Source organism: Camellia sinensis, chromosome 4 (assembly GCF_055761805.1).
Source record: "Camellia sinensis isolate YWXY chromosome 4, ASM5576180v1, whole genome shotgun sequence".
NCBI classification, from domain to species: domain Eukaryota; kingdom Viridiplantae; phylum Streptophyta; class Magnoliopsida; order Ericales; family Theaceae; genus Camellia; species Camellia sinensis.
Window position 1 is genome coordinate 140,754,070 of NC_138964.1, and position 72,089 is coordinate 140,826,158.

General features: G+C 36.9%; 3 protein-coding genes and 1 pseudogene across 3 annotated transcripts; 3 read left to right on the forward strand and 1 right to left on the reverse strand.

The window, feature by feature from the left end:
- Window positions 1–6,147: 6,147 nt before the first annotated feature.
- Window positions 6,148–8,533, forward strand: LOC145823443 (uncharacterized). The gene is made up of 3 exons (XM_082922974.1): window positions 6,148–6,701; window positions 6,827–7,857; window positions 7,958–8,533. Exons 1-3 carry the CDS (start codon window positions 6,156–6,158, stop codon window positions 8,397–8,399), a joined length of 2,019 nt encoding a protein of 672 aa, XP_082779100.1. The 5' UTR covers window positions 6,148–6,155; the 3' UTR covers window positions 8,400–8,533.
- Window positions 8,534–18,479: 9,946 nt separating this feature from the next.
- Window positions 18,480–54,168, forward strand: LOC114312181 (DEAD-box ATP-dependent RNA helicase 10). Its single transcript, XM_028258386.2, has 14 exons — window positions 18,480–18,695; window positions 32,965–33,114; window positions 33,307–33,430; window positions 33,529–33,598; window positions 33,800–33,862; window positions 40,294–40,368; window positions 40,927–41,046; window positions 44,485–44,526; window positions 44,617–44,691; window positions 45,351–45,497; window positions 45,627–45,764; window positions 52,077–52,188; window positions 52,266–52,354; window positions 53,120–54,168. Exons 2-14 carry the CDS (start codon window positions 32,979–32,981, stop codon window positions 53,228–53,230), a joined length of 1,302 nt encoding a protein of 433 aa, XP_028114187.2. The 5' UTR covers window positions 18,480–18,695; window positions 32,965–32,978; the 3' UTR covers window positions 53,231–54,168.
- Window positions 23,744–26,695, forward strand: LOC114312182 (putative pentatricopeptide repeat-containing protein At3g15130; annotated as a pseudogene).
- On the reverse strand, window positions 30,682–31,167 carry LOC145824086 (uncharacterized). Its single transcript, XM_082923677.1, has 2 exons — window positions 30,932–31,167; window positions 30,682–30,883 (listed from the first exon to the last, which is right to left on the reverse strand). Exons 1-2 carry the CDS (start codon window positions 31,165–31,167, stop codon window positions 30,682–30,684), a joined length of 438 nt encoding a protein of 145 aa, XP_082779803.1.
- Window positions 54,169–72,089: the final 17,921 nt, after the last annotated feature.

Sequence of the window (72,089 nt, forward strand, 5' to 3'; positions counted from 1 at the left end):
TATTAAGCCTTTTTTACATCTTATTTCCCAAATTAGGCCTAGTTTGGATGGATTTCCCAAACTAGGCTAAAGCGCTATTACAAATCGCGCTTTCACTGTTTGGAGCCCAAAATTTGATGAATAGTGAAAGCGCTATTGCGAAACGCACTTTTAATTAAGAAATCGCTATATCGAATCGCGCTTTTAGCATAAAAAAATTTTCCTGAAGAAAACGTTATTTGAAATCGCGCTTTCACTGTGCGTATAAATTTTTTTTTTTTTTTAGAAAACGTTATTTCAAATAACGTTTGTACTGTTGCAACACAAACCAAAACCAAAACCAACCCACACTCTGACATACGCACACACCCACAACACTGAAGCATTGAAATAATATAATTTTTATATATAATAATAATTTATAATAATCAATTATATAATTTTTATAATTTTCGTAAATATAAATCATTTCTAGGTTATAGATGGTTTGATTTATAATACGTATGTAAGGGTAAAAATTTTTATAATCAAAAATAATTTATAAATTATCAAAAATAATTTATAATACGTATGTATTATAAATTTTTTTATAATAATTTATAATACGTATGTATTTACTTTAAATAAATTATATATAATACGTATGTATTATATATATAATTTTTATATATTTACTTTAAATAAATTATTTTTGATACGTATGTATTATATATATAATACATATGTATTATATATATAATTTTTATATATTTATACATTTACTTTAAATAAATTATTAATAAATGCATAATAATTATTTTATAAAATAAATTATTAATAAAAATTATTGATTGTAAAATAAATTGATTACTTTATAAAATAAATTGATTATAATTTTTACCCTTAAACCATACGTATATAAATGTGAAGATGGGTTTACTGTAAATGTAAATGTGAAGATACGTATTAAATTATTTATATACATATTAATTATAAATTTTTATAAATTATTTTTGAATAATACATACGTATTATAAAATATGAAGATGGGTTTACTGTAACAAAATTTTAAATCAAAAATGTAAAGATTTAAATAATACATACGTATTATAAATTATTATAAAAAAGTTTATAATACATACGTATTATAAAATTTTATTAATAATTTATTTTATAAAATAATTATTATATATTTATTAATAATTTATTTGAAGTAAATATATAATACATACGTATTATAAATTATTATAAAAAATTTTATAATACATACGTATTATAAATTATTTTTGATAATTTATAAATTATTTTTGATTATAAAAATTGCAAAAATTATTTTTGATTATAAAAATTTTTACCCTTACATACGTATTATAAATCAAACCATCTATAACCTAAAAATGATTTATATTTACGAAAATTATAAAAATTATATAATTAATTATTATAAATTATTATTATATATAAAAATTATATTATTTCAATGCTTCAGTGTTGTGGGCGTGTGTGGGTGTGTGCGTATGTCAGAGTGTGGGTTGGTTTTGGTTTTGGTTTGTGTTGTAACAGTAAAAACGTTATTTGAAATAACATTTTCTAAAAAAAATAAAAATTTATATGCACAGTGAAAACGCGATTTGAAATAACATTTTCTTCAGAAAAAATTTTTATGCTAAAAGCACGATTTGAAATAGCGATTTCTTAATTAAAAACGCGTTTCACAATAGCGGTTTCACTATTCATCAAATTTTGAATTTCAAACAGTAAAAATGTAATTTGTAATAACGCTTTAGTCTAGTTTGAAAAATTCGTCCAAACTAAATCTAATTTGAGAAATAAAATGTAAAAGAGGCATAATATGGAAAAGCACCGCTTTTTTGAGAGGCTTTTCCCAATATAAGCCTTTTTTACATTGTATTTCCAAAACTAGGCCAACTTCTGACGGAATTCCAAAACTAAGCTAAAGCGCCATTACTATTCGCGCTTTTACTGTTAGGAGCGCAAAAGTAGATGAACAGGAAAATCGCTATTACAAATAGCGACTTTGATTAAGAAGTCGCTGTTACGAATAGCGCTTATAGCGTTAGTTTTTTTCCCAATAAAAACGCTGTTCTTAATAGCCCCTTTTACACAAAATTTTGTTGCCAAAAAAACGCTATTGCTAATAGCGATTTTAACAAAAAAAAATTTCCAGAAAAAACGCTATTTCTAATAGCGATTTCAGTTAAATGAAAACGCTATTTCTAATAGCGATTTCAGTCCTCATATATACGAAGCCCCCCCCCATTTGCATACGTTTTTCAGAATACGTTTTTCAGACTTAGGTTTTTCGGCATCTCGCTCTCAGCTCACTCTCCATCTCTCAGCCTCTCCATCTATCAGCCTCTCCATCTCTCACCCTCCTCCATCTCAGCTCGCTCTCGCTCTCTGCTCTCACTCTCTGCTCTCACTCTCTGTCTCTGCTCTCTCTCTCTCTCCGTGGTATGACATTAACCCTAATTTTATGTATTTAGTTTTTATGTTTGTAAATGTGTTGTATTTTTCTGTCAATGTTAGGGTTTTACATGTGAATTATTAAATGTGTTAGGGTTTTTATCATTGTGGTTATGAAATTAGGGTTTGGAATTTTTTGAAATCAGGGTTAGGGTTTTGCTGTCAATGTTAGGGTTTTTAAATGTATTTGAATTTTTTGGAATCAGGGTTAGTTTTTGAATTTTTTGAAATTATTAAATGTATTTTTCTGTCAATGTTAGGGTTTTTATCATTGTGGTTATGAAATTGAATATGGTTATGAATGTTTATGCTTTGTCAGTGTGGTTGTGGTGATGAAATTAGGGTTTGATATCAGATTGTTCACATTATTAGGATTGTTCAAATTAGGATGTCATTTTAGGGTTCACATTATTAAGGGTTGTAATGCTTTTGAATTTTTATGCTTTTGAATCATAAATCGGGTTTGGAATTTTTTTAATTTTTTGAATTTTTTAAATAAATCATAAATATGAGAATTGAGAATTGAGAATTGAGAATTGAAATTTGGAATGATGAAATTCGTAAATCATCAATTCATATAATTGATAATTGTTAATGTCATATTATGAAATTCATATAATTGAGAATTGAGAATTGAGAATTGAAATTTGGAATGATGAAATTCGTAAATCATCAATTCATATAATTGATAATTGTTAATGTCATATTATGAAATTCATATAATTGAGAATTGAGAATTGAAATGACGAAATGTTTATATTTTTAAATTTGAAATCAGGAATTAGAATTTTGAAATTATGCTTGTGAATCAAAATGTCTATATTTTGAATATTGAATAAACCAACGTACATTTGTTGAATTGGAAATTTTTTTTTTTTTGCTTGTGAAGAGGAATTAAAAGGAAATTAGGGTTTTAAAAGTAATTTTTTTTAATTAAGAATTGCGATTAAAAAATCCGAAATTCATATAATTGATAATTGTTAATGTCATATTATGAAATTCATGTATTTGAGAATTGTTGATTTGAAATTATGAAATGTGTATATTTTGAAATTTGAAATCAGAAAATGGAATTTTGAAATGATGCTTGTGAGTTTTTTTTTTTTTTGTGCTTGTTAACAGGAATTAAAAGGAAATTAGGGTTTCAAATTATGGTTTTAAAAGTAATTTTGTTTAATTAAGAATAAAAATAGTAAAAATTGTAATTCATATAATTCGTAATTGTTAATGTCATATTACGAAATTCATGTAATTGAGAATTGTTGAATTGGAATTATGAAATGTCTATATTTTGAAATTTGAAATCAGAAATTGGAATTTTGAAATTATGCTTGTGAATCAAAATGTCTACATTTGTTGAATCAAATTATGGTTCAGAAATTGTTAATGTCTAATTTCTACAAAATATAATTATTAAACAAAAAAATATTTAATTTTGAATGTATCATGTATTAAAAAAATATTTAATTTTCTCTCCATGAAAAGATCATGTTCTCTGAAATATTTAATTTTGACTCTATTTGATTAAAAAGAAATATTTTTATTGGTTTCTCAAAATATTTAATTTTGACTCTATTTTATTAAAAAGAAATATTTTTATTGGTTTATCAAAATATTTAATTTTGACTCTATTTTATTGAAAAGAAATATTTTTATTGGTTTCTCAAAATATTTAAATTTGACTCTATTTGATTTTAAAAAAAAAAATTTGGTTTAATTTCGTTTGGTTTATTTCACTATATTTGGGGTCAGGCAGCCAAAATATGATTAAAACATTTAATGAGTTGAATTTGTAATACATATAATAGTATTCTAGTACAAATTAAAATTTTCTGAGAAAACTGAAGAAAATTTGAAAAAGTTTTTGAAATGGGTATTGAACGAACTGACTTATCGCCTTTTTCACTTTGTGATTGTCCACTACCATTGAAAAGGAAAATCTAAACATTATGTTTTAATAATGTTTATTCATGTTTGTATAATATATGCATGAAAAGAGTAATAAATTTAGAGTAGTTACAATATATGCATGAAAAGAGTAATAAATTATTTTAATTAATAGTCCATAGCAATTTCGTACGTAAGAAGGGAAAAAAAAAATTGGCACTTTGATGGGTAAGCATGTGTTTTGTAATACCAAATAATTGGTACGGATGGCCCGATAGATTCACATGGATAACTATCCAAAATGTAGTCCATACATTTAACCACCAACTTCAATTTAATTATCTCTAATTTTTGGCCATTATAAATTATCTCTGTAATTATTTTTTTGTTTTTGTATGTGTAAGAAAAAAAGGAGTAAATAAATTTAATTTTTTTCTTACTTTTCAGAAGAATCCAAAATGATCCAAAATCAGTTTGTTGTTTTAATTTTATAAGAAAGCCTCTATGCCCTCTACAAAATGGACGAGGGTTACTAGTTCACATAGGAAATAACTTTGTCATTAAGGTCCGTAATGGCACAAGTTGGAGCAAATCAAATTAACTTATATTTTCCATAAATCTGAACAATTATATCACCAGGTTAAAAAAATCTCTCTCAATGTTTGCACCCTGTATTTTATATTGTCCAAATCAATCGCGTCACCCTCTACTAAATATCTCTCAACCTATTTTATTTTTCGCCACTAATTCGAAAGAATTAAGACAACAAATATACTTCTTGTTATGTGTTTTTTAGATTAAGACAATAGAGCAATGACAACAAAGAACATTCACGTTGAAAAGATAAGAGTCTTCACATAGGAAGTAAATGAGACACAATCTATAACTCCACGTATAGATGAAATCTCAGCTGTTCTGTTATACGAATAAAAATAAGTGAAAACAATGAGAAAATAAACAGTAATAATCAAGTTGAGACACAAATATATAGTTGACAAAATACAAATTGAATTAATGTTTCACCTCTACAGTTCCTTCAACCCTGGAAAATATAAATTGATAAAAAATTAGAGGGTTGCTTTTATTTGTGGCTTCTGCAAATTTTAATGTTTATTTTACAAGTACAATTCGATATATGTATATTGTTGATATTTTAATATTTATTGTTTCATTGAAGCAAGTATATGGCAACTGTTCCAATTATCTTTTACTGGGGGGGAAACATAATTCGGGATCCCGATGAAGGTGTGTCATATGATGCTGAGCCGAAAGGGATATATGTGGTGCAACTTGGCACCACACTTGGCAATTTGGAGGAGATGTTTATGTCCAAGGTCGCAAGTTACGGGGAAACAGTCCGATTGATCTTCAAATGTAGATATCCTTATCGCCAGTGGCAAGCAACCAGCGAATACAAAATATTACCGATAAATGACGATGAGGCGTTGAACATCGTTTTAAGTATCGGTGGAAATTTCGAACCACCAAATTGTTTGGAAGTGTACATTCAGAAAGAGGTTGTACAGAATCTTCCGAATATAACACAGATGGATTCGCATCCGTTCACTACATTGCTGACACATGGGGTTGACACGACAGCATTTCAGTCTCCTATGTATGAATCAAATGAATGTTATGCAGCTGGCTACACACAACAGACATTTCATGGCCATGGTAGAGAATCAAGTTCACATGGTGGATACGAGACTGAATTTCACAATAACACCCAAGATGTGCCCACCTATAGCCATCATACGACTCTAGTTGAAGTTGCTGGTAATATGGCTGAAACGGTTAATTTTGTGCAGTTTGCTGACAGTGACATGTACGGTCCTGATGTCGCCCTAGACAATGATGAGAATGAAATGTATGATGAAGAAAATTTATTGGGCGGATCAGATGATGATGATGAAGAAGAAGATGATGTCGACGCTCCCGTTGATATTCAGAATGCCCCCATTCCACCTAGACCTGAAATCCCTTTCTTTGAAAACATTCACATGGGTGGTGATTTTGACATTAGTAACCGCGATGTCGTTCCCCGTAACCGAATCTGGAATGCTGAAAATCCAGAGTTGGACAAAGGGATGGTTTTCGTTGATAAGAAGCAACTCGTACATGCTGTGAAATTGTACCATGCAACAAATAATCGAGAGTACAAAGTCGTAACCTCCAAGCGAGACGTTTGGGTGTGTGCTTGCAAGCACGACTGTAGATGGTGGTTGCGTGCATCTCTTAGTAAGAGACATGGGCTTTTTGAAATAAAGCAGTATAGGGGTCCTCACCATTGTTTATACCCACGAACGAACAGGGACCACACAAATATTAGCTCCAGTTACATTGCTTCTCATCTTTTGGGACAAGTTGCGGTGAGTATACAAAATAAATGTTTACATTTATATACACATTGTTTATTTAAAGTGTTCACACCAAAATTGTGTCTTTAAAGTGTTCACACCAAAATAATCTGACTCATAGGTATTGTTGTATGCAGAACGAACCTGATATGCCCATTAAGAATGTCATCGAAGACATAAAAAAGTCCATGAACTATACTATACATTACAAGAAGGCGTGGCATGCAAGGGCAAAGGCAATTAGAATGGTATTCGGAGATTGGGATGAATCATATATGATGTTGCCTAAATTCATGTATGCATTACAAACATCTAATCCTGGCACCATCGTGCAATGGAAGCATAGATATACCGGAAATACAACCATTATGCCCGTCTTCCACTTTGTTTTTTGGTCTTTCAAACCCGTCATCGATGGATTCAGACATTGTAGGCCTGTTATAACCATAGATGGTACATTCTTATACGGGAAATACACTGGTATGTTGCTTGTAGCAACGATTGTCACCGCCAATGGCAAAGTACTACCGCTTGCATTTGCTGTTGTCGACAAGGAGAGTTTGGAGTCTTGGTCGTTCTTCATTTCAAATATCAAGGAACATATTGTCATGGACCGACAGGGAGTGACTTTGATATCCGATCGAGCTGAGAGTATTTTAGCTGCTGTGAGGCGGCATTGGTTGAATCCCTCGCTCCAATTTGTTGGATATCATCGGCACTGCCTTCGACATGTTTGTAGTAACTTTAACACTACGTTCAGAAATAAGGAGCTGAAACAACTTCTATGGAAAGCAGGAAGTGCTCATCAACGACGAAAGTGTAATGGTTACTTACAACAAATACAGGCTATTGACCAAGAAGCCATCACTTGGGTTTACAAGATGAATCCTGAGGAGTGGGCCCTTTCGTATGACGGTGGACATCGCTGGGGGGTATTGACTAGCAATGATGCAGAGTGCTTCAATAGCGTCTTGAAATGTGCAAGGAACTTACCTATCTCAGCTATGGTTGAATTTACATTTCGGCGGCTTGTAAAATATTTTGACGAGATGGGAGCCCAAGCTGAACTAGATGTACGAAATGAGTTCCAATACCCTAGACAGATGCAAAAAACTATTGAGGATGGCATCGCAAGGGCAAATACTTTCAAGTTGATATCATATGACAGGTTAGTTTGTAATATAAATTAAATTATTGTTATTATGTTGTCAATTTAACTACACCTAAAAACATGAACTTCATTAGTTTCTATTACAATTTTTTTATAGGCCACGCCGCGTGTTTGAGGTGCAAACATCTTTTCGCCATGGACGAGGTCGCAATACACAAATTGTGCGGATGAATCAACCCACGTGCAGTTGTGGGAAATATGAGATACGACACTATCCGTGTTCTCATATGCTCGCTGTAATGTCTGAATGCGGTGACAATCCATTCGAGTACGTTGATCTAGTATATAGGCTTCCTGTATACATGAGGGTTTGGGAAACTAAATTCAATCCAATACCGCATCAAGATTATTGGGCTGATCCGCAGTGGACTTTAATGCCTAATGTACTGCGTCTGCGACAAGTGAAACGGGGTCGTGCATCTATGTTTCGTATTCCGAATGAGATGGACATATCAGATAGGCGTTTGACCGCTCGTTGCAGTGAGTGCCAGCAGACAGGTCATGACAGGCGAACATGTCCGGCGCGACTTGGTCGATGAAGACTATGTAATACTTACATATTGTAATAGATCTTTTTGTAATTCTTTATTTGTAATAGATCATTTTCTTTTCTTTTGTAATTCATTATTTGTAAACGGGGTCATACATTTAATAGAACATTTTTTATTTGTAATAGATCATTTCTGTTGTTTAATTCTTTATATATTGTAATTGTTTTATTTGCTTGACAAAATTTACAACTATCATAGTTTTTATTCTCTACTTCATTCAAAATGTTTATTACAGAATTTTATTTAAAATCACATAGTTCTTCTTTCATTTTAAGATTTTAATATTTCGACTGATTCAAGCATTTTGTACATTTAGAATTTATGAATTACATGTACGTAATTTACAAATTTTTTACTTTATTGCAAAACAAAAATTACAAAATCAATAATGAAGTTGTCGAATATGCCATAAATGTAACGAATTTTGTCAAATATGTCAAAATCAATAATGAGGTTATGTCAAATATGCCAAAATCAATAATGAAGTTTTGAAAAAAAAAATGATCATTCCATTTTGTTTGTAAATATTGACATACAAAAACTATCCACATGTTATTGGTCATTATTAAGCTTATGTAACTGAGATCGTAAAATGACTTTGTAAAAGATTTTTATATTAGTCCGAAGCATAGATAACGATAGGTTATGTTGAATTGCTTATCATATTTAATGGCACATAATATGCAAAATTTTGATTTTAGTTAATTGCTTCCATGTTAATGGCACACAAATTTATACTTTTAAAATAATCGACCACATTTATTTTCCAAGTCGTCATGTACATAATAATTTGAGCTTAATTGATATAGTTAAATTACATGCTCACCAATACAGTTTTTCAAAATGTATTTGTTTTTCAACTGTACAGGCTTCATGGCACATCTACCTGATGAGGTCCCCCTTTTGAGTCATCCACATCGGGCTGACAGTATATGGGAGGACCCGGTATGCAATAACGTTTGTTGGACTTTACGCGTACAATGAAAATACACTGCATTTTGTTTTTCATTTCCTTGATAATGCTATAATTTAAAATACTCATTCTGTTATGCAGGACCAGTCACACACCGTGGTGGCATGCCGACGGGGAGATTCCGGCCTGTGGGATCGTCCATTGGACCATAGAGTCTTGCAGTGTCTACTACGCGCGGGATTCTATGGTGTATATCGTATAGGCCATATCAGACTGGACCACCCACTCATTACTGCTCTCGTCGAGAGATGGCGCACAGAGACTCATACATTTCATTTCCCGACCGGTGAGGCCACCGTCACATTGCAGGACGTATTTGTCCTATACGGTCTACGGATTGATGGGCGAGCAGTTACTGGACTTGACCCATCATTGACGACGGAGCAGTGGATAGCGTTATGTGCTGAGCTATTGGGAGTAGCACCTACACCTGCAGACTTACAGGTAGGTAGAGTGAGGGTGAGGTGGCTGTCGGAGCATTTTCAGGGCGATTTTCCAGATGATGCTGCAGATGAGTTAGTACAGCAGCATGCACGAGCATATATTCTGTGGCTTATTGGGGGGGTACTTCTCCCTGATAAGTCACAGAACCTGCTCAAGCTGATGTATTTGCCACTGTTGAGAGACATTGACGTCATCGGCCAGTACAGCTGGGGCGCCGCGGCTTTGGCATGCTTGTATAGGATGTTATGTCGAGCCACTCATGTGGGTGTGACTCAGATCGGAGGACCCCTTGTCTTGCTACAGGTTAGTAAGAATTTTATTACATGTCAATTCATATTGTATGGCATATATCAGTATTGTAATTGCGTTCAAACTATTGCAGATTTGGGCGTGGGAGAGATTGATTCGCATTGCCCCGTCTAGGCGGCAACTAGTTGCTCCTGGTGAGGTTCCCATCGGGCAGGGAGACATGCAGATGCCGGCCGGACCTCGAGGTAGCCGGTGGAGGGTTGACATGAGCCACGAGGTCGTATCGACCCACGTAGTGGTCGTGTATAGAGACCAGCTTGATCGGATGATAGACGGCGAGGTATCAAATTTAAATACCTAAATTTTAATTGTCATATGGACTGTATATGTTTATGAGCGATTTTTAATAGACTTGTCGTTATTGTAGTTTATCTGGCAGCCTTATGCTGATGTCCTCCACACGCTCCCAGACTACTGCCGCCTAGGTGAGGATATATGGATGGCGAGAGTACCACTCATTTGTTTTGACGTGGTTGAGTGGCATCTCCCTGATCGTGTCCTCCGACAGTTTGGTCGGGTCCAGGCCGTGCCGGATCGGTGTGACACCGAGTGGCGGTTGCATGCGACGGATAGACGTGGCCGAGCCAGCACTGACTGGAGTCAACATCATATGCGATACATACAATTGTGGGATGCCCGTCGCGACACTATTGTACAGGCTGACTGGAGAGATGGGGTCCTCCCCTCTCCCGACCCTTACATGTTGTGGTATCGACGACATACACACCTACTTGTCGGTAATCCGAGCCACCTGTCCGAGGCCGGATATCAGGGAGTTGGGCCTTCTCTCGAGTCATTGGTGAGTAGCGTACTATATCTTCGATAATTGTTAATATCATAATTGATTATTTTCAGTCAACTATAGCCTAATATATCTGATTTTTTTTACAGGTGGTTCGAGCTGGGAGGTCATATCACTTGGCTGAGGACGCCATTTTCAGACATGATGGACAGCTTGGTCTGCAGGCCCTTGTAGAGATCAGAGAGTTATTGTACGAGGGGATCCAGCATGCCCATCGGGTAGATCGTCTGCATTTTGGGGACTACGGTGTACACACTGCAGCAGCTGCTCCAGACACATCAGTCCTGTCCACGTCAGTGCCTTCCAGTTCAGCGCCAGCCACAGCAGGTCCTTCGACTTCAGTCACCCCACCACATGATACCCCATACATTTCTCCATATTCCCCACACGTACATCTTACCCAGCATACTGACCCTGACCCTGATTGGTCACCGCCCCGCTTCATGCATGATGTTATTACCCCACCCACCCAGTTACATCCTACTTTTCTGGGGAGTACTTCGACCGCGCCCCGGTTCATGCATGATGTTGCTACCCCACCCACCCAGTTACCACCTGCTTTTATGGGGACTACTTCGACCGCGCCCAGGAGTACACATGATGCAGTTCTCACTGACATCTCACACATTGATGATGAGGGCCATATTGAGCCCCCCCCAGAGCGCGAGGGAGAGGTTATGGTCGTGGGGGACGTCGCGGCCGAGGTCGGGGTGCGGGCAGAGGCAGAGGTCGGGGTCCAGCTGTAGATCGTGATACAGTTGCACCAGACGAGGGAGTAGGAGTTTCACAGCTCACAGCAGTATCTGATCTACAGGCACAGGCAGGATCAGGGGCATCAGATGCAGGAGAGGGGAGGTCACACTCACACTCACAGGCTCCACAGGCAGTCAGTGGAGGGCCGCATGCAGGGGAGAGAGTACCAGATATTCAGAGAGTCTACCGTAGGAGACCGATGAGGGAGATCCACGGTCGGGGTTGTGGGACTGGGGGCAGGTTAGGGCATTAGCGGTTGCGATATGGACTATATAGGTTTTTTTTTTTCTTTTTTTTGTTTGTATGTGTCAAACTTGTACAGCTGATGTAAGTGTCATACTTATTTATTCGCAATTATAATTTCACAATTTTTTATTCTTATTTATATTGATGAATCACACAAATCTGTTTCACATCTCTACCCTTCTCTCATTATCCGTAATTTAGGAGAACATAAATTACAAACGCGTTTGGTTTGAACAAAACGTGTAAAGAAGCTATAAAAAATATGTTTGTTCAAGGCTAAAAATAATTGAAATATCTCGCTTCATTGATAAGTCATGGATAAGCATTACAAATTGCATGCATTACAGAAATGCCATGGGCGTTCATCCAAACAATTTCATTCATTATCATCATCATCTGACATCTCAATATCAGATTCATACATAACATCCATGCTCCAGGCGTAGTACTGGTGTGCATCATCCATTAACCCATCTTCGGCACGCTCATTTGCGGTCTTCATTAGTCCGGACCTCTGCAAACGTTGGGTCATGCGATTAACCTCGTCGCGGATACGATGCAATGCCCTTTGCAACAACTGTGGAGTGTTAGTTGGCATACGCATGGCTAACCGGCGAGGAAATTTAAGATTAACTTCACGGCATAGCTCAACGAGAACGTTTGCTTGAGTTTTGCGAAATTCCCACTCAGCTCTCATGGTATTGACGGTGGCACGTGAGTAACGCAAATTTGGATTTAATGGGTATTGAAATTCATCTCCATCTGCAACCCAATAGCGACCCATTGCCGAATATAGATCAACCACCGTATATGTCATGATGATATCGGTAGAAATAGCTATAAAACTTTTGTTGTGGTATGCTACGATATTTATACCATATATACACATGGTAGCTGTATGTATGCAATTTCCTGTTCGATCACATGCATGCCACTGACCTTATCCAGTGCATACGGCTGTCAGGACTCGACTTTGTGCAGTCATGAACGAATCAACGGCCTGTAGCATCGGCTATTGTGCCGCAGATGCAGTGATGCCTGTGACTTTGTGCATAATTGCAATGGACACAGTACGTAGGAGGTATGTGACTTTGTGCAGCGATGCAGGGATGCATCTGACTTTGTGCAGTGATACAGTGATGCGTGTGACTTTGTGCATCACTGCATCACTGCATCACTGCATGTGACTTTGTGCAGTGATGCAATGCTGCATGTCACTTTATGCAGTGATGCAGTAATGCATGTGACTTTCTTACTTTGCCATGCTTGTATACGTTGTGACTTTTTTCTTGACATTACGTGATGCATGTGACTTCTGCAGTGCAACTTACATGCTTTGTTTTTTCCGCACATTTCAGAATTCATCTAAGTCACATTATTACGACTGTGAAAAGAAGCAGAAAATGCTATTATGTTGGTAAAAAAATATGATGGACGGTTGTGTAATGACAATAAAAATCGGATGACTGTGAAGTTCATTAACTGAAAATAAGATAAAATATAGGCACCAAAGTTCCAATCGTGTTTACCTAGCAGGTGACCATTTTATTATGTTGGTGAGAAAAACAATGATAGTTTATGAACAATATTACTTTAATACAAAGAAAATTTCATTTTTCGATTTCATTTATAATTTCTCGAAAACACTTATACGTACTGAAATCGTCAATTCCAAGTGAGTACTTATTGTATTACAAAAGTAAGCATGACAAAATAGTTTCATGTGCCGATGTGACAACTCACTGCATTTTGTTTTATTTGACAACGCACTGCTCGAATATGAAGGGATTGCATTGTGATTCTATGGCCTACAATTATTATTTTATCTTACAACCATGTCCGTGACTACATCACAGGTACACAAAGTCACGGGTAATCAAAATTACATGAAATGAATAACATCAAATAATATCACGTGTATCACTTATTCCATAGTGCCCTAGCACCACTATGATGTCTATAAATACCCCAGTATGATGTTTGTTGAAGTCATAACAATAGTAATAGATATACAATTACTATTATTATTATTTTTTTTAATTTTATTAACAATGTCTTCAAGAGGTGCAGGAAGTTCACGCCGGCAAAGAAATCCGAAAGTGTGGCTGCTACCTCCATTTATGTATGACTACAAGAGCGAAAAGTACTCAAGTCCGAAGGATTATTATGCTGGTATCCGAGCAGAATGGGCGTTCAGGGTAACGGAGCAAGAAGGATTGTATAATGATCTACGTAACTTTGGGGCACCGGTACCTCATCGTCGTTCATTAACCATGGCTAGACGAAATGTGAGTGACTATGAAAAAGCAGTTAGCAGAATTAAGAAGGAGAACAACAGGATGTTGATGCGGAGATGTCGACATTTCATGCTTCAGCTAGCCATTGAAATGGCAGAAGCAAGCAACAGAGATTTGACAATGGTTGAGCGAAATAATGTCTTCAACAATGAAAAATATCTCTCTGACTACTACATGTCAGATGACGAATAAGAAATCAAACACCGTTATCTTTCATATGTTTGTTCCTGGAGTGTAAGACAATGTTGTTGTTGGTGTAACGTACGGATGTATTTCAAGTATTTTTGTTATGAACCTGAAGTTTATGAAATAACTACATTTATAAGTACACATTTATGAGTTCATGACTTTCTTTATTAAATTGCAATTTGTTAATGAATGTTCTGGATTAATGAATGGATTAATGTATGTTCAATTATGTGAATACTTAAAACACATAAAATAGATCAGGCAACTCGGAGAAAAGGTTCCCTTAACTGGGGCTGCTGAAATAGGGATGAAATTACAACGAATTTCAATCTCTATCAGGAAAGAAGAAAGAGTCACCTTCCAATTCTTGAAAGTCCAGTAAAAATTATGACTCCAGTAATGAATGAGGGGTTGACAAAAAACTAAACTCGGTGAATCGAACTACCGCCTTCAACAACACATAAAACATAACAGGTAGGTCGGTGAATAGCTTCCCAAATGACAAGAACAATTCAAATAGTCATACTTTTCAATGAAATACAAATAGCGGGTCGTAAGCTTCATAAGCTTCATTTTTTCACACATTGAGTAGTCAAATCGTGAAGAGACTTGTCAGTATATACAGATAGATTGTGAAGTCATGTGACCTGGTGCACAGTCTTCGGTTTTATTGATTTGTTTATTACAGTGACAACTCATCTCTTATTTACATATGTGGGATTCTCAACTCAGAAAGTCACATGGCAACAGTGAATTCACTGATTTACCTTACTGTCAGCATGCCTTTATTTTGTCTGTATATGCAGATGGATTGTGAAGTCATGTGACTTGGTGCAGAGGCTTTGGTTTTCTCGATTTTTTGCTCGATTTTTTTTATTACAGTGACAACTCATCTGTTATTGATATATGTGGGATTCTCAACTTAGAAAGTCACATGGCAATAGTGAATTCACTGATTTACCTTACAGTCAGCATGCCTTTATTTTGTCCTTATATGCAGATGGATTGTCAAGTCATGTGACTTGGTGCACATGCTTTGGTTTTCTCGATTTTTTGCTCGATTTTTTGTATTACAATGACGACTCATCTGTTATTGATATATGTGGGATTCTCAACTCAGAAAGTCACATGGCAACAGTGAATTCACTGATTTACCTTACAAACAGCATGCCTTTATTTTGTCCTTATATACAGATGGATGGTCAAGTCATGTGAATTGGTGCACAGGCTTTGGTTTCCTCGATTTGTTGCTCGATTTTTTTTATTACAGTGACAACTCATCTGTTATTGATATATGTGGGATTCTCAACTTAGAAAGTCACATGGTAACAGTGAATTCACTGAATTACCTTACAGTCAGCATGCCCTTATTTTGTTCGTATGTGCAGATGGATTGTGAAGTCATGTGACTTGGTGCACATGCTTTGGTTTTCTCCATTTTTTGCTCGACTTTTTTGTTACAGTGACAACTCATCTCGTATTGATATATGTGGGATTCTCAATTCAGAAAGTCACATGGCAACAGTGAATCTACTGATTTACCTTACAGTCAGCATGCATTTACCTTACAGTCAGCATGCATATATGTGGGATTCTCATTTATCCGTTCATAATCAACTATATAAACGAGTAAAGGTGAAGACACAACCTTACAACTCAAGGTGAAGACACAACCTTACAACTCATTTCGCCCTACGAAATTATTATTCATTTGTTTTAAAAAATTAGCATGGCTACATGGTTCATAGGAGAGAGTGGGGGTCGCAGAGGTGGTAGGAACTTGCAAAGGGGTGAAAGTTCACGACGAGGAGGGGGAAGGGGAAGTGGCGATGCTGAAGATGAAACACCATTTCCTTTCTTGGATGCCTCTTGTGCTTATCATGATAGGTTTGGGAAGCGACATTTTGTCATGCCCAAGTACTATCGAGATCCATGTGGTTTGGTGGAGGATCCATCAGAAAATCAAACAGGATATGGTTATGCAAAGGCTAGACTTCTTAAGTGGCCCGCACTATTTATAGAGCGAGTGCAAAACGAAAGATTATGTCGGGAAAGAGGACTGAAGGTGCCAAAAGCACGTTCTGTTGAGATCCAAAAGGAAGATCCTGATAATGTTGATCGACTATGTCAAACACTAGAACGTGAGATTTCTCAAATGGGTCGTAGATTGGCCCGCGATATGCAGCTACTCATACTTAAGAAGGATGCCCAGAAGAACAAAACAGAACCAAATGTTGCAGCTATCAAGGCTATTATGGAGGATCCTGAACTTGTCTCTGACGCTGAGCTTTCGGATTGTTCAGACTCTGAGCCACCTGCCGATTTAAGCGCGAATTAGGTGTTAATGTCTACACTTCGGCAATATAACAACTTGCATTAATATGTAATGTCTGTGTTAGAGTAAGTATAACTGTTATGTTATGTTATGTTTATGTTTAAGTTTATGTTTATGTATTGTGTCTGTCAAATGTTACGGCTATTAATATGCAATATTAGGTCATGAATTAGGTGTTTGTCTATCTAACTGTTATGTTTATGTATTGTGTGTTCAGTTAAGAGTGTCCAGGATGTATATAATGTGTGTTCAGTTCATGGTGTCCATAATGTATTTTTGTGGGAGAATTATGTCTGTACTACCTACGTAACTGAAAACTATTACATTTGCAACTTCAGTTATGTTGTTTTCATACCCGTATGAATATTTTGTAAAGTACTGACTTCGTATATTATGTATTAAGTATTATTACAAAAATGTTGAGAAAATTTATTTTAGGAGCTCTAGCTGTGGCCTTTGTCTTCTTGGCCTACTCCACGGTGGTCTTCGCGTCTCACCCTTCGTCGTTGCTCGTCGAGTTGCACAGTGTGTGGGTGTGCTTCGAACTGTACAGCATGCATATCACATTCTAACCCATAACAAAGACGATACAAAAAAATAAATTTTATAAATGAAAACGGGTACAAAACGGTTTTACTAAACTGATTTTCTGAATTACATTCTCACCTTCTAACCCAAAACAAAAGAATAAATATATATTTATGTTTAAATGAAAACGGCTTTCGTAAAGCCAAAATAATTTTCTAAATAACACTTTCCAACCCAAAACAAAGACAAAAGAAAAAAAAAAATTACATGAAAACGACTTTAGTAAAGCGAAAAAAAAAAAATTAATTACACAAAACAATAAGCAAAAAAAATATTTACATGAAAACAACTTTAGTGAAGACGAAAAAAAATTTTTAATTACATTTTCTAAATCAAAACAAAGACAAAAGAAAAAATGAAAAATGTAACATGACAACGGCTTCAGTAAAGCCAAATAAATGAACATGATTGGCTTAATAATATCTACATGAATATGATTTTGAAATTATATATATGAAAAATAGTATGTAAAATTAATATATGAAAAGAGGTTTTTTTTCATATTATGTAAAATTTATGAATTACACATTCTAAACAAAAACAAAAACAAAAACAAAAGAAAAAAAAACATATTTTAACATGATAATTGCTTTAGTAAAGCCAAGTACTAAAATATACAGTGTAAATATATTTTTTAAAATATGTTTTATGTTTTTTTCTTTTATTTTATCTTGAAAATAGCGTTTTATTCCAACAAAGTTTATGTTAAAAACGCTGGGCGAAAAAAAAAAATTCTGTTAAAATCGCTATTAGCAATAGCGTTTTTTTGGTAACAAAATTTGAACTGAAATCGCTATTAGAAATAGCGTTTTTTCTGGAAATTTTTTTTTGTTAAAATCGCTATTAGCAATAGCGTTTTTTTGACAACAAAATTTTGTGTAAAAAGCGCTGTTAAGAACAGCGTTTTTATTGGGAAAAAAACTAACGCTATAAGCGCTATTCGTAACAGCGACTTCTTAATCAAAGTCGCTATTTGTAATAGCGATTTTCCTGTTCATCTACTTTTGCGCTTCTAACAGTAAAAGCGCGAATAGTAATGACGCTTTAGCTTAGTTTTAAAATTCTGTCAGAAGTTGACCTAATTTTGAAAATGCAATGTAAAAAAGGCTTATATTGGGAAAAGACGTTTTTTAGAGCAGCTATTATAGAGCCCCTTATCATATCTGTTAAATCTATCAATATTGTACACAAACAATCAATTCTCATTAAACCTAATTCACAACCCCAATCCATCTCATTTCATCCATCTCTGTTGCTTTTCGTCTCCCCGATCGGCGCCACCAGCCTTGCTGCCACCGCGCCACCGCCGCCACTCTTCGCTCGTCACCGGCGCTGCTCTTCGCTGGTGGTACGTAGCTCTCTCTCTCTCTTTGCTCTTCCCGTGCCTGTGTTTAGGGTTATTCAGCTTGGATTATGAAATTGCGATATTGAGATTGAGATTTTCGGGTTTAATTTAATTTCTTTGGGTGTGGTTTTCGTTTTTCTCTGCATTTGTTTTCTTCTGGTTAGCCATCCTACATCAAATGTAATGTCGAATCTCTATTCATGATCCAAGTGGTAACACTGTGATTGAGCCCAACAAATCCTCACAACTTTGTGTCCAGAACTAGTGGCATAAGTGGTTTTGTGGACCTAATATTGGGGCAAACCACGGTAGGGACAATTGTTAAAATCGAGGAAGATGAAGATGATGCACCTTACTCTGTTGTTACTGCTCTTAACTCGAGAAGATATAAGGCTAGCAACAAACATTTTTAAAATTTACCTATTAGTGTTCCTTAGTTGCTTGGCATTGTCTTTAAAATTGTTGCAATGGTGATTCACATGTAACCTAAGATTAAGAAGCACAAACACTTTTAAAATTTAAAAATATTAGTACATATTTGGATGTGTGTTGGACATAAGTCCAAGAGTTTCCTATTATTTTCTTAAATTTTTTAGACCTGCAAACACTTCATACATTTGGGAGATACATGACACATTAAACACATTACAAGTTTGAATAAAATAACTTGGGAGATTCAATGATAACAAAACAATGCATATTTATGCCTATTAACTACATGTTACATTTGTGTTGGGCAACAATATGTGATACGTGTCCAATATGCCTAATTGGTCATGCATCCAGCAAGTATGTATGAGCAATCAAGTTTACTATATAACTATGCATAAGACTTGCATTTTAAATATAAAATGTATTTAAGTTTGTAAACATCAATTTATCCTTGAAACATAAAAGTAGTGTTTAAGAAATACGAAATAGAGTCATGTCCTGTTGTCTTTAACATGAGAATTAAATGAATCCTACACTTTAGAAACATATCCACATCTAACCCCATATCCGAGGCCATGTAACAGCCTATTAATCTCTCGTTCTTCAAATTTAGAAATGACTTTAATTCAATAAACTTTTTTTGTTAGCCTATTTAATCCAATACGAGTCCCCCCCCCCAATTTGGCAGTGTCAAATTTGTATATAGGCCACAAACATCAAAATTAAGAAAAAAGAAGCCACATACAATGCAAAACAAGGCTCAATAATTAGATTAGTAGCATCATACCTGAATTGAGATTCCACAAGCTAACAAGATCCAACTATCAGGATTGAAAGATCCTACTTATTAGGGATTTTCTACACGATCGGGATCAATTTTGGCCAAATGAATCATAAAATCATTGGATTTGGATTAGGATTTTAACAACCAAGATTTATATTGGTGATTAGTTGATTCAGTAGTCTCATTTTAGTATTGTTAATTAATTATTTGTGATTTTTGGAGTAGCGTGGATGATGCTAGCCTTAGGCCTCGTTTGAGAACAAGCTTTTTTTTTTTTTTTTTTTTTTGTAATTTTTTGGCTTTTTGGCTAAAATATGATGTAAAAAAACTAGTATGTTTGGGATGACTTTTTGATTTTTTACGAAAAGATGTGCAAAAAGTAGAGAGAAAAAGGAATCTTTGACTTTTTTGTATAGGTTGTTGGTTTTTTGAGTTTTTTAGTGACTTTTTGGCTAAAATCACCACTTGCCAAATGAGGCCTTAGTGGAGTTCTAATAAAGTTGGGCACATGGGAATCATTTAAAGAGTTTACAAAAGGCGTGGATGGTAGTGCCTATGTGTTTGATGTAGCGTGGTTGGAAAGAGAAAGGAATAGAAGCACTTTCGAAGATATAGGGATGGCCATTTATAGAATATCTTCAATTTCTTGTTTTCATTTTTAGCTTAAAGAGAATTTTCATGAGTCTTCCTTTAGTTTGATTCTTTGGTGTGATCCATTTTGCATAGTGGCTCTAGTTGTGTTTTGGATTTCTTTCTTGGTGTATATGTCTAGTTTGCTTGGGTGACTCCTTTCTTGAATCCCTATAAATGAACATCCATACTTTATCTATCAAAAATAAAAAAATAGTTTCATTCATTAAAATTTTACTTTGATAGTCCTTGTTCTAGTAGAATCTATAGAGAAATATGAGCATATACATCTATAAACTCATTTAGTTCAATGGAGATGAAATTATAGAAGTTTTTAGCTGCATTTTAGGGATTACGTGATTGGATCCCAACCTAGTGATTCCTAAAAATTTCTTTGACAAGATTTAATTGTCTTGATCAGAATCTGTCCCAATTTCTGTACCAGAAAACATCATAATTTGATGAATCTACTGCTTTTCTTAAATGTGCCTGTTTGGTGCAGCTTAAAAGCTGTTTATTTCAGCTTAATTTAAGCTATTTTGATGTGTTTGGTTTAGCTTATAGCTTATAACTTATAACTTTTTGAAAGTCAGAAATCAACTTATTCTTTGAGTGGGGCAGGAGATACTTAATTTATAAGTCAAAAATCAGCTTATGTTCATAGTTATAAGCTATAAGCTGTTTAGGCATAAGCCATAAGCACTCTCCCACAGCTCTACCAAACAGGGCTAATATTTCTCTTTTCCAAGCATCAAAAACCGTAGGATAATATCTGTCTGAAATTTTAGCAATAAATGATCTTGATTCCAAGTAGAGGAGTTATGTGAGGGGACAAGATTCAAGAAGTACTATGGCACCAGCAATTAGACTTGAAAGGCAGGCTGCAAGTCTTAACTAAGACGTGTGTTTTACTAAAAACAATATTCAAGCAAATTCTACGTATCTCATAAATCACACAAATTGAAATTCATACTTGCTTTTATAGTAAACAGTATTCATTTTTGTCTTATACAAAGTTCATGTCTAAAAGTTGCACCTTTCCAGTTTTACCACAAGAAAGAAACAAGTGTGCAGACACACCGAAACAGAATATTCTTTTCCCTATCTATTATAGAATATTTGATCAACTTGTCACAACCAATTGATGGAACATACCTATCATCAGAAGAGGAACTTCACCGTCTGGGTCTACATTGCGAGCCAAACGGCTGTATTTTCCATCAGATGTGTCTTGTCCCTATATAACACACAATTTATGATAACTTGGCACAGTTTTAACTATGTATGATCGAGTATCAGGATGTGCCTGCATGAAAAACACTTACACATAAAACTTGGATATAAGCAGAATGACATAAATGAGTGAATAGAAAGAAGTTTACTGTGGTATAAGTATCCCAAACATGATCTTCAGCTGTCACCATTTCTCGTGTTTCATCCCAAGAAAACCCATTATGCTCAAGAAGAACCTTAACATCATTGTACTGCCTCCTCAAATGTTTGTATCGATTCTTCAAGACATCTCTGTCATAATGAGATTTGAATTTGGCATTGAATGATGCAACCATGTCATTCCAAGCTTGGCTAATGAATGTCTGCCCAATTTTATTCCCTTTATGGACCTGGTCTAGCAACAAGTCAATGAGGCAACGGTCCATAGGTGGTGTCCAATATGTTCTTGAACATTCACTACCTACAAAAACAACATCCTGTTTGTCAGACTAGCCCTTCTTTCATAAAAGATCTTAGGTTTACAAGGAAAAAGTACAGTAGTAAATCAATGATGACCTTTTGAACTGCATAACCATTCTTAGCTTGACAACTAAAATTTTGCAGCATTTATTAGCTCAGCTGGGTTAGGTGAATCATGCAATAAGCCTCTACCGACTCAACTATTTCTAGTTATCAATGTTTAAACCTAGTTAATATGGGCTACCCATGTATTGAGCTTAGTTTCTGACATGTTAACTCAGGGAACTGGAATGACTGCAAATTGTAATTGCAAAAGCAATTAAAAAGACGAATAGGAAAAAGAAGCACCCGGGGAGGGGAGAAGGGAATGACTAACCTGCATTGAAAGAGAAACAAATCACAAAGGGGAAAGCTGAAGAGTCTAGAAACACACAAAAAATGGAAGGAAGAGAGGTGGGTAAAATAGCACTAAAAGGACTCTTGGTCAAAGGCCATTAGCTTAAGCAAAAAACCTAGTTCATCATCAACAATCAAAACCAGACAATTTCAATGTCAATTGCCTCAGGCAAGTCCATTCCCATTACAATAAAATATCAAACAATAACCAAACCAAACACCCACATCCTTACTTGACCACAACTTCTCATGAACTTTACAAGAGATTGTTAGCCCCTAGATCAGAACCAAATCTTAAATTGTGACCATTCAACATCATGGAGTACTAGATAAATAAAAAGATAACCCGTACCATCACTAGCAGAAACAAAATAATTACAACATTGTTTATGATAAATTATAAGAAGTCCCAACTTGGTAATGGAAAATTCAAACACACCAGCCTTTATCCCTGAGGTATCATCTTCAAGCTCTTTCTCCTGACATGAATCACTTTGAATCCCACCGTTGATTGCATCTCCAAATATGAATCCCAAATCTTTATAATTTGGCAGCATTCTGATTCTATATGATTGCGCTTGTGGGTGTGCCTACATATATGCTAAGTAAGCGACATCAACAATGAAGAAAGGAACAAACAAGCTCTAGTTAAATAAGAAATATACCTTGACATATTATTTTTTTATTTTTTTCCCTATTGGTAGATTAGTAGTTTAAAATGGAAGAGGACAAAGAAGAAGTCAAGTCATTCAAAGATTTGGGTAAAGAAACAAAAGAAATTTGAAGCACCAGTGATCCAAATCCTCTTCCAAAAAGTCTTTGAAAGTTTGAACAATTAAATGCGATTTTTGTTCACAAAGTTCAACGGTAGCAACAACAAGAACATCAACAAAGCAACCAAAGCTGGCTAGATTCTATAAGAAAAATCTATCTTCTCTCACGTTTGGTTCTCTTTCTGAATTCTCCACAACTTCTTCTTCATCGAGATTTTCCCTTCCCACCCACTTCAAACCCTAACTTGAAGAAACCACAGGCCATGGAATTCATTCCCTGTCCCAGCACCCAAACCAGGAGATCTCGGGTTTTCTTTAGAAGGGTTTCTCAGAAATCACCCATGAGATTGTTGGGAGAGCATTACATGGAGTTTGGTTAAAGGGTTCGACCCATTTCGGCACTTTTTATATGAATACATTGATCAACATGCAAGTTTGGAAAAATCAAACTTGACCAGTACTTGTTTTGTTTGATAGAATGCCCGAGAGGAATGGAGCTTCTTGGAACACCATGGTGTCCGGGTTTGTTCGAGTGGGTTTATACCCAGATGCAGTTAGTCTGTTTCCCCAAATGTGCAGTCAAGGAATTGAGCCAAGTGGGTGTTTGATTGCCAGTTTGATGGCTGCGTGCAGTCGGTCGATGAATATGGTTTGTGAAGGATTTCAAATTCTTGGCTTTGTACTCAAACTTGGCTTGTTGTGGGATGTGTTTGTGGGCACTGCGTTGCTGCATTTTTATGGCGTATACAGGTTTCTTTCTAGTGCTAAGAGGCTTTTTGAGGAGATGCCGGAAACGAATGTAGTTTCTTGGAGTTCATTGATGGTTGCATATTTGGACATTGGAGATTCCAGGGAGGTTTTAAATATATATCAACAAATGAGGCAGGTTGGTTGTAACCAAAATACTTTCACAACGATATTTAGTTCATGTGGATTGCTTGAGGATGAGTTGCTGGGTCATCAAGTGCTTGCACATGTTATAAAGACTGGATATGAGACTTATGTTTCTGTTGCAAACTCTCTCATCTCAATGTTTGGCAGTTTCTGTAGCATACAAAGATGCCTGCTATGTCTTTGATCACATGATTGAACGTGACACAGTTTCATGGAATTCGATGGTTTCAGCTTATGTACATAATGCGCTTTTCAAGGAATCACTTAGTTGTTTTCATTTGATGCGTCTTGTTCATAATGAAATAAATTCAACCACACTTTCCACTCTGCAGTCTGTGGTACCAAGGATAATTTGAAGTGGGGCAGTGGGATTCATGGACTGGTAGTTGAATTGGGATTGGATTCAAATGTTTGTGTATGTAACACTCTTCTTACTATGTACTCTGAGGCTGGAAGACCTAAAGATGCTGAAGAATTGTTCCAAGAAATGCCAGAGAGGGACTTAATATCATGGAATTCCATAATGGCTGGCTATGTTCTGGATGGGAAGTGCCTAGATGCCTGAAAAGTGTTGGCTGAATTGTATAAGACTGGAAAAACAATGAACTACGTGACATTTTCTAGTGCATTGGCTGCATGCTCGAACCCTGAATTCCTTGTTGAAGGAAAGATTGTCCATGTGCTTGTGATCACGGTTGGCCTCCATGACAATTTGATTGTTGGTAATGCACTGGTAACCATGTATGGAAAGTGCAGCATGATGTGTGAAGCTAAACAGGTTTTCCAAAAAATGTCCAAGCAAGACTTGGTTACTTGGAATGCACTTATTGGTGGGTATGCTGAAAATGAAGAACCAGGTGAGGCAGTGAAGTTTTTTAAGTTGATGAGAGGAGGATGCATACCTGCAAACTACATCACCATTGTCAATGTTCTTGGTGCTTTCTCGGCTCCCACTGCCCTAATGATACGTGGAATGCCACTTCACGCAAATATAGTTCTGACCGGTTTTGAGTCAGATGATTATGTGAAGAATTCCCTTATCACAATGTATGCTAAGTGTGGTGATCTCAATTCAAGTAACTATATCTTTAGCAGCTTGCTTGGCAAGAACCCTGTGACATGGAATGCCATGGTTGCTGCAAATGCTCGCCATGGTGATAGGAAAAATGCTTTAAAACTCTTTATTGAGATGCAAAGAGCTGGAGTAGATTTAGATCAGTTCAGCTTTTCTGCAGCACTTGCTGCTTCTGCAAACTTGGCTATTTTGGATGAAGGGCAACAGCTTCATGGTCTGGCAACTAAACTTGGATTTGACTCATATTTGTATGTCACAAACGCTACAATGGATATGTATGGAAAGTGTGGAGAATTGGATGATGCACTGAAAATGCTTCCTAAACCTATCATGAGATCACGATTATCTTGGAACATATTAATTTCCGCTTTTGCCAGACATGGTTCTTTCCGTAAAGCTAAAGAAACTTTTCATGATATGCTAAGACTAGGATCGAAGCCTGACCACGTCACCTTTGTCTCTCTTCTATCTGCTTGTAGTCATGGTGGTCTTGTGGATGAGGGCCTTTCATATTTCGCTTTGATGACTAAGGAGTTTGGTGTGCCAGTTGGAATAGAGCATTGTGTATGCATTATTGATCTTCTTGGACGTTCAGGAAGGCTTTCTGAGACTGAAATTTTCATTACAGAAATGCTCATGCCACCAAATGACTTTGTCTGGCGAAGTTTGTTGGCAGCGTGTAGGATCCATGGAAATTTGGTGTTGGGAAGGAAAGCCACCGAGCATCTTCTCCATTCCAATCCATTAGACGATTCAGCTTATGTTCTTTATTCAAATGCCTGTGCAAATTATGGAAAATGGGACCATGTAGAGAATGTCAGCGGACAAATGCAATCGTATCACATAAAGAAGCAACTGGCTTGTAGTTGGATCAAATTGAAAAATGAAGTGAGTTCGTTTGGCATTGGAGACCAGTGCCACCCGTAGACTGGGCAGATACATGTGAAATTAGGGGAGCTTAGGAAGATGATTACAAAAGCAGGTTATGTGCCAGACACAACGTTCTCCTAGCATGACACTGACAGAGAACAAAAGGAGCACAATCTTTGGAACCACAGCGAGAGACTTGCATTAGCATATGGGTTGATCAATGTGCCAGAAGATTCGAGGCTTAGAATTTTCAAGAACCTTCGCGTTTGTGGTGATTGTAGGTTTAGACAAGAGAGAGAGAGTTAGGGAATGAGGTAGACTTCATTTCCTTTTATATTGATAATACTGAGTAATTGCAGGAGTGCCATAAGGCATAATATAAGTAATCACAATCACACATTTCCTATTCTAACTTAATTCCTTTTCTAACACTCTCCCTCAAGCTGGTGCGAAAATATCTTTCATTCCCAGCTTGTTGAGAATGCCATGAAATGGTTTGCTCCCTAGCGCCTTGGTGAGAACATCGGCTAGTTGGTCTCTAGTCTTCACAAATGGAATTCATATGATACTACTAGTGAGTTTTTCCTTGATGAAGTGCCTATCAATTTCCACATGCTTGGTTCTATCATGTTGAACTAGATTATGAGCTATGTTGATTACGGCCTTGTTGTCACAGTATAGTCGCATGGATTCATTCTGATGGATTCCCAAGTCTTCCAACAATAGTTTAATCCATAGTAACTCTCATACACCCTGAGCCATAGCCCTGAATTCTGCATCAACACTAGATCTAGCGACCATATTTTGTTTCTTACTTCGCCATGTGACTAGGTTGCCACCAACAAATGTGCAATATCCGGAAATTGATTGTTTGTCAACAACGGATCCAGCCCAATCTGTATCAGTAAATGTCTCCACACTGAGATGGCCATGTTTTGAGAAATAAAGACCCTTTCCAGGAGAAGTTTTCAGGTATCTCAGGATTCTTATAATTGCCTCTAAGTGGGAAGTTCTCGGAGCATCCATAAACTGATTCACCATACTCACGGCAATGGCAATGTCTGGACGTGAGTGAGATAAGTATATGAGCTTTTCCACTAGTCTCTGGTATCTCTTCCTGTCCATTGGATCTCCCTCTTGATCTTCACTTAGTTTCTGGCCCGGTTCTAGAGGTGTATCACATAGTCTACCTCCAAGCATTCTAGTCTCCTTTAGCAAGCCAAGTATATACTTCCTCTGGCATATGAAGATGTCATCCTTGGACCGAGCTACTTCAATGCCCAAAAAGTACTTCAAATAGCCAAGTCTTTGATTTCAAACTCCTTAGCTAAGTATTCTTTCAAACGAGGAATCTCATCCACATCATCTCCTGTCAGAACGATATCATCAACATGGACAATAAGAGCTGTGGTCTTACCATGTGAGGAGTGTTTCGCAAATAAGGTGTGATCAGCTTGACTTTGCTTGAATCCATATTTCAGCATAGCTTGAGCAAACCTTTCGAACCAAGCCCTAGGAGACTGCTTTAGTCCATAAAGTGACTTTCGGAGCCTGCATACTTTACCTTTGGACTTGGTATCCGCAACACCAGGAGGAATATCCATATAGACCTCTTCTGCTAGATCTCCATGAAGGAAGGCATTCTTCACATCAAACTGATGAAGTGGCCAATCCAAATTTGCAGCAAGAGAGAGTAAGATTCTCACAGAATTCGTCTTAGCAACCGGTGCGAATGTCTCCTGGTAATCCACCCCATAAGTCTGAGTGAAGCCCTTAGCAACCAGTCTTGCTTTGTACCGTTCTATGGAACCATCTGCCTTGCGTTTTACTGTGTACAACCAACTGATTTTTGCTTCTAGGTAACTCCACTAACTCCCAAGTGCCACTCTTGCTGAGAGCACGCATCTCTTCTATCATAGCATGCTTCCATTCAGGAATGGAGAAAGCATCCTGAAAATTGGTAGGTAGACTCACAGAAGACACTTTAGACAGAAAAACTTTATATGACGAAGACAGATTAGAATAAGAGAAATGATTAGAAATAGATGTTGAGTACATGACCTAACCCCCTTCCTATTAGCAATGGGAGCATCAAGATTGGAAAAATCAGGAATAAGAGCAATAGAATCAGAATTACCTGGACTCTTAGGAGAGGGATTTGACTCTGGACATTTATCCGGAGAAGAAGTTGGCAGTAGAGGAAGGAAAGTAGTTTCTTGCATCCAGGTGACTTGCTGTCTGTTCTTGTCCCTGATATAAACTTTGCCTGCTTATTTTTCCGCAACAACTGCTGGCTCATTATCCTCTATCTGTTCAACCACGGGCGGAAGTGGAACAAGAATCTCTTCACACCAAGGCTCAACTTGAAGGGATGACTGGGATACCAGGGAGGTCGGAAAGTAAGGCTGAGACTCAAAGAAAGTGACATCCATGGAGACAAACCATTTGCGAGTGGGAGGATGATAACATTTACAACCCTTTTTGGTGGCAGAAGAATAACCTAGACAAACACACTTAAGGGACCTAGGGTCTAATTTATCACGAGTAGACGAATGATTATGGACAAAGCAAACATAGCCAAAAGTCTTAAGAGAAATGGAAAACCCGGGAGAGGTTGACCCGAACAAAACTTGAAGAGGTGTTTGTTTCTGAAGAACTTGGGTAGGAAGACAATTAATCAAATAAGCGGCAGTGAGAACTGCTTCCCTCCAATAGGATCGAGGAACCCGCATCTCAAAGGATAGACAACGGGCGACATCAAGAAGATGGCGATTTTTGTGTTCTGCAACACCATTTTGTTGAGGGGTATTAGTGCATGAAGTCTGGTGAATAATGCCATGAGTGGCGAAGTCGGTGGCAAGACTAGAGTCAATATATTCCCTTCCATTATCAGAATGTAGAATTTTGACAACTGTCCCAAACTGAGTGCAAACCATTTTATGGAAGTTTTGAAACAAAGAAAATATCTCACTTTTATCTTTCATCAAATAGACCTAAGTGGCCCGAGAACAATCATCTATGAAGGTAACAAACCATTTTTGATCGGTTAAAGACACAAAACGTGATGGACCCCATACATCAAAATGAATCAAAGAAAATGGAACAAGACTTTTATTAATAGGAGCAAAAGAGGCTCGGTGGTGTTTTCCAAGTTGACAAGACTCACATTGAAAATCTGACATAATTTTTCTCAAAAATAGAAGGAAATAAATGCTTAAGTAATAAAAAAGAGAGATGTCCTAAGCGACGGTGCCATTGCCAAATGTCTTCCTTAGTGGATGGTAATTGAATAAATGAATGAGCCAGCTTGTCGGTCTGATCCAGAATGTAGAGACCATGGGCTTGTTTGGTTTGTATTTGAGAAACATGTTTTGAGATACAAAGTACGAAAATTTGTTTGGTTTTGTTTTTTTTCAAAACATGTTTTGAAAAATTATTTTGAGAGAGTTTTGGAAAAAGTGATTGATTTGATGTGTATGAGAGAGGGATTTGTTTGGAAAACTTGTAAACCAAACAAGTTTTGGAAAAAAATTTTGGGAAAATTTGTTTGGTTTGACTACTTTTGAAAACTTATTTGTAGAGAATTTTTCCTAAAATTTTTTGAGAAACACAAACCAAACAAGGCCCATGTTCCTCTCTACCATTGCCAATCTTTTTCCTCGTGATGAGGTCCTGAAAAAGGCGATGATCAGGAAAAAACGTCACGCTACAATTTAAGTCACGGGAAACACGACTCAAAGATAAAAGATTAACACCAAAATTTGGAACATGGAGGACAGAGGACAAATGAAGGGAAGAGATAGCATGAATTAAACATTTCCCTGACACAGATGACATAGTACCATCAACAATAAACACTTTGTCCTGACCTGAGGAGGGATTATACTCTGAAAATAAATTAGAGGAGCCAGACATATGGTCGGAAGCGCCCGAATCAATAATCCATGGTACAGTCGTATGAGAGAGCAATGCATATGGGGAGGAAGCGAAGTTACCTGAATTGCCAAAAGAAGAAGAGGGTGTACTTGTAGCAGAAGTGGAGGCTCGACGGTCTAGTAAGTGGCGAAGAGCAATCTCAAAATCCGAGGCAGATAATCCCGAAACATCAACAATGGGGGAGACAACTGGAGAAGAAGATGGTGGCTCAACAGTGTCTGAAAGATGTGCCCGGGCATTGGCCCCTCGGCCTCTAGACTGACCAGATCTACCCCTTCGAGGACCAGGACAGCCTCTTTGGCCGCTAGAGGGAGTTCCATGCAGCTTCCAACAAGTCTCGCATGTGTGGCGAGGTCTACGATAGTAGTCACAGTAAAGATTATCCTTCTTAGAGGAAGGATGAGAACCACAAGTCACACGGTCGCCATCGCGAGGGGGTGCAGAAATTAAGGCCGAGTGATTAGTAATAGCAGAAGGAAGCATCGCAGAGCGGTGACTCTCCTCATTCTACACAAAAACAAAGGCTTCCTGGAGAGAAGGAAGCACATCTATGCCTAGGATTCGGCTCCGAACTGGATCATACTCCACATTAAGGCCTTTCAAGAACTTGAAGACCCTCTCTTGTGCCACAAACATTAGGTAACCAGTAGAATCAGCGAGATAGACAGGCTTATAATCCTGAAGGTGATTAAGGCGCTTCCACCCATTGCTAAGGAAGGTAACATACTAGAGAATAGTCATCTCACCTTGGACCAACCTTTCAATGGAGCGACGTAACTCGAAAGCCTGTGAGAAGTTCCCTTTCCGAGAATAAGTGGTGGTCACTGCCTTCCAAATATCTTGTGCAGTATCCATAGAGAGATAGCCCTCTCCAATCTTCGGGATCATAGAATGGATCAACCAACCCATAATGAGGGAGTTGGTGATCTCCCACTGATCATAACTCGGGTTGGTGGTGAGGGGTGCTTGTATTCTGCCATCAATATACCCCATCTTCCCTCTGCTCTTTAAGAAAATAGTCAGACTCTGCGATCAGGCTAGATAGTTCTGACCATTAAATAGAGAAGTGGTGATTTTAAGCCCAGGGTTGAGATTATCAGTCATAGTAGAAGGTATAAGAGAACTCTCGCTCTTAGGCAGTTGAGAAGTTGTGGACCCACTAGTGAAATCTGCCATGAATATTCTACTAAGTAACCCTTAAACCCAGGGCCCATCACAAACTCAGAAGATGGTAGAGAAATAGCAAACACTATGACCACAAAGAGATCATCAAAAGACTAATAGCTTTTTTTTTTTTTTTTTTTTTGTGTAACTAGGTCAAACCATTATAAGAAAAGGGAGAGAGAGAGACGATGACCGAATTGCCCACAGCGAGAGAGAGACGAACGACACTGTGACAGAAGCAGGGTGTCGACTGAGAGAGACGACCGAAGCCTAGGAGTCAAGGGAGACCCCGACAGAGGCCAAGGACGCCAGAGGGGCTGTCGACAGGTCCCTAGAGTGCTAGAGAAGCTGCCGACGGACTCCCTAGACGATCGTCCTGGGCTGCCGAAGGCTGGGGTTGGACTGGTGACGGCTTGGGTGAGAGGCTACGGAATCAATTGGATTCTTGGGGAAGAAAGGGCTGCCAGCAGTGATATTAGGGTGATTGTCAACAAAACAGAAGAAGGTATGGTCTACGATTTTGGATCTGATACCATGTAGGTTTAGAGGAAAAAAAGAGTTAGGGAATCAGGTAGACTTTATTCCCTTTTATATTGATAATACTGACTAATTACAGGAGTCCCGTAAGGCATAATATAAGGAAACACAATCACACATTTCCTACTCTAACTTAATTCCTATTCTAACATTGCCATTCTGTTTTCAAGTTTGTCAGTAAAATTATCCAGCGAGAAATTGTGTTGAGGGATCCGTACAGGTTTCATCATTTTAACGGTGGGAAGTGCTCTTGTGGTGACTATTGGTAGTCAAGCCATTGATAAGCTTTTCTTATCATTTGTAGATTTGAGGATGGTCTATTTTGGGGGCAAGGTTGATGACTTACATTAGTTTTGGGTAATAGAGTAGATAGCCACAGATTCACAATATTAAATTGGATAACAAGGTTCGTTTTGTTTTCAATTGTGCCCTTGTAGCCAATTCAATTTAGTGGCACTGGTTACATTTTCTACAAGATCTCTAAGAAATTTCTCCTTTCATGGAAATTTTGTAGTGGCTCTTCAAATGCTCTCTCTGTTACGAGTCATTATCCTATCTTCCAGGAAATTCACGTTGGCTGTGTGCCCTACAAATAGCAAGGGGCGAAATGAATGCACGGTCCTAATACAAGGAGATGGTGGACGAACTATAACATTTCATTGGTTGGGCTCATGAACATGTGGTCTTCCTGACTTACCTAGATACTTTCGAGCATTGTCACATTATTTTCATATAATTATAAGCAGATTTGCTATACAAAAGTAGAAGTCTTTTGAAGTTAATGAAAGCTCTCATGATAATTTGGCATCTTAAATGTTTAGTGTAATAATGGGTACTAATTATTGTTAGGAACATTCATTCTTGATTGGTTGCAATCTGTGGGATATTCTAAGGATGCTGTTGTTTTTCACTGCAGTGTGTATTTTGTTCTAATAATATTTTACATGTTTGTGAGCATTATAGAATAGTATAAATAAATAAATATTGTTACAGAATTTGATTTTTATTGTAGATAGCTGTAGATATAGATGTTTTCAATAGGATTTGTGTCAATAATTTAACTTGATTACATTTTTTTTCTGTTGGTAGATTGGTAGTTTAAAATGGAAGAGGACAAAGAAGAAGTCAAGTCATTCAAAGATTTGGGAGTATGTGACCAATTGATAGAGGCTTGTGATAATCTAGGCTGGAAACACCCATCCAAGATACAGGCTGAAGCTATTCCTCATGCACTGGAAGGTTTTCTTTGTTTCTTTGTTTCTTCATCTCACACTATACATTCCTTATCAGGATCTTGTTTGTTAAGAGGACCATTTCATTTGCAGTATTTTTCTAAATATATCTTTTTTTAAGCAATCCATACTTTATGGGCCAATTTTTTTTCTCAGTTTATTCAACTTACTGATTCTGCTGTATGGATTGTGTTTCTAGGAAAGGACTTGATTGGGCTTGCACAAACAGGATCTGGTAAAACTGGAGCTTTTGCACTCCCCATTCTCCAGGCCCTTTTGGAAACTCCTCAAGCATTTTTCGCTTGTGTGCTCTCCCCAACACGGTTTGTTATCTGATTCATTTGTTTGTTTGCAAGAAGAAAGCTTATTTGTAGATAGCCTTTAGTACAATATTTATTCAGTTTTCTTTTCCTTATTTTAGGGAACTTGCAATCCAGATTGCTGAACAGTTTGAAGCTTTAGGATCTGGCATCGGTGTAAAGTGTGCTGTGGTAAGCTTCTCTGTTAAATTATATGTATCACATGTATAAATTTCAGATGTCTTATTTGGACATTGAAAGTTTAAAAAATTAATATGTAATTCTCATCTTTTTTTTTATACTTCAATTTATTTATTTATTTGTTTATTTTATTTTATTTTTATACTTTTCAAATATTATAATAGTAAGTGGCTTCTAAAACTTTTTATGCAGCTTGTTGGAGGGGTTGACAATGTACAACAAAGCATTGCCCTTGGGAAGCGACCACACATCGTTGTAAGTGTTCTATTTATAGCATGGGTATCTTTGCTCTCTACTTTTTTTCCGCTTGACATGTGTGCCCTCTGTTGTTAAATGCCCATAATTTTTTGTGTCAGTTTGCCATGAACTACAGAAATGTGATCTTTTCCGTAATACAAATCATGTTGGCAAGCATATCCCTTTTTCTCAGATTTGAAGTTCTTACAATTGAATATTGATTAAAAAGACTTTTGGTATGTTGGTAGAAGTGGACAATTCTATGATCCTCATGGTTCTGAGGGTAGAAATACAACTAGAAGTCAAACTTCAACGTTGTTACTCAAAAGACAACCTAAGAGAGGGGGATGAATTAGGTTTCTACAATTAAAATGCTAGCAATTACCTTATAAAAATTTAAACAAGAAGAATAACAAATATAGCAAGTACATCAGATGGTAAGAAGTAGATTATGGCAATGAGTATATTTGATATATAATGTTTGATAAGTAAATGAAGGCTGGATGATTAACACAATAATATCATATAGTTATGGCAAAATGAATTGGTAATGAAATATCAGTTGGCTATAGTAGAAAGGTGAAGAACTTGAGATGAACTCAACAACAGATAACTGTATCAACTATAGCAGTAAATGAACTGTAAAGAGATAAGGGAAGAGAAGGCATACAGATTTATTGCGATTTAGCTTTAACCAAGGCTACATCCCCTCCTCAAGTTTCACTTGAGATTTTCGACTATTTCTCTAGCTTTATAGGGGCACTACCAAGCTCTTCACAAATGGAGCAGTCCTCCATAGATTTTACACAGGCTCTACAGGCCTTTAGAACCTTGAAATCCTTAGATGATTCTCAATCGCTCTCAAGGTTTCAAGAACACCGTGTGTACTACACTCTTACAAATTGAAATGGTGTTTGCTTTCAAGGAAAGCTGTAATGAAACTCTCAAGAAATATTACAAAGATTGAAGTTTTGAGTTGTATCAGTAAAGGGACCTCTCACATTTAAATGGGCTTAAAGCTAAAGCTCAAGATAATTTTTGAGGAAAGAGGAAATACAGATGAAGAACACTTCAGAAGATGAAGAAAGATGTGATTGATGAAGAATGAAGAAAATGTTTTGTACGTTGTGTCTTCTTGTGCTTTGTAGCAGTGTTCAGAGCTATGTTATATACAGAGTTTGAGTGCTCTATTAAATTTGACAGAGCCTATTCTTTTTTTCCTGTTGAGTGATGGGTTGGCGATGGCTGAGGATGATATATAATTGATTTCTCAGAGTATCTCTGTCACCCATGTGTGTTTTGTCCGTAGAATGATGGGTCACTGAGCTAAAAACCAACACGCAATATCTTCTGATATATGTTGCTTTGAATAGAGGGACTGATATGATCATTTGCATACCAAAATATTCTATTTAAAACCAAGTAATAACTACTATTCCAAAGTATAACTGTTAAGATCAGGTGTCGATCCTCAGGGACTAATCGAGTTGTTTTGATACAAAAATAATAATTAAAGTAATTTAAAGAGTTTGGTTTTGAAAATAATAAAATTAAAATTAATAAAACATAAATAAATAAATAAAATAAGAAATTTCTCAAGGTTTTGAATCCACCACTAACCTTATAATCAAAGGTTATTGTATTAGTTTTCAGAAAATCATTAATTTGGATAAATGATGTAAGTTGATCAGAAATACATCGTCAAGAGCATTTGTATATTAAAATCAGAAAGTCACGAATCATATTCACTTAGACGAACCGTCACCACTAAACTAAACTACACTAAGGTTGATGCATGACCCGTCTTACTAGGTTTGACTCATCTAATAATTTTAATACACAACAGTGAATACAATTGTATAACATGATTTGAATAAAACATTTATTGCATAAAAGTTCTAAAAGTTACAGAATTTATCCAAATCAAATCAAAACTAAAAATAGTAAATACAACTTAACCCCAATTACTTGGTTAGGATTCATCTCTACCCTAAGAAGAAAATATTAGTTTCTAACACCCATATAACTACCACACTAATATATATGCAATTTACACTCTCCCATTTTTCCTTTCTTTCTTCTCTGTTTCTTTCTCTCAGGCCGAAGCCCTCTCTTCCTCCTCTTACTCTGCCGAAGCCTCCCTTTTATAGATGAATTGTGAGAGACCTACAACAAGAAAGAAAACAAATAAATAAATAAGATAATATTATTATACATGAGTGAGTGAATGGTAGACACCACTGTACCATTTTCTCTCTTTTTTCCTTTTTATTATATATATATATAAAAAAATCATAATGTTGGAACGGTGGGTGGGTGATTCTCACCTCCACCGAGATATTTTTTTATTTGTTATTTTATATTATAATATAATATTAAAATATATTATTTAAAACAATTTAAGTACAAACTCTCAAAATATATACAAATATAAAAAATCACACAAAGCTATTAAATAATACAAATTAATGGACTAATAAAATGTATGTTTGTGGACCAAATGTGAGACATTTAGGATCCGATCATAGACGTTTACCTGGATGTCCCAAGTGAAGTTTTGTTTCTGTGGGACGTCCGCCCGGATGTTCGGTTGTGCCCGGTCGTCAAGGAAGCATAACTAAATAGAAGCAAAACTGGGCCAAAATGCCATGGCCGATTGTCTACTCGGACGTCCGGCCCCTTGAGGGCTTGGCTGTTGTGTTCTGTTGTTCTGCTGTTGTTCCATGCTTTATTGACCATCTGTTTAAGCTCAGATTTGATCTCAAAAACAATAAGATTGGATCAATGACATAAATTAATTTTAATGCATGAATCATCTTACACAGGCTCAAACATAATCAATTAGTAACAAAAAGATTCTGATCATTCAATTAGTGATCTTTTGGATCTTCAAACACATGATTAGTATGAAGAATGAAATGAGATGGTTCAGTCTATTAATCATGTTTTCAAAATCATTTTAAGATAAATCAAAACATTTAAATAAACATCATAAAAATATATAATATCTAACAATCTTCCCATTTTTGATGATGGCACACCAAGATGTTTTGATTTGTATGAAATGAGGAAAGCTACCTCTCAAGTCATGCTCCCCTTGAATGTTTGCTTAATAGAATGTTAGCTCAAAAACAATAGAGATCAGTATAAGTAAAAAATGGACATAAATTAGATTAATTAAAGTTACTTGCTTATCACAACTTACTAGAATAAGAAAATGTATGTCTCAAGGGAAAAACAAAAAGAGATCACCACGTTTTCTCCCCCTGTAACATTATCAAAAACAACATAAGAAACGGAGTTCACAATGTACAGAAGTGCTGATAGATGCCATCAACTTGATATGATCAATTCGAGTGTTCAAGGCTTGATGACGAAGCTCAGTGGCTACCTGAAAGTCACCGAATTGCTGAATCAAAGAGTGTTGAGCTTGCTCGAAATCCTCTAGTTGAGTTCCAAAGTTAGCCATTTGAGTGGACATTTGTTGTTCCCATTGGAGGCGCTGATTATAGCGTTCTTGTTCCATAGCCATAAAATCTATCCAATATGCAGGAGGTGGAGGCTGCTGTGGTGGTGGCATGTCATCCGAATTCTGTTCTTGAGGATCTGCCATAGGTGCATCAGGAGCATGCAAATTGCTACGCAAAACATCAGTTTTTCAAATAAGCCTTACTCCAAAATAGCCTTTGACATAGTGAATATACTATCAATCGGGCTGGAGGAAGTGATGTTTTGCGTGCAGTTTGCATCCTCCTGATGCACCTATGGTAGATCCTCAAGAACAGAATCCGGATGACATGCCACCACCGTAGCAGCCTCCACCTCCTGCATATTGGACAGATTTTATGGTTGTGGAACAAGAACGCTATAATCAACGCCTCCAATGGGAACAACAAATGTCCACTCAAATGGCTAACTTTGGAACTCAGCTGGAGGATCTCGGGGCAAGCTCAACACTCTATGATTCAGCAATTCGGTGACTTTCGGGTAGCCACCGAACTTCGTCATCAAGCCTTGAACATCCGCATTGATCATATCAAGAACCGAGTTGATGGCATCTATCAACATTTCTGTCCACCACCACCTAATGATACATTGTGAACTCCGTTTCTTATGTTTATTTGATAATGTCATAGGAGAAAACGTGGTGATCTCTTTTTGTTTTTCCCTTGAGACATACATTTTCTTATTCTAGTAAGTTGTGCTTATGCAAGTAACTTTAATTAAATCTAATTTATGTTAGTTTTTTGCTTATATTGATCTCTATTGTTTTTGAGCTGACATTCTAGGAAGCAAACAATCAGGGGGAGCATGACTTGAGGAGGAGGTTTCCTCATTTCATTCAAATCAAGACATCTTGGTGTGCCATCATAAAAAATGGGGAGATTGTTAGATATAATATATTTTTATGATGTTTATTTAAATGTTTTGATTTATCTTAAAATGATTTTGAAAACATGATTGTTAGATATCCGAATCCCATTTCATCCTCATACTAATCATGTGTCTGAAGATCAAAATGATCACTAATTGGATGATCTGAATCTTTTTATTACTAATTGATTATGTTTAAGCCTGTGTAAGATGATTCATACATTAAAATTAATTTATGTCATTAATCCAATCTTGTTGTTTTTGAGATCAAATATAAGCTTAAACAAATGCTGAATGAAGCATGGAACAACAGCAGAATAGTAGAACACAACAGCCAAGCCCACAAGGGTCCGGACGTTCGGGCAGACAACCAACCATGGCATTTTGGCCCAGTTTCGCTTTCTATCAGTTTTGCTTCCTTGACGGGATATCCGAGCAGACGTCCCACAGAAACAAAACTTCACTTATGACATTTGGGTGGATGTCCCTCTATTCAAAGCAACATATGTCAGAAGATGCTGCGTGTTGGTTTTTGGCTCAGTGACCCATCATTCAACGGACAAAACACACATGGGTGACAGAGATACTCTGAGAATTCAATTATATATCATCCTTAGCCATCACTCAACAGGAAGAAAAGAATGGGCTCTGTCAGATTTAACAGAGCACTTAAACTTTGTATATAACAGAGCTCTGAGCACTGCCCCAAAGCACAAGAAGATGGAACGCACAAAACATAGCACTGCTGCAAAGCACAAGAAGATGCAACGCGCAAAACATTTTCTTCATTCTTCATCAATCACATCTTTCATCATCTTCTGAAGTGTTCTTCATTTGTATTTCCTCTTTCCTCAGAAATTATCTTGAGCTTTAGCTTTAAGCCCATTTACCTATGACAGGTCTCTTAACTGATATAACACAAAACTTCAATCTTTGTAATATTTCTTGAGAGAGTTTCATTACAACTTTCTTTGAAAGCAAAAACACCATTTCAATTTGTAAGAGTGTAGTACACACGGTGTTCTTGAAACCTTGAGAGTGATTGAGAATCATCTAAGGATTTCAAGATTTTGAAGGCCTATAAAGCCTGTGTAAAATCTGTGGAGGATTGCTTCATTTGTGAAGAGGTTGCTAGCACCCCTATGAAGTTAGAGAAATAGTAGAAAATCTTAAGTGAAGCTTGAGGAGGGGATGTAGGCTTGGTTAAAGCTAAACCACTATAAATCTGTTTGCATCCTCTTCCCTTATCTCTTTACATATCATTTACTGCTATAGTTGATACAGTTATCTGTTGTTGAGTTCATCTCAAGTTCTTCACCTTTCTACTATAGCTAACTGATATTTCATTACCAATTCATTTTGCCATTACTGTATGATATTATTGTGTTAATCATCCAGCCTTCATTTACTTATCAAACATAATATATCAAATATACTCATTGTCATAATCTACTTCTTCTTACCATCTGATATACTTGCTATATTTGTTGTTCTTGTTGTTTAAATTTTTATTAGGTAATTGTTAGCATTTTAATTGTAGAAACTTTATTCACGCCCCCTCCCCCCTCCTAGGTTGTCTTTTGGATAACAATTGATATCAGAGCAAGGTCTCAAGTTCAATTCCCTTGGAGGGCATGCTCTTTGCGGGCAGGTGCTGGGGGGAGGGGATTTGTTGGCTTGGGCTTGGGCCAGCATCCTACCGTGGCGGAAGCCTGGGGTAAGGCCGAGTCACAGTCGACTTGTGACGCTTAGCGCTATACCTTTTAAGGGAATAAATTGCGCATTCACTACTATCTATGGGTTTTGTTAAGATGGTAAGCGCTGAGGTCCTACAAAAGTAATGGGGCACTAAGTTTGTGTTTTGCTTTCCATGACATAATCATTATTTTGACAAATAATTTATGAAATTCAGTGTTGTCTGATCACTCAATGATTTTTTTAATGCCATTAAGGATCCTGCCCCAACTGTAGATATGTTGATCTGTTGGAATTTTTTTTTTATTTTTCTTTATTATCCCAATTTAATTTTAGTTCGTTTATTTTGTGCATTCATTTAGTTTTGGTCGTCTTTGTAGGTGGCAACTCCTGGTCGTCTTTTGGATCATCTATCCAACACTAAAGGTTTTTCTCTTCGGACATTAAAATTCTTGGTAAGATGTTTTATGCCTTGTTTTGAGTTTCTCCGAGGTTCTCTCTTTATCTCATTATTATATGTGCTGTGATTATAAATGTGCCAAGTGCACTATATTTTTCACTAAGAATTTGTAGCAGACTAGCTCTAATGTGCCAAAGAGACCCATATAATTGTTGCATGCCAAAAGTTCACTCAATTCTCATATGCAAGGTTGTTAATTCTCATTGTATCTTATTATCAATTTTTAGATTCCCATTGTCTACCTCGATATGTGACCCCATAAATGGAAAGCTTATGTTTGTCCATGCGAATGGAGGATGTTAACATTGCAGCCATTTAACCTATACGTTTTATTTGTGATTAGTTGGCAAAGTTATCAAGAAACTTCATTATTTATTATGACTTTTATTTAGAAACTTCATTGTTTATTATAATTTATTCCACTTGACGGGTTATTTGATTTTGGAATTGGTGCCTAACATGGCGACTTCAAGTACGAAATGATGTGTTACATGAATAATATGTGTCTAATAAGTAAGTTCTTAAATGCGTGGCTTGTTTGTACATTTGTCAGGTATTGGATGAAGCAGATAGGTTGCTAAATGAGGATTTTGAGAAAGCGATTGATGAACTTTTGAGTGTTATTCCTCGCGAACGAAATACATATTTATATTCTGCGACTATGACAAAAAAGGTATGTATTTGAATATTTTTCCTACTACTATGACCACAAAATACATGTTCGAGTATTTTTTTCCCATGTGCTTACAAATTTTATTTAGTTTTATGAATTCATAAAAAAATTATTGTTTTTTGGTTATGAGTTCATGATTGTTTGTATTGGCTACATAAGTTCTAACTGGTTGTTGTCTCATTTATCTCATTTATTGACTTGCTTTTTTGAACTCATGAAAATTTATCTGTGTACAAAACTGCAGTTAAATGTTTTTTGAAATGTTCTTTTATTGTCCAATTGACACTTCTTCCCTTCCTCAATAATTATCGAACGCATCAAGCTCCCTGCTTCCAATATTTGTCAGAAACTCCATAAAACTTTTTGAGGAAAAAAAAGCTGATTTTGAAATTGCGGTTTCCAAAAAAAAAAATGGAGCAGTATCTTCAGGTTTTTCAATAATGAATTATTTGGACGTTATCTTCCTTCAGTTTTATTTTTTTAAATTTTAATATCCTTGAAACGCATGACACCAATACATGTCTAAAGGTTGTGTTGAGATGATGGAGATTTTCACATACATCTCTTGAGCTTTTCCCATGGCTCTATGTCATGGAGAAGATGAAGATTTTCACATGCATCTCTTGTCATAGAGAACCTCTTTATACCCTTGTGGCATGTTTGATTGGAAGGATTAAATCATGGGATTAGGATTATTAATCCGTGGGTCCAATCATCCCATGTTTGTTTTAACATTTTGGTTTAGGACTATTAATCCCATAGATAATTAATCCAACAAATTTGTAGGATTATTAGTAATGGGGTAGGGGTGGGATAGTTAATACCACACTAATTTGATAGGATTATTAATACCTCACTATTAGTATTGTGAATCAAACATGACCTTGGATTATTGTTTATTATTGTTACCAATTATCTGTTGGTTTAGTGGTAAGGAGCTTGTCTATCTTTCTCAATGCCTGGGTTGAAGTCTCCTCCATAGCGGATTATTGGGGTTACACCTACTTAATTCCCAGAGTATGCTGGAACCTTAACTCCAGCCCCGACGTAGGTGCGGTGTTGGTTTCATTTCAGCAGATGTCTGTGGGTATTAAGGGGCAATGCTCCCTGGCGGATGTGTGGAGTAACCTATTTGCACATCCATTTTTTGTTACCCAAAAAATAATTGTTTATTCATCGTTAGGGTGTTTTTGTTCCTAGTCGAATCTCCATCTTAGTTCTTCTTGTCTGAGCAGTGCCTTTGGTGTCCTTTTATGGATGTTCAGGGGATTTAGACATTTATCTCGGCTGTGTTGCTTTGATTTGGCTTGCTAACTTGTTGGTCTTCGGGTTTTGGCTGTCCAATAGGGGTGCAGGACCAGTACACTGGTGGGTCTTTGTTCTCTTATCATTTTTTCCTGGCTATGGTGATGAGAAGTGGTGTGCCATGCGTTGCACCACCTTAGTTCAGTGTGAGGCCATTGGAGGAGAGAGGGCGAAGATTTCGGTGGGGTGTTTCTTTGCTCTTGTGATGGGTTTGCATGTGTGGTTGGAAGTAGCTTCCTGGGAGTTCCAGTGTTGAGTGTTGTTAAGGTTTGGTCCTGAGCTTTGTGGGTTCTGTTTGTAGTTGTTTAGCCTTGACCTCCTTGGGTATTGGTCATGCTGGCGGTGACTAGTATGTACCTTTGATCGTGAATGCTATGGCATTCATTCAACAATGGGCTAATACTTCTTTTTGGCTGTATGTATCACTTTTTCAGTGAGGAGATAGAGAGGGGGCTTTGGGAAATGCAATCTGTTGGTTGGTGTTATTTCCAGGGCTATGTTGGTGTTGTTGTGAGATTGAAGATGGATGACAACCATGAATGGTCAAGCACGTTTCTATTGGGAGAGGTGTTTATCAGCCATCTGTCTCACCTGTCCTGTCTGACCATGTTCATCCTGGGCTCTTATACATGTTATCTGTCAGAAAACGAAGGATTTATTTTTTGGGGCGAGGGATCTCCTGCTTTGCCTCTTGTTGTGCTATTCAACTGGAGTCTTTGTGCCCTGTAATAGTTGGTTTTGTTGTGAGCAGTGGGGGACTATTTCATTTCTCTAACGAAATGGATGTTTCCACCAAACTAGTATTTCTACCACGTGGGATGTGTGTCACCTGTTTATTGGTTGCCATATGTTGACTTTGAGGTTTTGCCCCTCCCCCTAGCCAATCTAGTTGTGATGGGCTTTATTTATTTTGGCTAAGTTTCAGGTTAGGTATGTTCTCTATTTGAGAGTGTATGCACTTATGGGTGGTTGTACGTGGTACGTGTATTGAGCCACATTATAATATTTTTTTTTGGTAATTAAACACAAAATTACCAAAAAAAAGAAGCATTAAGGTTATGTTTCTCATTTCCACACATATCCCCGCTACTATTTAGCCAACCATAAAAAATCGTTAGTGCTACATAAAGTTGATTTGTATCTTAGTCTAATCAAACATGAAGTTTGTTGAGTTGATTCAGTTATAATATTTAAATCTAATGTTAGCATGGTTTATAAGTTTTAGGGAATGAGATGGTCCACAACACTTACTGTAAATTGGATGTTGAGCTTTCCAGCTTTTTGTGCAAGATATTATTTTTGTAATATACTAGAGGTTAAGGACTTTATTGGAATAATGGGATCTTCCACCGTCCCAAGCTAAAAACCTGAGAGTTTGACTTTGAAATAATAGGTTCCCTACAGCCTCATCTCTCAGCCAGGTGTTTTTGAATGCCATCCTCAGCTGTATCAAGATTGTCAATTGGCCTTGGATAGCAAAAAAACAGTAAACAAAAGCTCAAGCAAGAGGGGTGACTTATGTTCTTTCTGTTAATTCTTCTTATGTTCTTAATCACAGTGGTTGCTTGGCGAAGTAGAAAAAGACATCTAGTAGTAGTGTCCATTCTTGCTGCAGTGTTGCCAACAAACAAAATAATAGTATGTGGGAGTCCAAAAGCAGGATTTTGAAATCTGATGATTTGTGGTCCTGCATTTTTTATTTATTTGGTTTCTATTTTATGCTTTGAATTGATATTTATCCGAAAACCCAAAAAAGTTATAGTAAATAGAAATAGGGAAAACATTTTTTTGGACATGAAGCCAATGATTCTGCTATCTTCTATGTGATATATTCTTTTGTTTGATGGGTGAAGTGATTGTCTTCTGAATCGCATGTCCCTTCATACTGTATGCAAATAATCTAGGTACTGAAATTATTGAACGTTCTGCTCTTACCATGTTCCTTCTATTAGAGCCCACTCAAACTTAAATATACCTGAACCTTTAAATATGATAGATGATAGAAGCAGGAAAGAATAAATTATTGTGTGCTTTTGTTAGAACCTTGGTTAAATATATGTTGTGATTTCAAGAAATTGGTGTGTTACTTACAATAAGGAAACTGTTGACCAAGTTACTCCCTGGTTGTTGCAGGTAAGGAAGCTCCAGAGGGCTTGCCTGAGGAATCCTGTGAAGGTATGATAAATAATAATTGTCACTGCATCATTTTTCTTCATGGTTTTCTTCATTAATCTGTGTCTAACATCAATTTGTAAATCCTATCAGATTGAGGCTGCATCTAAATATTCCACTGTTGATTCACTGAAGCAGCAGTATCTCTTTGTCCCTGCGAAGCACAAGGTTTCCTCCTATAGCATTTGGGGTTTCTGTTGTAGTTTATTTTTTGAAGATCTTGAGATAGGAAATGCCAACAGGAGGCAGTGCATTCTGTCTACAGTGTTAAGTTTTGAACAAGTTGAAGAATGTTACAGTATTATACCAAAAAGAAGATGTGACAGTAGCCAACAATCAGCCAAAAAAGAAAAAAAAGAAGGAAAACGTACATAACAGAAGAAAAAAAAAGTGTGAATCAGTTGGTTTTGATTATATAGTGATTATTTTATTTAGTTTATCCCTGAGGCTGCTGTTCGAAGAGCAGATCATCTCTTTGTCTTAATATATTTGATTATTTGGTTGATGTTGAAATTAAAGACTTAAACACCAACCAAAATAAATTAAAGGCTTAAATCAATTTTATGCTTATTTATTAAAGATGTGTATAAGGTTAGCACCAAGAAGCAGACATGTGAAAACTATCCAGTTAGGCTTGCTTTTATAATTGGCAAACTAGATAGTTAGCGGTTCCCAGTGAGGGGAAAGTGTTAGTGTGTGGCCTTGTGTACCTAGCATGGGTCCCAATTGGAATCGATGATGCAAAAACTGCCTTCATAATGTGCATCACCCTATCATCGTGTGGTATTGTTCTTATGCTCTGAATTCATCTCTACTATTGGTTGCAGAATTGCTATCTTGTATATATTCTGAGTGAGAAATCTGGAAGTACGTCAATGGTTTTTACTCGAACATGTGATTCGACGGGCCTTTTGGCTCAAATGCTTCGAAACCTTGGTTTAAGGGCCATCCCTATTAGTGGTCATATGACCCAGGTATGTACATGGATTTTATGATAACAAAATTTATCATGGGTTTGCTTTAGATACTCAGTGGTCTTCATTTGGATCACTCCTGTTTAGTTCAAATTTACTGTCACCTTGTCTAAGAAATATGTGTGGCAGGCGAAAAGACTTGGAGCCTTAAACAAGTTCAAGGCTGGAGAGTGTAATATCCTTGTCTGCACTGATGTTGCTAGTAGGGGACTTGATATTCCATCTGTGGATATGGTTATCAATTATGATATCCCCTCAAACTCGAAGGTTAGGCATCCTTTCCATTTGGTGTCTAAATGCAGGTTTTGTATCTGGCACTTCAGCCTAGACCTTTGCACCATCTGGTGCCTTTACTTCCTATACTTTCATTGTTTTATGGGTTATGCTTTTTTGCATTATACGTTAGTTACCATTTATGATCTAGAATTCCCTTACAAAATTAGGTCTAACCAAGTTAAAGTAGCATTTGATTGGTGTGGTATATGTTCCTTTTCTTCATTAAGTTCCTATTTGAGCTGGTGCTTAAATGATTCTCTCAATTATCCATGACAACTTTGATGATGTTGAAGCTTGAGTAACCAGCTTAGAGGTATGATAGAATATCACCCCCTATTTATAAATGAAGATTAGGGTTTACAAGAAAGTCAATTACAAGATAATCCCTGAGGGCACAAAATGATTACAGACAGACCTTAGTGAAACTTTCGGCTAATATAATATGCTAACACTCCCCCTCAAGCTGGTGCGAAGATATCTCTCATGCCCAGCTTGTCTAATATGTCATGAAATGGTTTATTCCCAATCCCCTTGGTGAGAATGTCAGCAAGTTGTTCACCAGACTGGACAAAAGGAGTACAAATGGTACCACTAGTGAGTTTCTCCTTAATGAAGTGGCGATCAATCTCAACATGTTTTGTCCTGTCATGTTGAACTGGATTGTGAGCGATGTTGATGGCGGCCTTATTATCACAGTATAACTGCATGGAGTCCGTCTGATCAATACCTAGATCACGCAACAATAATTTGATCCATAAAAGTTCACACACACCTTGTGCCATAGCTCTAAACTCAGCTTCTGCACTTGACCTGGCAACCACATTCTGTTTCTTACTCCTCCAAGTAACTAGGTTGCCGCCAACAAATGTGCAATACCCTGAAGTTGATCTCCTATCAGTTATTGACCCAGCCCAGTCAGCATCTGTATAGGCTTCTACACGAAGATGATCATACTTTGAAAAATACAGACCCTTACCAGGAGCAGACTTCAAATACCTCAAGATTCTCATGACAGCATCAAAGTGAATCTGATGAGGAGCATGCATAAATTGACTAACTACACTGACAGCAACAGCAATATCAGGACGGGAGTGAGATAGGTAAATGAGCTTACCCACTAATCGTTGATAGCTCCCCCTATCCACAACTTCTCCTCCTTCATCATCCCCCAATTTCTGATTGGGTTCCAGTGGGGTGGCACATGCCTTACAGCCAAGCATCCCAGTTTCCTTCAACAGGTTAAGCACATATTTTCTCTGTGAGATAAATATTCCATCCTTAGAGCGAGCAACTTCAATTCAGGACGGGAGTGAGATAGGTAAATGAGCTTACCCACTAATTGTTGATAGCTCCCCCTATCCACAACTTCTCCTCCTTCATCATCCCCCAATTTCTGATTGGGTTCCAGTGGGGTGGCACATGCCTTACAGCCAAGCATCCCAGTTTCCTTCAACAGGTCAAGCACATATTTTCTCTGTGAGATAAATATTCCATCCTTAGAGCGAGCAACTTCAATTCCCAGAAAATACTTCAAGCTTCCCAAGTCTTTGATTTCAAATTCTTTAGCTAAATATTTCTTCAACAGAGGTATTTCCCCACTATCATTGCCTGTAAGAACTATGTCATCTACATAAACAATAAGTGCTGTAGTCTTACCGCGTGAGGAATGTTTCACAAACAATGTGTGATCTGCCTGACTTTGTTTGAAGCCATATTTAAACATAGCCTGAGTGAATCTCTCAAACCAAGCCCTTGGAGACTGTTTGAGACCATATAATGACTTCCGAAGTTTGCATACTTTGCCTTCTGTTTGATGATTCTCAAAACCCGGAGGAATGTCCATATATACTTCTTCTTCGAGGTCACCATGGAGAAAAGCATTCTTGACATCAAACTGATAAAGCGGCCAATCTAGATTAGCTGCTAGAGAGAGAAGTACTCTGACTGAATTCATTTTAGCCACGGGTGCGAAGGTCTCCTGATAATCAATGCCATATGTCTGAGTAAACCCTTTTGCCACAAGTCTTGCCTTGTAACGCTCAATAGACCCATCTGCTTTGTGTTTTACAGTATATACCCATTTACATCCCACAGGTCGTTTGCCCGTAGGTAACTCAGTCAATTCCCAAGTGCCATTCTTCCTAAGTGCTTTCATTTCCTCAATCATGGCTAGTTTCCACTCAGAGGTAGCAAGAGCATCCTGAAAATGGTTAGGAATGCTAACAGAGGAAATATTGGACACAAACGCTCTATATGAGGATGACAAATGAGAGTATGATACAAACTGTGAGATAGGATGTTGAGTACAAGATCTCACACCCTTCCTCTTGGCAATAGGAACATCAAGATCAATGGACTCACGAGATTCAAAGTTACCTAGACTCTCATCAGAAGCAGGAGATGGCAGTGGAGCAGCAGAAACGGTCCTGTGTATCCAGTTAACTTGTTTTCTGTCTATGTCCCGGACATAAACATTCCCGTCCTTATTCTTGGTGACAGTGGGTTCTATAGAAGAGGGGGGTGCAAGAACAACTGGTTCCACCATAGGAAGCTCAGTAGTAGAGGGTGGTGCAAGAGCAACTGGTTCTACCATAGGAGGCACAGGACTCACTTCACACCAAGGCTCCCCCGGAAATGAGGACGGTGACACCGGAGAGGACAAGAAATAGGACTGGGACTCAAAGAAAGTGACGTCCATGGACACAAACCACTTACGAGAAGAAGGGTGGTAACATTTATACCCCTTTTGAGTAGGAGAGTAACCAAGGAAAACACACTTGAGGAAGCGAGGGTCCAACTTACCACGAGAGGGAGAGTGATTATGGACAAAACAGACACAACCAAATATTTTGGGAGGAATAGAAAACAAGGACTGAGAACCGAGGAAGACGTGAAGCGGAGCCTGTTTGTCCAAGACCTGGGTAGGGAGACGATTAATAAGATGGGCAGCGGTGAGAACAGCGTCGCCCCAATAGAGTCGAGGCACATTCATAAAAAAACACATGCACCGAGCCATGTCAAGAAGATGCCGATTCTTGCGTTCGGCCACCCCATTTTGTTGAGGGGTATTGGTGCAAGAGGTCTGATGGATAATGCCATGAGTAGAGAAATATTGTCCTAACCCAGAATCTATGTATTCCCCGCCATTATCAGAACGAAATATTTTGATAGTGGCCCCAAACTGAGTACAAATCATCTTATGAAAAGTGCGAAACACAGAGAAAACCTCACTCTTATCTTTTATGAGATACACCCAAGTAGCACGAGAAAAATCATCAATAAATGTAACAAACCAGCAATGACCTTTCACAGACAGAACACGAGAGGGACCCCAAACATCAGAATGTATTAATGAAAAAGGAACTAAGCTTTTATTCAAACTGGGAGCAAAAGAAGCTCTATGTTGTTTTCCAAGTTGACAAGACTCACAAAGAAAGTCAGACACATGATGATTTGCGAAACTAGAAGGAAATAAATGCTTAAGTAAATGAAATGAGGGATGCCCAAGACGCCGATGCCACAGCCATACATCAGCGGGGGTAGTAGAAGACGTGGTGGTAGAATAAGCAAGTTTGTCCGGTTGATCTAGGAAGTAGAGACCATTTTCTGCACTACCACTGCCAATCGTCCTCCCCGTGACAAGGTCCTGAAAAAGACAATGATCAGGAAAAAACGTCACACGACAATTCAAATCCTGGGTAAGACGACTTAAGGATAACAGATTAACAGAAAACTTGGGAACATGGAGAACAGAAGATAGATGTATGGTAGGAGTGACTTGGACTAAACCTTTTTCAGAAATGGAAGAAACAGTTCCATCGGCAATCCTAACTTTGTCCTGACCTGAAGAGGGCTTATAGACAGAAAAGATCAGAGGCGCCAGACATATGATCTGAGGCACCAGAATCAATAATCCAAGGCAAAGATGGATGACACAGGAAAGCACAAGGAGAAGATGCTAAGTTACCTGAGCGGGCAAAGGACGAGGAAGCGGTACTGAGAGCAGTAGAAGATCGGCGGTCCAACAATTGGCGCAAAACATCCTCCAGCTCAGTATCAGAAGCTGGGGTAACAGAAGTAGAATTAGACTCAAGGGTATCAACGGCACTAGACTGATGAGCCCGGGAATAGGAACCACGTCCTCGAGATTGGCCGGACCGACCTCCTCGAGAACCAGACCGATCACCTCGACCCCCGGATGGAGTCCCATGAAGCTTCCAACACGTCTCACGAGTATGCCGCGGCTTCTTGCAATAATCACAGTATACAGACTCCTTAGCAGCAGACGGAGGAGGCAGGCTGAGGCCATCTCGAGGAGTAGACAGTAATGCGGAACGGTCAGTAGAGACAGGGGACATCATAGCAGACTGACGACTCTCCTCATTTTGTACATAGGCAAATGCCTCCTGAAGTGAAGGAAGAGTGTCCATACTCAGAACTCGACCCCTAACTGGATCATACTCCACATTTAGGCCGGCCAAAAATTTAAAGACCCGTTCCCGTGCGATGAACTTCTTGTACTCGACAGAATCAGCAGGGCAAACGGGCTTATAGTCTTCCAGGTGGTCAAGGCGTTTCCAGCCGTTGGTGAGGAAAGTGAAGTACTGAAGAACAGTCTGCTCCCCCTGAAGTAAGTTCTCAATAGATCGGCGCAACTCAAATGCTTGTGAAAAATTTCCTTTGCGAGAATAGGTAATAGCCACAGCCTCCCAAACGTCCTGGGCAGTCTCCATAGACAAGTAGCCCTCACTAAGTTCTGGAACCATCGAATGGATAAGCCAACTCATAATCAAAGAGTTGGTAATCTCCCATTGGTCATAACCTGAGTCAGTGGTACTAGGTGCCTGTATCCTGCCATCAACATACCCCATCTTCCCTCTGCTTTTCAAAAACATAGTCAAACTTTGAGACCATGTTAGGTAGTTCTGACCATTAAATAGAGAGGTGGTGATTTTCAGACTAGGGTTGGGGTTCTCAGTCATGGTAGTAGGTAGAATGGGACTCTCACTCTTTGGTGTTTGAGAAGAAGAGGACACACTGGTGGAATCTGTCATGGATACAATACTACCAAACCCGCAACAAAACTAGTGGAAATCACAAACCCGGAAGGTGGTAGTGAGATAACAGGCACAATGACCACTATAAAGACATAACAAAATTAAGAAACCATTTTTTGTTTTTTTTTTTTTGTTTTTGTTTTTTTTTTTGTTTTTGTTTTTTGTTTTTTGTTTTTTTTTTTTGTTTTTTTTTTTTTTTTTGTTTTTTTTTTTTATATATATATATTGATTTATTTATGTATACATGTATTTATATATAAATATATATAACAGGCTATATTTATATATATATCAGGATATATATATATATATATATTTATATATACCAAGGCTGAGATCATACCACAGTGAGACAGAGGCTGAGGAAGACGACGATGAGTGACGATCGACAGAGGAAGGCGAGGAGATCGACGAGGTGAGGGAGACGACAGAGGAAGGCGAGGAAGACGAGCTGAGGAGATCGACGAGGTGAGGGAGACGACAGAGGAAGGCGAGGAAGACGAGCTGACGGCTGAGTGATGATCCACCCAGGTAAGCTTCCAACCCTAGAGTGTCGTTGGTGTAAAGGTCTACCAACGAGGGTGAGCTGAAACCCTAGAGGTTCTGCTCTGATACCATGAAGCTTGAGTAACCAGCTTAGAGGTATGATAGAATATCACCCCCTATTTATAAATGAAGATTAGGGTTTACAAGAAAGTCAATTACAAGATAATCCCTGAGGGCACAAAATGATTACAGACAGACCTTAGTGAAACTTTCGGCTAATATAATATGCTAACAGATGTTTCCACTAATACCTAGATTATATATTGTCATGTTTTATTTGAGATTCAAGAATAATTTCTCTCTCTCTCTCTCTCTCTCTCTCTCTCTCTCTCTCACACACACACACACACACACACACACACACACACACACACATAATTCCTAGTAACAATTGTTTCCACTGACACATGCTTATTTCATGTATTTTTGTTTTTTATTTTTTTGGGTAATATTCTTCTTATTCTTACTGATTTTATCATTTGTTTATTTCTGCCTTAGTTCTTTTAAATGTTTATGTATATAATTTCTTAAAGCTCCCGTAGTTAGTCACAAGCATGGGAAATCATGCACCTAGACATCCCTGACAATGAATGTGTTATTGATAAGGATTTTACTTAAAGCAGCAATATTAGGAAAAGAGAGTCATTATCCTCGCTTAATCTGATGTGCTTTAATTTTCTAATTTACGAATGGCCTGTAGGATTACATACATCGAGTGGGAAGAACCGCTCGGGCAGGACGATCTGGGGTTGCAATCTCGATAGTTAGTCAGTATGAGTTGGAGTGGTATATACAGATAGAGAAGCTTATCGGTAGGAAAGACATTACACTGGTGTGGTAGTCAATCCATGATAAACTGTTCCTCACTAACATTTTATCCATTTTTCAGGTAAGAAGTTGCCCATGTTTCCAGCTCAAGAAGAAGAAGTTCTGATGTTGTTGGAGCGCGTCACAGAGGCCAAAAGAATAGCGGATATGGTATGAAGTCGTTAACTTCTCTACTATTATCTTTTCTAATTTATGAAGGACCAGAACTGAGTTTGCAGTATCAATTGGGACATAGTGAATTGGTGTTTTTGTCGGTTTCCAGGGTTTAATGGATGGAGTTCATTAGGAAGATTTGGCTATCAAATTCATGAATTTCATATGGATTATTTGTTAGCCTTTGCTGTGTTGTATTGTCCTCTGATTGGCTTTGTGGTGATGATCAGGATTTCTATAATATCCATCATGTATTTTATAGGACTTGAATGATAAAATAGTACTTCAAGTTGATGCTAGGAACTAGTCAGTACATCAGGTATCAGTGGCTGATAGTCACATTAGTCAGACTAACCATATCATAATGATATTGGCTACAAACTTGTAGCATGTTGACTGATGCCCTTGTATTTATCTTGTTTGGTGGCTATGCTCCAAAATTTCTCATTTTTTTAAAATTCCTGATTCAGTGGAATACTTGTTACAATAGGATATGTCTCTTTTGCAGACTGCCCTTGAATTTTTTGTTAGACTTGGGATTTCACTGAAGTTTGCAGTTGAGAACTTGTCAATTTACTGATTTCGTAGAGAGGAGAATAAGAAAATGGGTGGCCCTCACTCCTGGTCACGACCTATATCTAAAAATAAGAAATTTGGTGTCACTTTGTTGGTCCCTTTTTTTTTATTGTATATATATATATATATATATATTATTGTCCCCATTTGAATGATTTATATTTCTTAATTCTGAAATTTTTGTAGAAAATTAAAGAAGCTGGTGGCAAGAAGAAAAGAAGGGGAGAAGATGATGAAGTGGAAGGAATTGAAAGATATTCACATGGGAAGTCATCCAAAAAGTCAAAGAAACGATGATGGAAGAGATTCTCTCTACAAATTTTGTTTAATTTTGAATATTCTAGTGTTTTATTCATCTAGATGTACTTTTTGTGTGCGTTAATTTATTGATGTTGGAGATGGAGGGCCATTTGTGATACATTGGGGAGATGTGGTATTTATGTGGGAATCTTCATTTAAGAAATAGTCCTGCTATGTAGCTCGAAAAATTAGAGGCTCGAGTGGCCTGAAAAGTCAAAATGACGTCGTTTTGGCTTCTTTTTTTTTTTCTTTTCATAACTCGAAGAAGAAGAAGAAAGAAGAGAAGAGGAGAGGAGTAGAAAGAGAGAATCATCATCATCAACCAAAAATCAAACCCACCCAACACATCATCATCAACACATTATCATCATCACACATAGAGATCAACCAAAAATCAAACCCATCCAACACATCATTATTATCAACGCATCATTATCATCACACATAGAGACTTCATAGAGAGAGAGATACAAAGAACGAGAGAGATAGATACAGAGAGAGAGAGATAGATACATAGAGAGAAAGAGATACAGATTTGTGTATACACACAGAGGATGGCGGGCGCCGGTGATGGTCTGTTCCCCCTCCCTCTTCTCTCTTCCTTCTTGTTCCCTCTTCCTTCTCTCTCTCTCTCTCCCCTTCCCTCTCTCCCTCTGTTTCAGATATAAAAGAGGGGAGAAAAAAAAATCCAAATCGATGTCGTTTTCGATTCGGGCCACTTGAGCCACAGAAATTTCGAGTTCTGAAGCATTTTTGTTTAAGAAATAGGTTAAATTATATTTTGCACCCCTGAAATATTACGTGTTTTCAATATACTTAGACTATTGAATTTGTGTGAATAATCTAGTTAGCAATTATTGTTAATTTCTAAACAATCACCATGTTGTAATGCACTATTTAAAGGAAAAATTACTCATAAATTCTATTTTGGTAAATGTTGTTCTAGTTATTCCTGTGTGTTTTTTGTTAAACCATTTAGTCCTTTTTATTTTTGGTATGATAATGTTTTTGATATATTATATATGAAGTTTATATTTTTGCCCGTATTGTGATTTCATTTTGATTTTGTCATGATGTTTGTGTTTAAGAGACGTTGTAACATTACTATTTTGTAGGAGGGGATTTCGTGAACTCTTCTGGAAATTATTTCACCATTTCCAATTTGGTGTTCGGTTTATAATGTTATATTTTGGGACATCACAAAACAACATTTTGAGTTTGGTGTTTGGTTTACATGTAAGCTTTCAAGAATCTTATATGTTTTATAATGTAAACTCCATGTAAAAGAGTTCATCAGTTTTGATGGGAGCTTCACTTTCCCACCTCGTTTGTTCTGATACTCCTAAACCCTCTCATCTTTCCCTGTTCTTCCTCAACTTCATTTTCTCTCTCTACAAACCTCTCTCTCTCTCTCTCTACAAACACAATTATGCTTCTCCGAATTGCTTCGAGTCTCTTTCTCTTGAACCCTCATGGGGACAATCTGAGTCCATTTGGGTCCTTTGTTTTGGGGGTTTCTTCGAAAGCCGAGATCGGAAATGGGTTTGTGGTTTGCGCTTCCAAGGGCTCGGACAATCGGTCTTTTACCGGTGTAGTGTTCGAGCCGTTTGAAGAGGTGAAGAAAGAGCTCACACTTGTCCCTACTCTCCCCCACTCTTCCATTGCTTGCTAGAAATACTTTGATGAATGCGAGTTCGCTAGCGACATCATCAACATCAGCGACATCATCAACATCAGCATCGTTCAAAATACATCAACAAATGCAATTGTAAAAACAACAAACCTTCAAGCTTCATTGTCATCGTCAGTCACACCGTCAATGGTTGAAACGTCGGCATATAGGGCACTTAACTCTGATGATGTTAATGTTACTCAGTTGGACCACCGGAGAAGACGATCTCAATCTCTGGCCGTTGCAATTGGTGATGTTCGCAAGTGATGGACGTGATGTATATTTACACCCAATTACGGATCTTCCCTATTCACGAACGTGGAATTTGTATAAACTATCTTCGAATATCCAAAAACCATATTTAGGGTTTCAACCCACCGAGATGGTAATGTTGGAATGTGGAAATGCTGATTACCAATGTTTCCTTACGCAGGTTCAAAGATATGATAAAAAACGATGGAAAACTATAAAACCCTATAGTGCGCTCAATGTCTAGAACAATAATTTTGTCAGTACCCAAAACCCACATTGCCCTCCATTGGAAAACATAAACACACTGATAGTGGAGGACTTATTTGCCATTCTGTATATTTTAGGACTTTTTGGTTCATCAGAAAAGATGTAGGACTAATCTGTGCATTAGTTTATATTTTGGGATTTGTTAGTGTTTAGTTTATATTTTGGGATTTATTAGTGTTTTACGGGGCTAAAGTTAAAATGTGTAGTTAGCAACTGTTGTCAATTTTTTATACAACCCACCATGTTGTAATGAATTACAAAGTTGATGAAAAAAAAAAAAAAAAAGTCTACCCAATACTTGGTAGAAATTATCACGAGTTCAAAACATCACAGGTCATGTCGTGTATATCCATCGTCAATATGAAATATTTGAAAAAAATAATTACTCACATGATTTTTTTTTTTTTTAAAATAGTTACTCACGACACATCCATTGTCAATATGAAATTTTTGAAAAAATAATTACTCAAATAACTAGATATAAGGTTAGTTTTCAAGCAAACCGAATTAAGAAGTTTAGTTTGATAACCTCACGAGTTTTGAAATGAATTTAAGTTTAACTTGTTCATAAAATAAATTAATCTTGAACAAGTTTTAACAATTTATTTTATTTATCACGAGATGATATAAATTCTTATCAAAAAAAGCATACTACATAATTACTTGACGAGTTTTTTAGCCTAAACAAAGAATTTATTGGCATTCATTTAATTATCACATTATTTTCAGGGTAAATCACAAACACACCTTTTGAAGTTTGCCTAAAATACAAATTGTTCTTTGTGATTTGAAAAATTATAAATATCTCATTGTCTAAAATTTTTTATTTAATAGAATTAATTAAAAAAATAAAATTTCTAATTGCTATCATATATAGTAATAAAATTACAAAAATTATTAATTGAAATAAAATTCTGATGTCAATAAAAATTAGTAATTGACTTGATAATTTATTAATAAAATAACATTATTAAATTTTAAATTTCAAGCAACTAGATATAATTTTCAAAATTATAAGAGGCAATTTATATTTCAAGCAAACCTTTGTAATTTACCATTATTCTTGTATAAAAATATCATTTTCCTCTATTTATTTGTGTAAATTTATTTATAAGAGGAATGGTAAGTTTTTTCTTGTTCTTCTTCACCGGACCAGCATGACTCCCTTTCCTCTTCCCTAGGGGTGAGCATGGTCCGAATTGGACCGGATTGGGATAAAATCAAGACCAATCCGTTATCTATGGTTCCTGAAAAATTGGAACCAATCCAATCCATTTAAATCGTAAAATCAATCCGAACCAATCCATTTAATCACGGATTGGATCGGTTTAGGACCACGGATTTACATAATTAAATAACAAAAAATATATATAACACTTTAATTTCCTAAAAATATAAATATAGCACCATATTAGTTTCACAATAGCAACATGTCTTTTTATAATAGCGACATACTGTTCTAGTATTTAAACAATCATAAGAAAACTGGTTCCACCATAAGTATTTAGATCATTACAAATTAACACTAAAAACTAGCAAACAAAAGTAATAAAAGAAGATACTATGCGAATTTAGGTTTGGATTTGAGTTTGATATTAAATAAGAGAAGATACTATGCATGAGGGTGTATAATAAAAATATAGATTATTTGTATACGGTCCGGATCGGTTCCAATCCGGAACCGTAGGGTTTAATCCGGAACCAATCCGTAAACTACGGATTTTTAATTTTTCAATCCGAAACCAAATCACGGATTCAAAAAATCAATCCAAACCTACTGGATTGGACTGGACTGGATCGAATTACGGATTTCACGGATTCCTTGCTCAGCCCTACTCTTCCCCTCTTTGTGATATCCCTTCTCTCTCTCTCCACCTAAGTTTGAATTGATGGAAGTATATGTGTGTGTATATTGCTAAATTTCTGTTTTATGCTTCATTTTAAAAGTTAAAATTCTATAGAGGGGGAGAGAAATTTAGAGAGAGAAGAGAGTGTGTTCTTGTATTTTTAGGCTTTAGAACTTTACTTTAAGGATGGGAATGAAGTGGCTGAATGAGAGCTTCTATCCCTCTAACTCAACCCCCAACAACCCTAGGTTAACCCTTAACCAAAGTTGTAACTAATGGCTAAGATTGAATCTTAAAAATCCTTCAAGTCCTCACCCTAGATTCAAAAATCAGGTTCATAAATATATATATATATATATATGTGTGTGTGCGCGCGCGCAAAATTCAGGTTCATAAATATATATATATATATATATATATGTGTGTGTGTGTGTGTGTGTAACAAGGTGGTCAAATGGCCCATGTGTCTACATTTCCCAAATGGTGAATGGGAGAGAAGGTGTAAGTGAGACCCAAGTGTTTGTGTGCATTATTTGAGGTAAAGATGACAAATGGTAGGGACAAGAGGGAGAGTGGTTCAGCTGGTGCTCTAGGACCCCCAAAAAAATAAATATTAATAGCGGTTGGGAAAATTTTCTAAATATGATTTGAGAATAAAATTGTATTTGAGTTTGTGAGTTTTGAAATGATGATTTGAGCGTAGAAAATTTGTTTGGTTACAAGTTTTGAATGTTTGATATAACTTGTGAAATAAAAAAAAATTTATTTGGTTATGAGATATGGAAAGAGTTTTCACAACTTAATTCAAATTTTTATAACTCATAACCAAACACACAACTCAAAACTTTATTGAAAATTCTTATCAACATTCATAACCAAATTCTTTTTAAAATTCAATTAAAAAAATTAATTATTAACAAAAAATAACATTAATCAATTTTTTTAATTGAAAATATTACAAAGGAAACATTTTTTTTTCAAAATAAATATTCAATTACTGATTTAAAGTAACTTTTATTGTATATTTGGTTCAAAGTATTTTTTTTAAAAAAAAATCAAAAACAAATTCCCTTTTTTTTTTTCTTCCAAATAACAGGTGCCATTTGAAAAAAAAAAAAAAAAAATTTGTTCCGGTCAGCTGGCCAGACGATCGGTCAGACATCCGGGAGATGTCTAAGTAGACCAAAATTGTTCTTTTCAAAATTCAAAAACTCATTGTACTGCCAAACAGGTTTTCAAATGAGTTTTGAAATGTGACTTGAAATCAATTTTAAAAAGTTTAAACCAAACAATGTGTTGAATGAAATTAAGATTCCAGAACTATACCAATTTGCTTAGGAGTGATTTGGGATAATTTAAATAAGGGTACTTTTTAATTTTGTACGAAAAGATATGTACAAAAATAAAAAAGTGATGTGACTGAAAGAAGATAAAAAGTATACTTATTCAAGGACTTTGTGCTTCCCCCAAAACCCTAGCTAAAAACTATGTAGTTTTGGACATAGAAAATGTGCGATTTATGTACTAGAATTTCACGAAATTTGCAAGATCAACTACTAATAATAAAATACACATAATTAACACGTAAATAATAATTTGTGGGCCAGAGAGTCTTCCAAACCTCAAATCAGATTAGGTCCACGTGCACGTAAAATAATTATAATTAATTAAACTTCTTGTTTGTCAATACCACTTTTTAACTTAAAAGTCAAAAAATTATTAAAAAAAATCAAAAAGTCAACAACTTATATAAAAAAGTCAAAATTTTCTTTTCCCTTTACTTTTTACACATTTTTTCGTAAAAAATCAAAAAATCATCCAAAACATACAAATTTTTTCTACAGCATATTCTAGCCAAAAGCCAAAAAGTCACTAAAAAGCATATTTCCAAACGAGGCCTTAATTAGTGCTTGATTATGTTAAGTAAAAGCTTATAATTTGAGAATAGAGTATTTTGAGTTTGTGAGTTTTGAAATTATGATTTGAGTGTGGAAAATTTGTTTGGTTATGAGTTTTGAAAATAGTTTTGAATTGAGTTTTGGAGGGAGTTTTGAGTTTTTGAAATTAGATTAGTTATTTGATTCAAAAACTTATAACTCATAACCAAATACACAATCAAAGATTCTATTCAAAACTCATATAAAAATTAAAAAAATTTCGAAAATATTTTTTTATTTACAATATAAAAATAATAGGTGCAGAAAAAAGAAAAAAAAAAACGAACACTATTCCGGTCAGTCAGTCGAACATCTGAGTTAGCCAAATTTTTCAGCCTGAAAAGTAATTTTCAAAAGTGTGTATAAAATTATAATTTGAAAACTCAAAACAAACACCACACTCATATGAAAATGTGTTTGGAACACCAAACCAAACGCAGCCAATTTTTCCTAGTCATTACATTCATATGGAGACTTCTGATCTTGTTATGTTTTGAGAGTTTGGGTTATGTTTTGTGTGAGAGAGGAAACCAAAAGACGTGAGGGAGATAGGTTCTGTAAATGAGAGAGAGGGGGCTCAAATGGGTGATGCCCAAAGCGTTGAGGTGGCAGTGGCACACAAGAGGTCAGTAAACTGGTTGGTGTTCATGGCTTTGTTGGATGTTATTTCTTCATTTTCTACTATGTCAATGGTCAGTATATATTCAGAGTACTGCAATGCAGGTCTAATGGGAATTGTGTTGATGACAATAATGAGTTTATTTTTAAATTATTGGCCAAGCACCCAAGCTTGTTATTGGTTGAATTAGTTCACTTGAGCGAAACTCTCATATTTATTATTTGTTGGACAATCTTTAGTGTATTTAAATTAATTAATTTTGTTTGGGTACTAAACGACAAACAGAATATAAAAGAAATATAGGAAAGGAAAATGAATGTTTGATTACAAAAATCAAACTAGAAAAAGAATTAAATAAATAAAAATAGATTTTATTTTGTTACAAAAACAAAATTAAAATCTGATTTAAATAAATAATAATAAAACATAAAATAAATAAATAACTTACTTGATTAATTTCTTCGAATAATAATTTGATCAAGTCCAGTGTTTGATATTGTGTCCTTAAGACAGATTCGTCCTCTCCTCGGTGCTTTCAGAATATGGATGTCTATCTCCCAAGATGAAATGATCAACAACAAATATATGCAGCACTACAATATATTTGTACAACGAACACACCAAATGTTTTATACTCTTTCTCACAAGAAAATAATGCTGCAAAATCAAGAGTATGAATGCAGAATTTTATGGACGAAAATTCGTGAATCTGATAACAAATGAAGGCTAGTCTATTTATAGATGGATTGGTGGCTTTCCATTTTGAATTAAACAGGTACAGTACCTGTTCAATTTGAATTAAACAAATACCAATCTGTTTAAGGCACTGTTTGGTTTGAAATTCGGGTGGATTTGAATTTGAACAAAACAGATTCGGTTTTGGGTTTGAATCTGGACAGATTCGGGTTTGTCTGTGAAGAGGTGCAACAATTTGAATTTAAAATTTAAATCTGGATAGAAATTCAGAATGAATTTTTGGACAAATTTTTATTTCAAAAAAAATAATTTAAATTCAAATGTTTTTGGCTTAAAAAGATTAGTATTGGGCCGAACAAGCCCAACCTCACACCACGCACCCGCGCCCCAACCCGACCGGACGGGTGGCGGCGGGCGCGCACGCGCGTGTGTGGTGATTTTTAGGTCCAATGGGTCTAGCCCATTTTGCCCATAACCTCCCTCTCTTAAACACTTGGGTACCCCTTGGGGGCACACCCCAAGTTCCAATCACATGCCTTATAAATCCATTCAAAACTTCCCACCAAATCAATGTGGGACAAGCCTTATTCAAACCTTTAAGGGTTTTTCACAAAAACTCCATTTCCATGAAGCATACTTTGGCTTCAATTTTCCATTCACTCGGTATTGGTTTTGAGCAACCAAATATACCACGTGAATCACAACGCGGCATAGAGTGCGTTACCACTTTGACCTGCGAAAATCGACGCTCGGGTCCCACCTAAAAAGTAGAACAAAGTTAGGAAAAAATTCTGGTTTTACCCAGAATTTTCCAACCATTTCCAACAATCCCCCACATGAATGAAATTTGATGACAACGAAAATGCAACAATATGCAGACTTTATCGAAAGAGTATAAGTCGAAAATATCTTGCATCAGGATAGGTAGCTTTCGGCCTTGAACTTTCCCTAGTGATAACCTATCGGACTTACTGGTTAACCAATGGACGCGAAGCCTTGAATTGTTCAGCCGTTTGTGTAAGCCAAGGCAACAGATTTCACACAAAATATCTTCTAACATATCGTGGTTCTCACTGTTGTGTTCATTTTGGCCTTGAACGCTCCTGGTTTTCATGAGTGTTTCTAGAGAATTTAGCCTTTTTCATTCTCATAGAACCGGCCCCAGTTTGACACTCATATAGGTGATTCTTATTGTGAGTATCTCCTTATACTCGTCTTGATTTTATGCCTCAATCAAGATATAAGTAATCATTAAAAGCAAAGCTTATCCTTATACCCCTGCATACAATATATGTTGCAGATATCACTCTCACCATAGGAATGGGTAAGGAATTTTAATCCCTTGGTGATTTCTGGCGAGCCACACATGACTTAATTGTCCTTTTGAATTTAGTTCTTGGGATCTCGAGTCATATAAGTAGGGTTACCATTATGGCGACTCTTATGTAATAGGCTTTAATCTTATCCCCTTCGATGAACTATACACTAGCTCTTTTGTCAAACCTTTTGTTAACGGATCCGCAATATTCTCTTTAGATTTTATATAATCTATTGAGATTATTCCATTTGACAACAATTGCCTTACGGTATTATGTCGACGGCGAATATGTCGTGACTTACCGTTATACATCTGATTCTGTGCCCTACCTATTGCAGATTGACTATCACAATGAATACAAATAGCTGGGACAGGTTTTGGCCACATTGGAATGTCTTCTAAAAAGTGACGAAGCCATTCTGCTTCTTCTCCTAGTTTGTCTAAAGCAATAAACTCAGATTCCATTGTAGAACATGCAATGCATGTTTGTTTCGTGGATTTCCAAGAAACAACAGCACCTCCCAGAGTAAAGGCATATCCACTAGTGGATTTTGAATCTTTAGTATCCGATATCCAATCTGCATCACAATAACCTTCAAGTACTGCTGGATATCGAGTAAAGTTCAAACCATGATCACGAGTGAATCTTAGATATCTAAGAACCTGAATGATCGCCTTCCAATGGTCTTCTCCGGGGTTACTAGTGTACCTACTTAATTTACTGATAGCATAAGCTATATCAGGATGAGTACAATTCATTAGGTACGTTAGGCTTCCAATGATTTGGGAGTATTTTAACTGAGACACTACATCACCTTTATTTTTCGATAAATAAAGACTGATGTCTACAGGTATTCTAGTTACATTCAAATCATACTTGATAAATTTATCAAGAATTTTCTCAATATAATGAGATTGAGATAACGCATATCCGTCAGATGTTTTGTAATTTTCATTCCTAATATAACATCTGCGACCCCCATATCTTTCATATCAAATCTTTTGTTAAGCATTTGTTTAGTTAATTTGATCATGTTTTGATTGCTTCCAATGATAAGCATGTCATTCACATAAAGACAAACTATGACATATCCTTGGTCAGTGTTTTTAACATAGACGCATTTGTCACATTCGTTTATCTTAAACCCATTAGTAAACATTGCATGATCAAATTTTTCATGTCATTGCTTAGGTGCTTGTTTTAACCCATAAAGAAACTTTACAAGCCGACAAACTTTCTTTTCTTGCCCCGATACTATAAACCTTTCGGGTTGCTCCATATAGATCTCTTTATTTAGATCACCATTTAAGAAAGCTGTCTTAACATCCATTTGATGTATTTCTAAATTAAATAATGCTGCTATAACAATAAGCATGTGAATGGATGTTATTCTTATCACAGGAGAATATGTGTCAAAATAATCCAGACCTTCCTTTTGTCTGTAACCTTTAACTACAAGTCTTTCTTTATACTTGTCAATTGAACCATCTGCTTTCATTTTTCTCTTGAATATCCATTTATATCCAAGATGTTTAGAACCTGGTGGAAGATCCACCAATTCCCAAGTATGATTTTGCATAATGGATTCAATTTCATTATTAACAGCCTCTTTCCACAAAGGTGCTTCAGGACCTGTCATTGCTGCCTTAAAGCTTTGAGGTTCATTTTCTCATAGGTATGTCAGAAAATCTGGACCAAAGAATTTTGATGTTCTTGCTCTCTTACTTCGTCTTGGTTCATCATCAGTTAAATCCTGTTGGTCGAGACCATTACTAGCCTCTTGTGTTTGATTGTCATTAGTCTCTTGACTTTGTGTACAATCATAAGTTCTTTTCTGTGAACTTAATTCCTGCCCTTTCTTGTAAGGAAAGACATGTTCAAAAAACACAGCATTCCTTGACTCCATAATAGTGTTCACATTTATATCAGGTATTTCTGATTTATAAGTCAGAAATCGATATGTACTACTATTCTGAACATAACCAATAAACACACAATCTACTGTTTTTGGTCAAATCTTAGTCTTTTTAGGAATAGGAACTTTAACTTTTGCCAAACACCCCCACACTTTTAAGTATTTGTAGGAAGGCAGTCGACCTTTCAACAATTCATAAGGAGTGCTGTTGGTTTTCTTGTGGGGTATTCTGTTAAGAACATAATTAGTAGACAATATTGCTTCCCCCTACAAATTCTGTGGTAAGCCTGAACTTAGTAACACGGCATTCATCATTTCTTTTAGGGTTCTATTATTCCTTTTAGCAATTTCATTTTGCTGTGGAGAATAAGGTGCTGTAGTTTGGTGAATAATGTCATGTTGTGCACAAAATTCATTTAATGGTGCATCATATTCACCACCCCTATCACTTCTAACCATTTTAATGGTTTTACCAAGTTGATTTTCAACTTCTGTTTTGTAGAGTTTAAACATTTCTAAGGCTTCATCTTTACTTCTAAGTAAGTAAACATAACAATATCTTGTGCAATCATTGATAAATGTTATGAAGTACTTTTTGCCCCCTCTAGTTTGAACAAATTTTAGATCACATACATCAGTATGAATTAATTCTAGAGGTTCGATTTTCCTTTCAACCGATTTAAATGGAGCCTTAGTTAGTTTCGTTTCTACACAAACTTCACATTTATGATTAGGATTAATTTCAAACTTTGGTATATAATCCAAACCAATTAATTTACGCAAAGCATCATAATTTACATGTCCTAATCTACCATGCCATAAATTCGACTCAAGAATATAAGCAAAAGATGTGTTATTCTTATTCATAGCAACGTTTGGTACAACTGTCATTACATTTAGGTTGAAGAGACCATCACTCATGTATCTCTTACCAACATACATGCCACTCTTTGTTAATACAAATTTATCAGACTCAAAGACAAGCCTAAAACCATTTTTACTTAACAAAGAACCAGAAACTAAATTTTTCCGGATGTCAGGTACATGCAGTACGTTGTTGAGGGTCAGTTCTTTCCCTGATGTCATCTTCAAGATCACTTTCCCTTGTCCAGCCATAATAGAAGTAGAAGAATTTCCCATGAAAAGTTGTTCACCATTTGCAGCCTCATTGTAGGTAGTGAACATCTTCTTGTCCGCACAAATATGACGAGTTGCCCCAATGCCAACCACCATTCCTTGTGATTTCTAACCAGATTAGCCTCAGACACCACAACAGAGAGATTGATGTCATTCACTCCGTCAGAGATGTAATCTAGTTCAGTTACATTAACCTGATTGGTAGTCTTCTTGCTTGTATTTCCATAATCCTTCTTAGGGCGGCGGTAGTCAGAAGTTCGATGTCCAGTCTTGCCACAGTTATAGCATTTTCCTTTGAACTTCTTGTTGCTATCGCCTTGTTTAGGACCATCTCCAGTAAACTTTCTCTTTTTGTTATGTGGTTTATGAACTTGTTCAACCACATTAGCCTTGGACTCAATGAGATTTTTCTCATTCTTCTTTTCAGCCTTTCGGTTATCTTTCTCAATTCTCAGTCTTACAATAAGTTCATCTATGGTCATCTCTTTGCGTTTATGTTTTAAATAATTTTTGAAATCTTTCCAAGCCGGTGGTAACTTTTTCACTAAAGCAGCGACTTGGAAAGACTCGCTTAGAGACATACCCTCAGAATGAATATCATGTAAAATTAATTGAAAACTTTGAACTTGAAAAATAACCGTTTGGGAGTCTACCATAACAAAGTCTAGAAATTTACCGACAACAATTTTCTTCGTGTTGGCATCCTCTGTCTTGTATTTCTTCTCCAAAGAATCCCACAATTCTTTTGGTGACTTCAAAGGATTGTAAACATTATACAGCATGTTGTCAAGGCCATTGAGGATGTAGTTTCTGCACAGGAAATCCGAATGTTTCCAAGCATCTACAGGGGCAACAACTTGCCGATCACTTTCACCCTCTTTAAGTGCTGGAGCCTCTTCATGGAGAAACCAGGCCAAATTTAGAGTTGTAAGATAGAACAGCATCTTCTGCTGCCATCTTTTAAACTCAGTACCGTTAAATTTTTTCCCTTTTTCTCCATGATTTATTGGTACATGAACATGGTTTTGGATAGGGACCGGTGTTGGTGTAACAATCGGAGTACCACTTCCAATTGCAGTTTCAGTTGTAGTAGCCATAATCTCTGATTACAAAAATCAGAAAAAATCAAAATACAAATTAATTTTCTAGTTACTAAAACCAGAAAATAAATTATTACACAAAATAATTTTATTTTCCTTGTTACTAAAACTAGAAAAATAAAATGCCACAATAATTTTCTGTAGCACAAATTAATATTCTGCAATTGTTAATGACACCAGTATATTATTACTAGTTGTCAAAGAAAAGAGACAGTATATTATTACTATTTGTCAAATAACATAAACCACTATTTGTTTTTCCAACCAGAATATGTGTTTATGAAATCACAGAAAATTAAATACAATGAAGACACCAAAAATTTTCTGACTTAAGATTATTAGACAATCTTCACTGTATTTAAATTAATTAATTCTGTTTGGGTACTAAACGACAAACAAAATATAAAAGAAATATAGGAAAGGGGAATGAATGTTTGATTACAAAAATCAAACTAGAAAAAGAATTAAATAAATAAAAACAGATTTTATTTTGTTACAAAAACAAAATTAAAATCTGATTTAAATAAATAATAACAAAACAGAAAATAAATAAATAACTTACTTGATTAATTTTTTCGAATAATAATCTGATCAAGTCTCACAAGAAAATAATGCTGCAAAATGAAGAGTATGAATGCAGTATTTTATGGACGAAAATTGGTGAATCTGATAACAAATGAGGGCTAGTCTATTTATAGATAGATTGGTGGCTTTCCATTTTGAATTAAACAGGTACAGTACCTGTTCAATTTGAATTAAACAGATACAAATCTGTTTAAGGCACTGTTTGGTTTGAAATTCGGGTGGATTTGAATTTGAACAAAATAGATTCGGTTTTGGGTTTGAATCTAGACAGATTCGGGTCTGTCTGTGAAGAGGTGCAACAATTTGAATTTAAAATTTAAATCTGGACAGAAATTCGGAATGAATTTTTGGACAAATTTTATTTCAAAAAATAAAATTTAAATTCAAATGTTTTTGGGCCAAAAAGATTAGTATTGGGCCGAACAAGCCCAACCTCACACCACGCACCCAAGCCCAACCTGACCCGACGGCGGCGCGCGTGGTGATTTTTTTGCCCATAACCTTCCTCTCTAAAACACTTGGGTACTCCTTGGGGCACACCCCAAGTTCCAATCCCATGCCTTATAAACCCATTCAAAACTTCCCACCAAATCAATGTGGGACAAGTCTTATTCAAACCTTTAAGGATTTTTCACCAAAACTCCATTTCCATGGAGCATACTTTGGCTTCAATTTCCCATTCACTCGGTAATGGTTTTGAGCAACCAAATATACCATGTGAATCACAACGCGGCATAGAACGTGTTACCACTTTGACCCGAAAAAATCGACGCTCGGGTCCCACTTAAAAAGTAGACCAAAGTTAGGAAAAAATTCTGGTTTTACCCAGAATTTTCCAACCATTTCCAACATTATTAAACATTGGCCTCTCTCTCTCTCTCTCTCTCTCTCTCTCTCTCTCTCACACACACACACACACACATACACACACACACACACACAGAGCTTGAGCGCATATTAACTCTAGTTGTCCTATCTAATGCGTCTTAGTAACCTTTTATTGTACTTAAATTTTCATATTCTGCCTTCATATTTAAAATCTCATAAATCCCAAAGTCTACTTTGAGCTTTTGTAATCATAATGGGGCATCCATTGTAATGTTTTTGATGCATTAGATTTCTCAAGTTGATTTCACCTAAACAACTGATTGAGGTTTCAATTGAAATCAAGTTCCTTGGTTGAGTTCCAATGCTCTTGTACGGGGAAGAAATAATTCTCCTCATATAATCCTGTTGACTAAGTCCACGCTCCTCCGTACGACGTCGCTTTGTCACCTGAAAACACAAACGTGAGCTAGCCGGCGGGTGTGTGCCGGAAACCTCTCCGATGCCAAAGTCAGTAAGCTTGACAAATAGACAAAACTCTATGTTCTCAGAAAGTAAAATTGAATTACCTCCTCCAAGGTGTTGCTTGTGAGCTTTTATAGATTTCGAGTGGCACAATCCTAGTGGGACTCTTATTTCTCCATGCAGAGTCCTCCTAGGATTCATATTCCTGAAGGATAATGCTTATCCTTTTACAACCCCCCCCACTGCTTAAACCAAGTGGGATGGTTTTTACTATGGCCGAACTATCACACGACCGAAGTAAAACTGGCTATGCTGAGCCACAGAGTAGGCCGAACTATCACACGACCGAAGTAAAACTGGCTATGCTGAGCCACAGAGTAGGCCGAACTACCTTTGGTTTGATTCTTACTCTACTCCTCCTTACCTCGATTTTCTCCTGTACAACCAATGGTACGGTCTTAGTCCGAACAAATGGCTTTCGGCCAGCACAATTCCAAGACCGACATAACTCTAAATCGTTCCCAGACCGAAGTATCTTAATAATTCCTGAGCCGAAGTAATTTTACCTCCCTGGCCGGAGTAACTTTGTTTCTCCTAGGCCGGAGTAACCTTGCCTCTCCTGGGCCACAAAGCCCAACTCGCAGCTCGGCCCAATTTTTCCCAAAAATTACCCTCTCAATTGCCCCTTAATTCCATCTGCGCAACATGATTGGGATTACCAGTCTACTGGCCGAGCTAGAGTTTATTAAGCCTTTCCAGCCGAGCTAAAAAACCCTTTAGCCTCTCCAGCCGAGCCAAAAACTCTTGGGCCCTTAAGCCGAGCTAATTTTACTTCGGGTTTTACTTTGTCCGGTTAAAACGTCTCTTCAATCACGACTGTAACGCTTCCCTTTCCGTATACACGTGGCATGTTCCCGTTTGTAGAAGGCAGCTGTCAACGCCGTCTTCGTGTTTCGCAATTTTTGAACAGTTCCCGCCCTCTCTGTCTCTTTCCACAAAACAATCATCCTGCCTTTGAACCATTCACTTTTACTATTCCTCATCTTCTCTCTCTGTGCTCTTGCTGTTCTTCCGTTGCTTCTGAAGACTGTTTTTGCTACCACTTTTTCCATCTCTAGTCTTATTTTCTTCAATCTGGTAAGTAAACTCATTTTGTTTCTTTTGTTTTTGTTTCCATACCTGTTCTACGCATTTGGTTTACTGTATTTTTGCAAAACATGTTCTTCCCTTTCTGCTTTGCTTCTGTATTTTCATGAAAAAACACTAGCAGAACTCATGCGCATATGAATTTCTGTAAAAAACTAGTCTTAGATCCAAAATAATGTAGTGACCGATCTAGGGTACTGTTTGTCTTTATAGGCAGATCACTTTAGTCAATAGCCGAACTAGGACTTGTAGAGATGACAGTAGCTTCAAAAAATAACCTCCTGATTCACTTTAGCCGAAATAGGATCACCGAACGAAGTCTGAATACATTAAACTAAGAACCTTAGTTTTCAACCGAGCTAAGCCTTCGGGGCTATGCCAGCTTTCTTAGTTACTAAACCAAACTCAGAAAGCTGCCCCTCGTGGCTTAACTGAAGCAAAAAACCCACTGTTCAAACTGAGATAACAAATCCTTAAAGGAAAACCGATCTTGCGCACAATAAGTTCAAAACCGAACTATCAAGTATTTCGCCGAACTGAGACAGAATTTGGCCGCTTAGCCGAAGTAAGGCTCATTTACCTTGCTTTTAATTTGTAGCACGGTCCATTGATCGGTGCTTAACCCCTTTGTTTTCTACTTTGCAGACTTAAGTTACCCAGGCACTCCTGCGTGCGCTCAACCGAGCTACTGGGCACAATTTTTGCATCGATATAACTTATTTGTAAATTATACAAATGGGTAAGTATAGGTACTTGGTAGAGACCCCTGGTGGAATGGCCGAATTCCGAAGGGATTATGGCATTCCAGACGATGTACACCTTACCCTAGCCAAGAAGGAAAGCATTCCGTGGAATAACCAAGGCTTTGTCCCCTTTACTGTTTTATCCATTATAGAAACTGGACTGAGGTTCCCGGTCCAGCCTTTAATTTGTGAATTTCTTAGGCAAACCAGACTATGCCCAACCCAGCTATCCACCAATACATACCGGATAATAATGGGTATTGCCGAGCTAAACCGCCAAGCAGGCCTGAACCTCGGTTTAGCCAAAATTTTCCACCAGTACTCCATAGGTTCCAAAGATGATGGCTGGGTTTATTACCTTAGGATACGCCGACGTAGAGAAAAGATAATAAAAAATACACCGGATAAGGATGTTAATGACGATGACTTCTTCTGGGTATCGGGCAATTTTGAGGATCACCAAGCCCAAATCCCAGGCCGAAGTATTAACTGGAAGAAAGGAGAACCTGGTAAAGTTACTTCGGTTTTATGTATGTTTTCTTCTACTTCGGTTTCAGGCTTCATGACCGATCTAACAGTTTGTATCCTTTTTGCAGACTTAGCTCATCTTGCTTCCTATTATAGTTACCCAAGTCTGAACGCACTCCGAGCCGCACTACGGATCAAAGAAAGAAGTTGGGCCAAGCTTCTGAATTTTGAACCGACCTATAGATATAGCGGTCGTCGAAAAGCTCGAGTGACCGATTTCCTTCTTGAGGAAGCACCAGAACCGGACCTAACCTTGCCCGAAATACGACTTGTCCCCTTGACTGCTGAAGAAGAGATGGCAAAGAAAAGCAGAGTTAGGGCCCTTCTTACTGCAACAACCAGGGCCGAAGTGCAGCCATCCATTGAGGCGCAGCCTGCCGTTGTGGCCCTCCCTTCTCAACGGCCTTCTTCATCTCGCCCTTCCAAACGCGCCCGATCTACATCGACCGAACAGCAACTTGTCGATGAGGTTGAATCCATCCCCCAAAGTCCTCAACCTATCCTCCAACCGGAGCAAACCGACCGAGCTGAATCTTCCAATTGGGCTCCAAAGCTAACCTTCAACGACCGAGATATCAAGGATTCTGATTCGGTTGTGGCTGAAAAAGATCATCAATTGGCCTTTAATCTGGCCAAAAGTGTGTGCCTCCCCAAGGACATGGAGCACCACCTAAAGCAATTAAACACCGAAATGAAGTCAATCCGGTCCACATCGAAGTCCATGATTTTGGTAAGTAGCTCTGTCCGTTTCTTTTGTCTAAATTTTTCAAACTTTTACTTCGGCTTAAGGAAAGTCTTCGTTCTGTCAGGCCTTACAAAAAAATAACATTACGTATAAGAAGGTCCAAGAGCTTAGAAAAACCACAAGGCAGGCAATGGCGGAAGCCGAGGCAAAGGTGGCCGAGCTAGAAGAAGCTGAAAAGAAAATGGCCGAGATGCAAGCAGAGAACGGCCGACTTGCCGATCTGGTTAATTCGGCTGAAGCGGAGAAGCAGAAAGCCGCCATTGTTATGAAAGACAAGTATCTGCGGGAGTTGGTGAAGCTTGAGAAGAGAAAAGACACCGAAATAACTCAACTAAAAAAGAGCGCGGAGGAAGCCGAAAAGGAGGGGTACAAGCAGGGTTACAAGAAGGCAGAAGACGCCTATGTCAAACAGTGCGACGCTGCCAAGGAGCTGTTCTTCAAGTGCGGCTGGAGGGCGGCTGTTGAGAAGCTCGGTCACGATCAATAGACCGAGGTCTTCGACCCTCCAGCTTACTTTATACCGAAGTCTCTCGCGGAGTATGCGGATGCCTTGCAACAAGAGTTTCTGGAAGACTCAGATTCTGATGACTCCTCTGCTGCTGAAGACATTCCGGTTGTTAGTGCAGACCCATCACTTCGGTTGGAGCCCATGGTAGAGGACCTACCTATTGAACAGCCAAGTGACACCGTGGTTCCAACCGAAACCATCCTGGCAACCGAGAGCGAACTTCCTCTTGAAACCGGTCTCCAAGTTGGTGGTGATGCGGCTTTTGACGCCGAAATTGAAGAACTTTTTTCCTGATTTTTTTTCCCTTTTTTGTTACCTTTTCTTTGTAACCGGGCTATGTCTTCTTGTACTTGCTTTTCAATGAATGAAAATTTTGTTGGACTCTTATTCCGGTTTCTGATTCATATGCTTGCACTTGTAATGTCTTCTATTACTTCAACTGTTATTCCGGTTTTAGTTGGTTAAACTATACTTACAGTAGCCAACCACTCCTTAGCCGACATATTTACTTCGGCTGAGGAGTTTTCAGTTTGTTTTAATCCAGCCGATC

Bases quoted from the DNA above. Each gene is read 5' to 3' on its own strand.
- LOC114312181 (XM_028258386.2), top strand. From the start codon at position 32,979: ATGGAAGAGGACAAAGAAGAAGTCAAGTCATTCAAAGATTTGGGAGTA. The intron at 33,115-33,306 runs GTTTTCTTTGTT...TTGTGTTTCTAG, and splicing joins TATTCCTCATGCACTGGAAG to GAAAGGACTTGATTGGGCTT. The intron at 33,599-33,799 runs GTAAGCTTCTCT...CTTTTTATGCAG, and splicing joins TCGGTGTAAAGTGTGCTGTG to CTTGTTGGAGGGGTTGACAA.
- LOC145824086 (XM_082923677.1), bottom strand. From the start codon at position 31,167: ATGGGGTATATTGATGGCAGAATACAAGCACCCCTCACCACCAACCCG. The intron at 30,884-30,931 runs GTTGGTCCAAGG...TACCTTCCTTAG, and splicing joins TTACGTCGCTCCATTGAAAG to CAATGGGTGGAAGCGCCTTA.
- LOC145823443 (XM_082922974.1), top strand. From the start codon at position 6,156: ATGTACGGTCCTGATGTCGCCCTAGACAATGATGAGAATGAAATGTAT. The intron at 6,702-6,826 runs GTGAGTATACAA...TGTTGTATGCAG, and splicing joins ATCTTTTGGGACAAGTTGCG to AACGAACCTGATATGCCCAT. The intron at 7,858-7,957 runs GTTAGTTTGTAA...ATTTTTTTATAG, and splicing joins AAGTTGATATCATATGACAG to GCCACGCCGCGTGTTTGAGG.